Source organism: Triticum aestivum, chromosome 6B (assembly GCF_018294505.1).
Source record: "Triticum aestivum cultivar Chinese Spring chromosome 6B, IWGSC CS RefSeq v2.1, whole genome shotgun sequence".
In the NCBI taxonomy this organism is placed as follows: Eukaryota; Viridiplantae; Streptophyta; class Magnoliopsida; order Poales; family Poaceae; genus Triticum; species Triticum aestivum.
The window spans coordinates 162,163,541-162,235,629 of NC_057810.1; positions in this window are offsets into that span (position 1 = coordinate 162,163,541).

The window sequence follows — 72,089 nt, forward strand, 5'->3', positions numbered from 1 at the left end:
TAGGTTGGATAGCTCATCACTGTTGTCCTTTAGGGGCAGTATTTTGTTGTTCGGCTGAGAGATTTTGAATCCGGCATTGACCGCCGTATTATTTGGGCCATTTTCCTTACTCCGGTGCTGATCTTTTCTGCGTCATGATTTCCCATTTCCATCCCTGATTTCGGATGCACTTGGGTCGCTGGTGCTGCATCTAGCCAGCCAGCTGTCTTCCCTGGCGCAAAAGCGGGTCATGAGGCTTGTTAGTGCGGCCATTGTTCTTGGTTTTTCCTGGCCGAGGTGTCTGGCGAGCCATTCGTCTCGGACGTTGTGTTTAAAGGCTACTAAGGCTTCAGCGTCCGGACAGTCGACTATTTGGTTCTTTTTAGTGAGGAACGTGTTCCAGAATTTGCGTGCTGACTCTCCGGGCTGTCGAGTTATGTGACTTAAATCGTCTGCATCCGGAGGCCGGACATAAGTCCCCTGAAAATTTGCTCAAAACGCATCCTCAAGCTCTTCCCAACTTCCAATGGTATTTTCTGGGAGGCTTTTAAGCCAATGCTGAGCTGGCCCTTTGAGCTTGAGGGGTAGGTATTTTATGGCATGGAGATAGTCTCCTCTGGCCATATTTATGTGTAGGATATAATCCTCAATCCAGACTCCGGGGTCTGTTGTTCCGTCGTATGCCTCTATGTTTACGGGTTTGAATCCCGCTGGAAATCCATGATCCAGTACCTCGTCGGTGAAACATAGTGGGTGTGCGGTGCCCCTGTATTTGGGTGTGCCGTTGTCTTCAAATGCTCGGTGGGGTATGTTGCTTCTTGGACTCTTCTTTTTTGGCCCATAGATAGACCTGGCTGGGTCATCCTTTTTCCGAGGATCTTTATGCTGATCGTGTGCCGGCTTGTGTGCGGCGCCCCTTGTTGCTCTTGGCCTGTCATCTGGTCGTCTATCCGGCCAGGCGGCTTCTTTCTTTTTTGACTGCGGGGGCTCTAAGGCCTCCTCATCAAATTCGGGCAATAGCTTGCACTTCAGGTAGCTCTTTGTCTGGTGACTAGCGCCATATTTATCTGCGGTGTTGAGTACTTTGCTCCATCTCATTTTGAGTGCGTCCTCCGCTGTTTTGAGCTTCCGCTTTTGCTTCTTCAAACTTCTTGCTGTGACGACGAGCCTTTTATGAAGGTTCGTATGCTCTGGTGATGTGAGATCGTCTTCGCCGGGGATGGGTTGCTTGTCCGGTTCATCATGTTCGGATGGCTGCTTGGTGGCATGTGCGTCGTCCACTGCTTCGTCCTGCTCTAGGGCCGGGTCCGTATGGGTGCCGTTTTTATCGAGGCCGGTCTTCGGGCGGCGCTTGCGTCGCCGTTTTGGTTGTTTGTTGGGGGAGTTGTCCTTCGCCACGTCCCGTTTTTCCTCATTGTCGCTTCCCTTTGGTGTATCCACCATGCATACGTCGTGAGTTGGGGTGGCTTTCCAGTGCCCGTTGGGCGATGTTTCTTGGTCGTCTCCGGCATCGTCGTCCATGCCGTCAATGTCTTCGGAGTCGTAGTCTAGCATGTCGGTTAGATTGTTGACAGCGGCTACCAAGTGGGTGGTGGGTGGGCTTTGAATTTCTTCGTCGTCCGCGTCCCAACCGTCCTGACCGCAGTCCGGCCAGGGCTCTCCTGATAACGAGAGATACTTTAGCGAACTCAAGATGTCGCCGAAAGGTGAGTGTTGAAAGATGTCCGCTGCGGTGAACTCCATGATCGGCGCCCGATCGGATTCGATCGGAGGGGGCGCGGGAGGTTCGGAGTCCGGCAAGGAGTCCGGCACCTCGGAGTCACGAGCTTCATGAGGGACAAGGTCAGTGTTCGGCTCTATCGCCGTAGAGGTTGCAGCCCCCAAGGCGGTGTCTAGCCATCCGTCCTCGATCTACGCAGCCGGCTCCGAATTGAAGATCGGAGCGGGTTCGAGTGCGGCCTCCAGGGTACTGTCCGGCTGCAGAGATAAATCATGCTCGCCGTGACAGTGCGGCACGCTCGGCTGTGGCTCGAATCCATTGAGGATCAAGTCCCCGCGGATGTCGGCCATGAAGTTCAAACTTCCAAATCCGACCTGGCGGCCAGGGGCGTAGCTTTCGATCTGCTCCAGTTGGCCAAGCGAATTGGCCCACAGTGCGAAGCCGCCGAATACGAAGATCTGTCCGGGGAGGAAGGTCTCACCCTGGACTGCGTCGTTGATGGTGATCGAAGAAGCCATCAAGCCTATCGGTGACGACACAGAGGAACTCTCAATGAAAGCACCAATGTCGGTGTCAAAACCGGCGGATCTCGGGTAGGGGGTCCCGAACTGTGCGTCTAGGCGGATGGTAACAGGAGACAAGGGACACGATGTTTTACCCAGGTTCGGGCCCTCTTGATGGAGGTACAACCCTACGTCCTGCTTGATTAATATTGATGATGTGTGTTACAAGAGTGGATCTACCACGAGATCAAGGAGGCTAGACCCTAGAAGCTAGCCTATGGTATGATTGTTGTTTGTCCTATGGACTAAAGCCATCCGGTTTATATAGACATCGGAGAGGGCTAGGGTTACACAGAGTCGGTTACAATGGTAGGAGATCTACATATCCGTATCGCCAAGCTTTCCTTCCACGCCAAGGAAAGTCCCATCCGGACACGGGACGAAGTCTTCAATCTTGTATCTTCATAGTCTTGGAGTCCGGCCGATCATGATAGTTCGGCTATCCGGACACCCCCTAGTCCGGAACTCCCTCAAGTGGCTTGCCCGGCACCTGGGACAGGAAAAGCCGAAATCCATGGCAGCCCTCACATCACTCATGACCCGCTTTTGCGTGGTGGGGGACAGCTGGCCAGCTCGCAGCAACAACCTCAGCAAAAATTCTGGCAGTCTAGATACCAAGGATCGCAATGGCAGGTCACGTCGCAACAAGAACAAACGCCGCATTAACGGCGACAATAACGAGGATACGGTAGTCAACACCGGATTCAGAGGCTCGAAACCCGGTCAGCGGAAGAAGCCATTCAAAAGAACTACTACGGGTCCGTCCAATTTGGACCGAATACTCGATCGCTCGTGCCAGATACACGGCTCCCCAGAAAAGCCAGCCAAGCACACCAACAGGGACTGTTGGGTATTCAAGAAGGCAGGCAAGCTAATTGCCGAAAACAATGACAAAGGGCTGCATAGCGATGACGAAGAAGAGACCCGACCGCCGAACAACAGAGGACAGAAGGGTTTCCCCCCACAAGTGCGGACGGTGAATATGATATACGCAACCCACATACCCAAGATGGAGCGGAAGCGTGCACTCAGGGACGTATATGTGATGGAGCCAGTCGCCCCGAAGTTCAATCCATGGTCCTCCTGCCCGATCACTTTTGATCGAAGGGACCACCCCACCAGCATCCGCCACGGCGGATTTGCCGCATTGGTTTTAGACCCAATCGTCGATGGATTTCACCTCACCAGAGTCCTGATGGACGGCGGCAGCAGCCTGAACCTGCTTTATCAGGACACAGTGCACAGGATGGGCATAGACCCCTCAAGGATTAAACCCACAAAGACGACCTTCAAAGGTGTCATACCAGGTGTAGAGGCCAATTGTACGGGCTCAGTCACACTGGAAGTGGTCTTCGGATCCCCGGATAACTTCCGAAGCGAGGAGTTAATCTTCGACATAGTTCCGTTTCGCAGCGGCTATCATGCTCTGCTCAGACGGACCGTGTTTGCAAAGTTTAATGCGGTGCCGCACTACGCATACCTCAAGATCAAGATGCCAGGCCCTCGAGGAGTCATCACGGTCAACGGAAACATCAAGCGCTCCCTCCGAACGGAGGAACATACAGCGGCTCTCGCGGCAGAAGTACAATGCAGCCTCTTAAGGCAGTTCTCGAGTCCGGCCGTTAAGCGACCGGACACGGCCAAACGCGCCCGAAGTAACCTACAACAAGACCACCTGGCGCGTTCCGAGCACACGTAGCAATGCGACCCCAACCCCAGCCCTCGCAAGATCGCAAGACTGGTCCTTCGCGTGCATCATTACGCTTTGGAGATACCATAGGCATAGGGGAAGGGGCACGACCACGACAGGCCCAGAATGCGGCTCAACCACATCAGGAGCTCCCAAAGGCCCTGTCCGGCAGTAGACCGGCCTAACTCACGATGCAACAGCCAGGGAAGGAGAAAGGATGCGACAAATATCCAGGTGGTCTCCCTTACGAGCATTTAATATGTTTTAAACACCACTCCGCAGCCTACCCCTGGAGGGGGACATGTTTAATAGTCCCGTCCCTTGCTTATCGCACTATTTGTATCGTTCTACATTCATAGCAGTACTTCTTGAATAAAACAATGCAGCACCTTTTTGCTTATAATTGCATTTCTTTCTTATACATATGTTCATTTACGACATGTTGTATCCGTACACTTTGGTATGGCTAAAAACACCAGGGGCTTATGTTCCCCACATCATGGTGTGATAAGTCTGAACACTTTCACAAGTGCGGCACTCCGAACTTATAGCATTATATGCATCAGCTCCGAATCATGTCTTGGGTCAATAGTTGGGTTTGCCCGGCTCCCATGTTTTGGTACCTTACGTTCCGTTGTATCGGCTAAGGTAGCATTGGGAGAACCACTGCGATTGCGCCCCAGTTGAGCTGGGCTAACGCCTCAGTGGAGAAAGCTAAAACCGACTGTCATGATGAGGCGAGAGCCGGTCGCTGTTCGAGAGGTTTTTTCGAGTCCGTAAAGACTTATGCCGCTTAGAGTGAGGAACCGGCTTTGTCCGGCCCAGGCGTGGATAGCGCCCCGAATTCGCCCTTCCGAACACTAGGGGCTTCGCCAAAATTTAAAATTATAGAATTCTATGGCTAAGTGAGAGTGTTCAAGCATTATAAGTCCGGTTGCCTAGTTCGTCGTGTTGAGCGCCTCCCTAGATGGACCCAAATATGGGAACAAGAGTGCTCAAATTTATACCAAACACCCCAGCACTCGTGGCATGGGGGCTAAAACCGACGACTTGCCATCTCTCAGATTTGATAAACAGCAGCACAGAAGGTAATATTTTAAATCAACAAGCGTTGCTTAGTGCATATGAACAAAGTTTTCTCCGCACAGGCTAACAAAATGCGAGTTTACTCAAATATTACATTATTGGAGCACTCACCCACAATAGTGCGGGCACCCTTCAGGACACTCTTATAATACATCTCGGGCGTGCAATACTCCTTGCCCGGCGGTGGCGCGTCCATCACAAGCTTCTCAGCATCCATCTTGCCCCAGTGCACCTTAGCACGGGCAAGGGCCCGATGGGCACCTTCAATACAGGCGGATCGCTTGATGACCTCAACCCATGGGCACGCATCCACCAGCCGCCGCACCAGGCCGAAGTAGCTCCCAGGCATGGCCTCATTTGTCCACAGCCGAACTATGAGGCCCTTCATGGCCTGTTCGGCCACCTTGTGGAGCTCGACCAGCTGCTTCAGTTGGTCGCTAAGGGGAACCGGATGTCCGGCCTCAGCATACTAAGACCAGAAGACCTTCTCCGTCGAGCCCCCCTCCTTGGCCCTGTAGAAAGCAGCAGCATCGGACACGCTGCAGGGTAGATCTGCGAACGCTCCTGGAGAGCTCCGAATTCGGGTAAGTAACATGTAATCCACATCCACATGCTTGCTTTGCATGAAAAATGCCTTACCCGACGATTTTTCTTCAACGCCTCGATTTCCTGGAGGGCCTTGTAGGCTTCGGCCTTAGCGGCTTTGGCACTCTCAAGAGCCGATGCAAGCTCGGACTCTCGAGTCTTCGAGTCACGCTCCAAACTCTCATGTTTTTCCACGAGATCCTGGAGCTCTTGCCGTACCTCCGCCACCCGCGCCTCCTGCTTCTCTCGCTCGACGCGCTCTGCGGCCGCATTACATTCGGCCACGGACACTACCTCCTTCAGGGTCGCCACCTCATTTGTGGCCCCTGCAATACCCACGTTATCCTTGTCATTCTTTTTGCAACCAAATCCTTTTCTGTAAGGTACAACTTTAATAAGGTGCTACTCACCTTCTTTGTCCTCGAGTTGCTTCTTGGCATGGCCGAGCTCGTTCTCGGACCGCTTGAGGGTTTGCTTCAAAGCATTGACCTCCGCAGTCAGTGCGGCAGAGGTCAGCAGGGTAGCCTGCAATCCCATATCGACGTATTTTTTATGACTCCTGCGTATATCTTTTTAGATCCTCAGTCCGGCTTTTCTTTCCGAACACCGAACCGAGCATCAGGGGCTACTGTCTATGCGGTACTATTTTACATGTATTAATATTCTTACCTCAAAGCCTGATAGAAGGCTGCTGCAGGCTTCGGTCAGCCTGCTTTTAGCGAGCTGGACCTTCTGAATCACCGCACTCATGACAGTGCATTGTTCCTCCTCGATGGAAGCATCGTTGAGCGCCTCCAGCAAGTTATCCGGCGCCTCCGGTTGGACGGAGGCCGCCGGCGCCACGGTCTTGCCCTTCTTGCGAAGGGGCCGCCCGCCGGACTCCAGAACCACTGCAGGTTCCGGTGTGGAGTCCGGCACGAAGTCCGGGAGGTCGCCCTGTGCTACCTCCGGGTCCTCCTCCTCCGGATGGGTCCCTCTTTGGGATCCCACCTCGACGTTGTCAGCGTCGCGGGGAGAAGAGGCGGTTGGAAGTGAAGTGTTGTTCACATCCGACGAACCCAAGGACCCGCTCAACGAAGCAGGAAGATCGTCCTTGGGCGGACTGCAGGGTTGTATGCGGCGTTAGAAAGACACCAAGTGGCAAAAGAAAAATCATGAAGTCATTCGGGAGTCCGGATACTTACGATCTCGCTAGGGGCTTGGCCCTTGGAGGCCAATCCTCGTCGTCGTCATCGGCGTTGGCGGAACAGTCCGGGGGAAGAGTCCTTCCCTTCTTGGACCCTTCGGCCTCCCTAGCTAGGGAGGCCTTCCTTTTCTTCCCTCCCCCCGCTGGGGGAGAGACCTTTTTCTTCTCCTCCTCGTCCTCGGGGGAGGAGTCCGCCTCGGAGTCGTCAGACACCTGAAAACGGGAACTCTTTCGAGTACCCGTGGCCTCCTTCTTGGCCTTCTTCTTCGGCACCACATGGAGTGCCGGAACCAGCAGCCCCGCCAGATGGGCATCCACTGGGTCTTCTGGCAAAGGGGCCGGACAGTTAGTCTGCTTGGCCTTCTTCTGCCAGTCCTGTCAAAGGAAAGGGAGTTTAGATCCCGCATAGAGTCAAACTATGGAAAACAAGTGTCCCGTAAAGGGTAAGATCATTTACCTCGTCAGCCTGACGCTGCGAGCGGAATCCGCGATCTTTGGTAGCGGATGCGGGGGCCTCGGCGCCCTTAAAAAGCACCTTCCAGGCATCTTCGTACCTAGTGTCGAAGAGCCCGCTCAAGGTTCGGTGCTGAGCCGGATCGAACTCCCACAGTTTAAAGGCCTGTTGTTGGCACGAGAGGATCCGGCGGATGAGCATGACCTGGACTACGTTGACAAGCTTGAGCTTCTTGTCCACCAGCTTTTGGATACAGGCTTGGAGTCCGGTCAGCTCCTCCGAATCGCCCCGAGTCAGGCCACTCTCCTTCCAAGAGGTGAGCCATGTGGGGATGCCAGATCTGAATTCGGGGGCCGCTACCCATTTAGGGTCACGCGGCTTGGTGATGTAGAACCACCTCGATTGCCACCCCTTGATGGTTTCCATGAAGGCGCCCTCGAGCCAAGTAACGTTGGGTATCTTGCCCACCATGGCGCCTCCGCATTCCGCTTGATTCCCCTTCACGACCTTCAGCTTGACATTGAAGTTCTTGAGCCACAAGCCGAAGTGGGGCTGGATGCAGAGGAAAGCCTAGCACACGACGACAAACGCCGAAATGTTGAGGATGAAATTCGGGGCCAGATCATGGAAATCCAGGCCGTAGTAGAACATGAGCCCCCGGACAAAGGGGTGAAGTGGGAAGCCTAGTCCGCGGAGGAAATGGGGAAGGAATACCACCCTCTCATGGGGCCTGGGGGTGGGGATGAGCTGCCCCTTGTTGGGGAGCCGGTGCGCGATGTCGCTGGACAGGTATCCGGCGCCGTGCAGCCTCTCGATATGCCCCTCCGAAACGGAGGAGGCCATCCACTTGCCTCCCACTCCGGACATGGCTGGAGGAGGTCGAGGAGAGATGTGCGGACTTGGACGCTGGAGCTCGAGTGCGCGGAGATGGATAAGCAAAGGAGGAAGAAGGCGCAGGTAAAAAGTTGGATCCTTATCCCCTTATATATGGGCAGACGAAACTATGCGTCCCCACCGGCCTGGTAAAACTCGCTTTTCTCCCAAGCGCCGCAATCAATGGCGCGGTTGGGTTACCCACGTCCGTATTGATGAGAATCCCGGAATAGGGGGAGCACGATCTCTGCTTCGACAAGACGTGCCAAGGAAACCGCTTCGCTAAACGCACTGAGGCGGTATAATAAAAACGATTCGAGTGAAGGCTTGATTGTGGTGTGACGTCACGCCACGAATACGTCAGCAGATTGAACTTGTGTAAATATTATTCTCTCTACGGTGGAGTGTGGAATTTATTTTTGCAGAGCCGGACACTATCCTGGTGTTCACAATCTTCTACAAATTATTCGGAGAAGGAACCCGCCTTGCAATGCCGAAGACAATATGCGCGCCGGACTCATCGTCATTGAAGCCTGGTTCAGGGGCTACTGAGGGAGTCCTGGACTAGGGGGTGTCCGGATAGCCGAACTATCATCATCGGCCGGACTCCAAGACTATGAAGATACAAGATTGAAGACTTCGTCCCGTGTCCGGATGGGACTTTCCTTAGCGTGGAAGGCAAGCTTGGCGATACGGATATGTAGATCTCCTACCATTGTAACCGACTTTGTGTAACCCTAGCCCTCTCCGGTGTCTATATAAACCGGATGGTTTTAGTCCGTAGGACAACAACAAGAACAACAATCATACCATAGGCTAGCTTCTAGGGTTTAGCCTCCTTGATCTCGTGGTAGATCTACTCTTGTAACATCCACATCATCAATATCAATCAAGCAGGACGTAGGGTTTTACCTCCATCAAGAGGGCCCGAACCTGGGTAAAACATCGTGTCCCTTGTCTCATGTTACCATCCGCCTAGACGCACAGTTCGGGACCCCCTACCCGAGATCCGCCGGTTTTGACACCGACAGTATCCCTAGTAAGTTTTCCAATGCAAATTCAAATTTAAAAGATGAACAATATGGAGGTGAGAAAACTTTGTATGTATCAAGCATATGACCACAACACAGACACACACACACACAGACACACACGCACGAACACAACAACAATCCAATAAGTATAGTGCATCTATTTTTTCCAAACCATGCATGTATGACACGAATTCAGAAATACTCCTTCTATTCCTAAATATTAGTCTTTTAGAGAGTTCAACAAGTGACTACATATGGAGAAAAATGAGTGAATCTAGACTCTAAAATATGTCTATATACATCTGTATGTGCCAGTCCATTTGAAACCTCTAAAAAGACTAATATTTAGGAATGAAGGGAGTAAAATGTAAGACATCCATGGTCCTCAATTCAATATTTAAAATGAACATGAAACTGAAACATGAATATTAAGTCTAGTACTACAGTACATGCAAATGTTGTGTTTAGGCGGAGCTATGATTGTCGGGGGTCAACCTCTCGACCTTAGATAAAATTGTGGAGCTCTGTTTAGGGTTGTTTAGATTATATTTGTCCCCACCCTCCCAACCACCGATTGGTTGTGCACCCCCACCCCTCCTCCCCGGGAGAATATCATGTGCCCCCATACCTTAGATGATATATGCCGATACGAGTTGCTTGGAGCTTGTAGATCTGAGATATAGCAGCTCACATGATGTGTCTTAATATTTTTGCAGGAAACCTTGATGAGTTTGAGAATTGCACACAATTTGTACAAAAACTACTCAGATGCCCTTGGATCCCATATCCAACAACCTCGAAGCTCGTATCACCAGAGCATATAAGATGAAGGAGGACATCATATTCTCCTGTATGTAAGAATATCATGTGCTACCACACCTTAGATGCTTTGGTGATACAAGCTCTTCGGAGCCGTTGGATTTGTGACCCAAAACCTCCTCGCTGGTTCGAATGTTTTTTTTGCAGAAAAGCCCCAAAAGAGTTCGGCCACTGCTTACAAGCACAAAGACTGCTCAGATGCCATTGGATCTCAGATCAAACAACCTCCAAGCTCGTATCACCGTAGCATCCATGCTGCGATAGCACCTTATGTTTTCTCACACGGGAGAATATGAGGTGCTCCCGCACTGTAGATTCTATGGTGATACGAGTTCACTGAGATCTAACGGCCCACAGTAGGAGGTTTGAATGTTTTTGCAATATACGGCTGATAGAGTTTGGGAAATGCACAGAAAGTACAAGTACTACGCATGTGCCATCTGATCACTGGTCATACAACCTAGATGCTCATATCACCATAGCGGGTAATTAAGCTACGGGGAGCACCTAATATGAGCAACTGGGAGCCATTGGATCGAAGATGCAGCAGCACACACGAGGCATGAATGTTTTATTTGCAAAAAAACCTTTGGAGAGTTTGGAAATTGCGCATAATTACAAAGACTACTCCCAAGCCATTGGATCTCACTTCCAACGGTGTAAAAACTTGTATCACCATAGTATCTAAGCTGCGGGGTGGATCCGATATTCTATGCCGCCGTCATTTTTGTTCGTAAACTTGCAAGATACGTGTAACTCGTGTTGTGACTTGTCTAACCGCGCAAAGTGTTTGTTCAAAAAAACCATCCTACACTAAAATATCGGAACAACACACGGGGGTCCCACTTGTCATTAATCAGATTTGGACCTAAAACTAACAAATTTGAAAGATGAGATTCAAACTGGCAACCTGGACTACAAAGTGTAAGTCGATAGCTTGAAACAACAACGGTTGTTGGCTTTGTCCCATAACTTGATTTTATACAGTACTTGCGTTAAGTAGAGTAGAGGGAGTGCCTTGTCAACACGTGCATGACCCTTGTCTCACTTACTGGTGGGTCCTAGGTCTGCGATCTCAATCTCTCTTCTCTCCATCGTCTAATGTTTGCACGGGCACACACAAAGAGCGGCGCTAGCTTGCCGTGGTGTTATTACAACTAAAAAAAGCTTGGAAAATAGAAGAATCGCCTAGAACAAGAGACGTTGTGGCTGGTCAAGACGGAGCTAACCACATCTATCCTTTGTGCCATGTTTGCATGATGAAGTTGTGTGGCTAGTGGGGTGTTTTCGATTGACTGGCCAGGTCCTGAGGTCGAACCATAGGTACTACGTCTGATACAATATATTTTTACACGCACATTTTTCCTCCGTGCCGAGACGTGGCACACCCTACCGCGCGGTTTCAGGGTCCTCCCGGGTGGTGCACGCATATATTCTTCCTGACATGGGATGCCCTACCGCGCGTTTTCTGGGTCCTCCTCGGTCGTAGCGCCGAAGCAAGTAAATGAGTCGTCAAATCACGAAAGACCACCTTTCTCGCCGAGTACATCAGTGAAGCACGGTGGCTAGCTAGTTGGGCTAGTTCGACCGATTAGCTAGGCCGCCGCCACATTTGTTTTTTCACCCCTTCTTTATCTACTTGCTGGTAGGTAAATTAAAATATCCACCGCGGCGTTGCTCTGGTGTTTGGGTGCAGCAGGATTTTTAATTTTTTGATTAACGGGAGCAGGCGCGGCAGGATTTTTAATTTTTTGATTGACGGGAGCAGGCGCGGCAGCAATTAGTCATGATGACTCTGCCTGTAAAACCCACTGCTCCCTGATGTGAGAAGTCGTCGACTAGTGTTTTACCATGGTGAAAACCAAAAGATTCCCTGCTCCTCGGCTGGCTCCCTCCGCCTTCCCGTAGATTACATTGCCTTTCAGCCGTTTCACCCCCTTTGCTTCCTCTCCCCATTGCTTCTAACCTGGTGCCATGCCGGCACAGCAGATCACGGAGTCCGAGGTGAGGCGCCTGACACAGGAGCTCCATGCCAAGGATGCGGAGCTCAGGGCCAAGGATGTGGAGCTCCGTGAGCTCAAGGAGGAGAGGAGTGCCATGCTCCTCCGTTATGTGCGGGAGTTCACGAAGCTTCAAAAGCGGCAGGCGTCCACCACAAAGATGCTCGAGGCATCGGCGGCGTTGCTGCAGAAAGTGGGACATACGATAGGCCGTCAGGGGAGCAGGCTGGAGCGCGAGTGGGCCGATCATGACGAGGTCCAGGATCGCCTCAGCCACTTGGTGAACCAAGTTGCCACGCACGTGTTGTGGCTGCGCGATGCCTACCGTCGTGCCAGCGCAATGATGTTGGCTGTTAGGCTAAACCCGTTCGACCACCCGGTCAACTTCAACGAGTTGTGGCTTCCTGACCTGGTCTCCTTCTTCACCTATATCTCCGAGGAACTCAACCGTCTCCGCGCGATGGTGGGGGCTGAGCTGGACAAGGAGGGGTTGCGGGCTGCCGTCGCCATTGCCGGGCGAATCCTTTCAGGGCTCCGTCACAGGAATCCATTCGTGCCATTGGACGCCGTCTTTGACGAGCTGGCTCCCGTTGACAGGGAGCGGGCTCTGTGGGCGGTTGCACCCTGCATCACCAACGTCGTGCGCCTCAAGAAGCAGAGGGACTTTGGTGGTGTTTAGGCGCCCTCTACATGGGCATGTCCATGTCTCGGCGCAATATGACCGTTGGATCAAACTCAGACAATGCAGATCAGTCACTGTAGCACAAAGCGTGTGGGTGTGTTTGGTTGCATTCTCATCTCAATATAGTTGTTTCCTCTTCGTGTATTTTTGTCAACCTACTAGTGTGGACTCATGCACCCTTCATGCACTCTGCCAAACACCAAAAAGTGGATCGAGAAGGGAACTTTTGCTCCCATCCCGTGCACCCTTCATACACCCTGCCTAACACTATTCGTGCTTCATATGGTTCATGTTTCGTGGAGTATTGTAGCACCGTACTCTCCGTGCACTGTGGACCTAGTTCTGTTAACATTGATCTCACCGTTCATTCTCGACCGGACAGTCGAAAAAGCGGTACTATGTTACATATAGGAGTGGTTGACATGCGCACAACATCATTTGTTATCGTCATATCTTACTACACTAGCAACAAGATTGTGTAGTACTGACGTATGAACCACTGCACATGCCTAGTAGTAGGAGCACTGTGTATATTCAATTGGTGTCGTGTTTCGCACTCCTCCGTCATAAGAGTGGAAACGCTTGTTGTAATCATTTTTTTTTCTTCAGAAAAATAGTGGACACGCTCTACGGTGTGGATCCTCCTCCAGCCATGCACTAAATTACTCACTTTCGCCGACGCGTGGGACAACCAGCACCTGGGTCCACCCGCCATGCACTAAATTACTCCGTAGTAGAGTGATGGTAGACTACCCCGATCGAAGCGCCGTAGTAATGCCCAATGAGCCGTCAAATCACAAAACCCCCTCCTTTCCAGCAGTAAGTTGGACGGACGAAGCAACCATCATTTCACTCTTCTCCCTCAGCTTCCTCTCTTGAAGAAAACCCCCACTCGCTTCGCTTCTCGCTCATCTCGTTCCTCCTTTCACTCTTCTCTCTCAGCTTCCTCTCTTGGATGGACGCTGGAGAACCGGCCGACGTCTATGGCTCTGGCCAAAACCGTCGAGGCTCATGGTACGAAGAAGTGCAAGCACCCCACCGAGACTACCGCAGACAAGCTCAAAGCCATCACCCTGTCCAAGCAACTCTAGGTAATGTCTCTTGTTGATGATCTTTTTCTCGATCTTGATCGTGTTTTTTCATCTAACACGCAGTACTAGTACTGGTAGCACAACTTTCTGGGTGATCTTGCATGTGATTTTAGTGTGCCAAATGACGGTTCTAAATTCCTCTTTTGACCAAAACATCTGAGACGTTGACACTGATTTCTTATAGATTACTTTCAACTACTCCCTCTGTCCCAAATTTCTTGTCTTAGATTTGTCTAGATACAGATGTGTCTAATACTAAAATGTGACTTGGTACATCCGTATCTAGAAAAATCTAAGACAAGAATTTTGGGACCGAGGGAGTACTTTATGAACATCAATGCTACATTTGAAGAGGGTATATTTGCCTCAGTAACTTGTGTTATGGATATTGCAAGTAATCCCTCCGCTCTCATGCCTTTAAAGACATGTTCTAGTGTATTTGTTCACTCATTTCTGTGCGTATATGTAGTCATATATGGAGTATAATATCGAAAATCATCTTATATTTTTGAACGGAGGTAGTAATAAAATATGGTTTCTGTTTGAATTAGAACCAGGTCCGCTGTGGAGATGAAGTTCTCAAAGTCATGCCGTGTGAACTGGAAGACCTGATGATGAGTTCTACTGCTGAACTATCCAGCTGTTGTGTCCTTGTCGCCACGTGTCCTGAACTAGTGTTTTCCTGTAGCTTTGTTGTCAGGCGTGTTCTCGAGGCTGTACTTGACCACAACAATATTCTGGTTGTGCCTTCGGTTATGAAGGGTGTGGTTCTTGTAAAGCTTCCCAACAAATCTGATGCGGCCTATCTTCATCATCATGTTTATGAGTGGAAAGACCACTCTGTTAGGTTCTCCAAGGTTGACAAGATGGTGATGGTGCATGTAGACATCTCACACGAAGTCCATGGCTTAGTCAGTTATGCGGGGTTCATCCCGTAGGTCGGTGGCAAGAAATAGTCTGCAGAGTTTAGTTAGTGCAACCTTGCTTGTCTGTAGTAAGTACTGTTGTTCAGTACTTGATTTGTGTTTGTGAACCCTGTATTGCTTATTAGTACTGCCGCTTTTGGTGTGTGGCCAGTCCTGAGAACAGTCTATGTTAATGTCTGTCCACTCAATTCAGTCTATATATTTTGAAGTATCCAAATCATATTTTTTGTGAGGGCGGTTTATCAATTATGGTTACACTCCAATATCTGTATGCATTGCAGGGTTTATCGCACCCACCAGGATTTCCAGTCCCATGGATGTTCGGTCCATACGATTTGTCACGACCTTTGGACTATCCTGCTTGTGGGAGTAGGCGGGTCCCCTGCATGCCACCCGTAGTTGGACGACCAATCTTCTGTTTAGTACTTCAACATAGTGATTTCCTGGTAAGGATTCACTCGTGTCACATCAAGTAAATCTTGTTGATTTACTGGCTAAATCTTATTGATTTAATGTCATGTTTTCTTTCTTTTCCTACAATTTTGCGATGCAGGTTTTGCCATGTGACATTCATCACAGAATAAACCGTTTGGTTTGCTCTATGATGGCTATTTTGGCAGGTTTCACTTCTTATGTCGTGTCAGTAATGAAGGCACTGTCCATCACTTATATTACTAGAAGAAATTGGATCAGTCTGTTGCCTGAGTACAAGCTGAATCCCTATGATGAACTTCATTTTGGTTTAACAAAAACGCCACAATTAGTCCTTCTCGCATTTAAAAGAAATGAAGAAAAAAACTGGATCACGGTCACGGATCCTAGACAAGTTATAAAGCTGATCATAGCAGACCAGACACGATCGCCGCTGTCTCGCACATCGGTACCACCTTCAGCAACGGATCGAGCACCGGCAGTTGCTCTAGCACTGACAGCGGCAGCAGCTCAGTCCTATCCAGCTGAGGATTGGGCGTCAACCGCGTCAGCGGATCAGTCTGATCTACCGGAGGATCGGGCATCGACACCGGCACCTGCTCCGACACCGGCACCAGCTCTACAAGGAGCACTATCTCCGGCAGCAGCAGCAGCTTCGGCACCTGCACCAACACTTGCACTTGCATCTGCTCCAGCCCGTGCAGTTGCACCGGCAACAGACTGGGCTGCAGTTCACACTTCATATACCAAAGTCCGTACAAAAACCGACATGTCCACCTTCTTGGTAAGCATTGGCCGCCCAAGTTCTTCGTTATTTTTTCTTTCCATGTTGTTTCACATGATTCACTGTGTTGATCTAACTGTTTGGGTATGTCTTCTTGTTTGCAAACAGAGAATTCCTAGAGCAACGAGGGAGTCGTTCAACAATCCGGGCGACCGCGGACAAGTTTCTCTTACCATGCGCAGCCTTGGTGTGAATGAACCTGCTCAATATACTGTAAGTACAAAGGATGGTCGCATGATGATAGATGCTAAAGGATGGTCAAGGTTCAAATCTAAATCATATCTTGCGGTAGGGGATGATGTCAAAATCGAAATTTCTCGGCAAGGAGAGCTCGTCCAAATCAACTTTGAAATTCTTCAGTAGCAGCACACAACTATCGAACTGATCTATCCTCTGAGAGATTTTGATGTAATAATCTAGCATGGTGAAACAAGTGTCCTATGTGTATAAGTAGTACGACAGTATTATTTATCACATGGTATATCATTGGCAGAATTGCAACTCTGATTGCTGGTTCGGAACTATCGTTCGATTTCATTCCCATAGTTGTCGTGCTTTATTCATTTTTGTGTATTCGCCTTGCGACAACATCTAAAACCAGCGCCGTACCGATCACTTGCAATATGAAAAACACTGAGGTAGAACACATGGGCCCCCAAACTTGCAGGGTCGGCCTGCGGCCCAAAGTCCAGAACCGTGGGCCTATCTCAGTATTATATTCTCAGCTGAACCCCCATAAAAAAAGCTGAACCCCCATAATGCCCGTGCATTGTAGAGGGAGTATATTTCTCGGCAAGGTGAGCCTGTCTGTGATATAAAACATTTGTATATTTCTTTACAGAGGGAGTATCTCTCTGTCAAAATATATATTTATGTGTAACTAGTTACTCCTATCTTTCTACTTCCTTTCGCTGATATGTGCGGCAACCGGCAACGGGGTCCACGTGCCATATGCACAAATTAGAGTGCACACCTTCACGGTAGACACACCCCGGTCGTAACGCTGCAGTAATGCCCAATGAGCCGTCAAATCACAACCCCCCCTTTCCAGCTTTAGCAGTAAGCTGGACGGACGAAGTGGCAATATTTCACTGGGCCTGAATCCCCTTCTCCCTCGTCTGCTTGTTCAGAGAAAACCCCCTCTCGACGATTGCATAGGGTTTTCTCATGGAGAACCAGGTACGAATTCTTCATCAATCCCCGATAAATCCAAGTCCCTTGGTCACAGGTAATCCTAGGATGGCAGCCACCGGCGTTGATGCATTTTTCTTCCTACTGAATCTAGTGTGTTTTATTTGCAGTGCCCAAAGTGCAAGTACCCTACAGGTTTCTGCGCCCTCGGTGAGACGCCACACTTGTTCCTTCTCATCCTAACACAACATTTTGAAACGCGCCCGGTATGTTCCTAGAATCCTCTTTTCTATCCGGGAGGGTGGGATTTTTTTGAACATGTTGTGTTCTCATATTATTTTTCCTGAAGTGTATTATTTGCTCTGCCAGAACACATGTACTCAAGATGCTCGGCCTTGCCATAAATGAATACACTAGTTTAATGGTCACAGTGAAGACAAGCCATGGATATAAGTTCCGAGTTGGGTTCGTGAACCAAGAAGATCGCTGCTTTTTTTATGGCCGAACTTGGATAAACTTTCTCAAGTGTCACGAACTGAAATAGCAGAACCTGGTCTCATCTTCACTGCGATCTTCCACCCCAACGTTGTTCCAATTGTTCATCCATGTTAGTTTTGTATCTGGTTCTTGCTTGTTGCCTCGATTACTTCTTAATCCACCTATTCTGTCTATTAATCACAATTTAACTTTAGAAGTAGCAACGAATCTCTGACGAAGTTGCTACTTCGCACTAATATTTTCTTATAATTGGTGACACGTGTAGGTTTTTTTAGAGTTAAGCAGTCTGCTTTTTGTTACTCTGTAATAACTCGGTTGTTACTAATGGCACTAAAGTTGACTGGATCGACATCCACAAGTTCCTACACTTTATTGATCGTCTTGAGGTCCTTGTGGGGCGTTTCAATGGTGGAAGGCCACGTGGGATATGTGTGCCACTGCTGCACTCGTTGAACAGGTCCAACTGTGTCGAGAAACTTATGGTACGAGCTGTTTTCTGTTATATATGTTGTTCATAAACTATTGCTTATACATAGTTTTACAGTTGTGATCTTCTTGAAACAGGAACTGCCCAGTTCTATTGTTCCTATACAGATACCTGACCATGGTCAGGTCAGACTTGCGCTTGGTCACAACATGATGTTTATGTCGACCTACTCAATTCCCCTTGGAGGTGAAAAGATACTTATTCATGGGTGGTCTCAAATAATGAAGGCCCGTCCATCTTGGAGAATAGTACAGAAGATTATGTTCATGCTTTTCCATGGCTCTAAAGCGAATATCATGTTTATTGACCACATTGCGAGATGAAGCCACTTTCAGAAGGTTGTGGATGCGCGGGGTGGCGCCTGGGCCTTGTCCTGGGGCTTGGCGGCCTCACCCTTGGTTAACTGTAGGCAAAGTAGCACTATTCAAGGTGTGCTTTGTACGGTTGAACCTGTATAAGTACTCATACTGCTTTCAGCTTTGGTTGTTACGAGCCCCTGCTGGTTTCAGTTAAGGTTGTTAAGTACTCCTGCTGCTTTTATAGTCTGTCGTGTTTCTTCAGTCCTGCCTTCCTCTAGCCGCCAAAACCAAACCAACACCGGTGGGGCCGCCTGCTTCCACCTCGCACGGCTGGCTGCGCCTCTGCGCACGCATCGCCGCCCCACCGTCTCCTAAATCGTTAACGCCGACGTCCTCCGCGCGCTTTGGTGCGCTCACCGCGGCGCCGCCCTCTCGTGTTGTCAACATGGTTAAAAAACAATAGGAATCGGCAGAAGTACGTGGAGAGGATGATAGTAGGGGCCCACCACGTCAGCGTATGGAAAAATAAAATGCTTCCTCCTAGTGTTTTCCTGACATCTGGGACCCACGACATTGTGAGCATATATAGTCAATAGACAAGAGAACAACACAAGATCGGCTGACACCTGGGACGTAGCTACTCGAGCAGTATTTTTTTTGTTTTTGTTGAGACAGAGCAGGGTTTGAACTGGGCTGTGGCCCGTCTAGCCCAGGCTTATATTTTATGTTCACCATGTGACCAGCCCGACTATTTTTTCTTTGTGAAAATGAGTCCAGATTATTTTTTCTGAAGAATACCCAATCCAGGCCTACTTATTTTTCTATGCCCTGATGGGCTGCAACTCTTTCAAGATGCCCACAAATCTTGAAATTAATGTGAAATGGGTTGTAAATATAAAAACAGATGACAAATTGGCAATTACTTTATAATTTCTGAACTTTTTCACATTTTCAGATTCCTATTTCACTGGGCATTAACCTAATTTAAATATATCTTCAATGTACTTTAAATCTGGCTCAACATTTCAATATTAAAAATAGTTGGGAACCCACAGAAATATGCGAAATTGGCCCATGCCAACCAAAAAAACGACTGCAATAAATTGCATAAGAATTTGCCATGAGCTATATATAAATTATTAAAAAAAGAGGGAGTGGTCTAACTTGTGGGCCTGTTTAGTTGACGCGTATGCAAGATTTATTTAGTTATTATATACATCAACAAACGATTCTAGCAGACATAACCATTGGGTGTCAATCCAATGGCCGTCGTGTTTCTTCAATCTCTGATCTTCTTGCTCCAGCTGCCAAAACAGAGCCGGCAGGACCGCTTGCTCCTGCCTCCCATGGCCGGCTGTGCTGCCGCGCAGGCCTCAGCAGCCCTACTACTCCCACTGCTGGCCAGGGCATCCCTCTACTCACCCACACCCCCTGTTATTCTGCGGCGACGGCAGCCTCACACCGCAGCCGAACCGGTGAACCCTCATACTCCTCTCCACGCGGGCTTCCACTACCGCGTCTTCCCCGGCTCCGTGTCGTCCCCTTCCTAGGCCTCGCCGTCGTCCACCGCCATGGTGCTCTCGGCGCGGCGTGGTCAATGTGGTCAATGACCGACTACCATCAGAAGAGTAATGTATGTGGAGAGGCTGACAGCTGGTTCCACGGCAGCCGCAAGGAAGTGCCTCCTTATTACACTACAAAAAAAGACACATCCTGACATTTTGGGCCGAACGAAATTTTTTCTGTCATACATATGACACTTCTATGATGATAATTGTGTCAAAACCCGGTATCATCATAGATGTGGTGGGCTCCTACTTCTATGACAAAAAATCATGACAGAAAATGGGCTTTTCGTCCTGGGCGGGCCGGAGACGCAGCTGCATGACATTCTTTGGGCGGTCCATGACGGAAAAAACTGTGGTAGAAGCGAGGGGGAGGAAAATTTCAGGGAGTTGCCGGTTATGGTGGGAGGTCGGGGGCCGAGCGATGCACGTTTCTCTCGTACACGTACGCGTGTGTGTGCGAGGCGTTGGCTCTAACTGAACCCGAGCGAGGCGTTGGGCTCTAACTGAACCCGAGCGATTGCACTATAGGCTACGCGTTACTGAACCCGAGTGATCAATCGATGGCTGCTAACTGAACCCGATGGAGCGATTCCTTCGCTACTGCTGCTAACTGAAGCCGGTCGATTGGATGAACAGTGAGTGTTACAGGGGGAGGGGGGTGGATGAACAGTGAGCGGTGGCGTTGCCTCTGGATGAATAGGACCCCGTGGTGTGGAGGGCTGGATGAACAGTAGACGGTGGAGGGGTGGTCGTGGAGGGGTGGTTGAACAGGACCCCGTGGTGTGCAGGGCTGGATGAACAGTAGATGGTGGAGGGCTAGATGAACAGTACAAGGTGGAAGGGTAGTTCAACAGTAGCCGGTGGAGTAGCGCGCGGTGGAGGCTGGATGAACAGGAGCCCGTAGAGGCTGGAGGAGGTCGACGGTGGAGATGAACAGTATCCCATGGAGTCCTGTTTTGTGGTACGCCACACCCCTCCCGATGAACAGGACCCCCATTTCGACTGTAGCGCTCCAACACAAGTCCGTTTCCTCTGTTTTGCGGTACGCCACACCCCTCCCGATCAACAGGACCCCCGTTTCGACCGTAGGAGGTCCGTTTCCTCCGTTTTGTGGTATGCCACACCCCTCCCGATCAATAAGACCCCCGTTTCGACCATAGGAGTTCCGTTTCCTCCGTTTTGCGGTACGCCACACCCCTCCCGGTCAACAGGACCCCGTTCCGAATGTAGGAGGTCCGTTTTGAAGGAAATATGCCCTAGAGGCAATAATAAAGTTATTATTTATTTCCTTATATCATGATAAATGTTTATTATTCATGCTAGAATTGTATTAACCGGAAACATAATACATGTGTGAATACATAGACAAACATAGTGTCACTAGTATGCCTCTACTTGACTAGCTCGTTTATCAAAGATGGTTATGTTTCCTAGCCATGGACAAAAGAGTTGTCATTTGATTAACGAGATCACATCATTAGGAGAATGATGTGATTGACATGACCCATTCCGTTAGCCTAGCACTTGATCGTTTAGTATGTTGCTATTGCTTTCTTCATGACTTATACATGTTCCTGTAACTATGAGATTATGCAACTCCCGTTTACCAGAGGAACACTTTGGGTGCTACCAAACGTCACAACGTAACTGGGTGATTATAAAGGAGTACTACGGGTCTCTCCAAAGGTACATGTTGGGTTGGCGTATTTCGAGATTAGGTTTTGTCACTCCGATTGTCGTAGAGGTATCTCTGGGCCCTCTCGGTAATGCACATCACTATAAGCCTTGCAAGCAATGTAGCTAATGAGTTAGTTACAGAATGATGCATTACGTAACGAGTAAAGAGACTTGCCAGTAACGAGATTGAACTAGGTATTGGATACCGATGATCGAATCTCGGGCAAGTAACATACCGATGACAAAGGGAACAACCTATGTTGTTATGCGGTTTGACCGATAAAGATCTTCGCAGAATATGTAGGAGCCAATATGAGCATCCAGGTTCCGCTATTGGTTATTGACCGAGAATAGTTCTAGGTCATGTCTACATAGTTCTCGAACCCGTAGGGTCCGCACGCTTAAGGTTTCGATGACAGTTTTATTATGAGTTTATGAGTTTTGATGTACCGAAGGAGTTCGGAGTCCCGGATGAGACCGAGGACATGACGAGGAGTCTCTAAATGGTCGAGACATAAAGATCGATATATTGGACGACTATATTCGGACTTCGGAAAGGTTCCGAGTGATTCGGGTATTTTTCGGAGTACCGGGGAGTTACGGGAATACAGGGAAGAATATTGGGCCTTAATGGGCCTTGGTGGGAAGAAGCCAGGAGGTGGCGCGCGCCCCTCCCAAGCCCAGTCCGAATTGGACAAGAGGTTTGGGGCGCGGCCCCCCTCTCCCTTCCTTCTCCACTCCCCTCCTTTCCCCCCTTCTCCTAGTTGGACTAGGAAAGAAGGAGTCCTACTCCCGGTGGGAGTAGGACGCCCCCTTGGCGCGCCCTCCTTGGTCGGCCGCACCTCCCCCCTCCCTCCTTTATATACGGGGGCAGGGGGACACCCCATGACACACAAGTTTATCTACGTGATCGTTCCTTAGCCGTGTGCGGTGCCCCCCTCCACCATATTCCACCTCGGTCATATCGTCGTGGAGTTTAGGCGAAGCCCTACGCCGGTAGAACATCATCATCGTCACCACGCCGTCGTGATGACGGAACTCATGACCGACACTTTGCTGGATCGGAGTCCGGGGATCGTCATCGAGCTGAACGTGTGCTGAACTCGGATGTGCCGTACGTTTGGTATTTGGATCGGTCGGATCGTGAAGACGTACGACTACATCAACCGCGTTGTCATAACGCTTCCGCTTATGGTCTATGAGGGTACATGGACATTACTCTCCCCTCTCGTTGCTATGCATCACCATGATCTTGCGTGTGCGTAGGAATTTTTTTTTGAAATTACTATGTTCCCCAACAGTGGCATCCGAGTCTGGTTTTATGCGTAGATGTCATATGCACGAGTAGAACACAAGTGAGTTATGGGCGATATAAGTCATACTGCTTACTAGCATGTCATACTTTGGCTCAGCGGTATTGTGAGATGAAGCGGTCCGGACCGACATTACGCATACGCTTACGCGAGACTGGTTTCACCATTACGAGCACTCGTGCTTAAAGGTGACTGGCGGGTGTCTGTCTCTCTCACTTTACTTGAACCGAGTGTGGCTACGCCCATTCCTTGCGAAGGTTAAAATAGCATTAACTTGACAAACTATCGTTGTGGTTTTGATGCGTAGGTAAGAGCGGTTCTTGCTAAAGCCTGTAGCAGCCACGTATAATTTGCAACAACAAAGTAGAGGACGTCTAACTTGTTTTTGCAGGGTATGTTGTGATGTGATATGGTCAAGACATGATGCTATATTTTATTGTATGAGATGATCATGTTTTGTAACTGAAGTTATCGGCAACTGGCAGGAGCCATATGGTTGTCACTTTATTGTATGAAATGCAAACGCCCTGTAATTGCTTTACTTTATCACTAAGTGGTAGCGATAGTCGTAGAAGCAATAGATGGTGTAACGACAACGATGCTACGATCGAGATCAAGGTGTCGCGCCAGTGATGATGGTGATCACAACGGTGCTTCGAAGATGGAGATCACAAGCACAAGATGATGATGTCCATATCATATCACTTATATTGATTGCATGTGATGTTTATCCTTTATGCATCTTATCTTTCTTTGATTGACGGTAGCATTTTAAGATGATCTCTCACTAAATTAACAAGAAGTGTTCTCCCTGAGTATGCACCGTTGCGAAAGTTCTTCGTGCTGAGACACCACGTGATGATCGGGTGTGATAGGCTCTACGTTCAAATACAACGGGTGCAAAACAGTTGCACACGCGGAATACTCAGGTTAAACTTGACGAGCTTAGCATATAACAGATATGGCCTCGGAACACGGAGATCGAAAGGTCGAGCGTGAATCATATAGTAGATATGATCAACATATTGATGTTCACTGTTGAAACTACTCCATCTCACGTGACGATCGGACATGGTGTAGTTGATATGGATCACGTAATCACTTAGAGGATTAGAGGGATGTCTATCTAAGTGGGAATTCTTTAGTAATATGATTAATTGAACTTTAATTTATCATGAACTTAGTCCTGGTAGTATTTTGCAAATTATGTTGTCGATCAATAGCTTGCGTTGTTGCTTTCATATGTTTATTTTGATATGTTCCTAGAGAAAATTGTATTGAAAGATGTTAGTAGAAATGATGCGGATTGGATCCGTGATCTGAGGTTTATCCTCATTGCTGCACAGAAGAATTATGTCCTTAATGCACCGCTAGGTGACAGACCTATTGTAGGAGCAGATGGAGACGTTATGAATGTTTGGCTAGCTCAATATGATGACTACTTGATAGTTTAGTGCACCATGCTTAACGGCTTAGAATCGGGACTTCAAAGACGTTTTGAACGTCATGGACCATATGAGATGTTCCAGGAGTTGAAGTTAATATTTCAAGCAAATACCCGAGTTGAGAGATATGAAGTCTCCAACAAGTTCTATAGCTAAAAGATGGAGGAGAATCGCTCAACTAGTGAGAAAGTGCTTAGATTGTCTGAGTACTACAATCGCTTGAATCAAGTGGGAGTTAATCTTCCATATAAGATAGTGATTGGTAGAGTTCTCTAGTCACCATTACCAAGTTACTGGAACTTCGTGATGAACTATAGTATGCAAGGGATGACGAAAACGATTCCTGAGCTCTTCATGATGTTGAAATCGACGAAGGTAGAAATCAAGAAAGAGCATCAAGTGTGGATGGTTGACAAGATCACTAGTTTCAAGAAAAGGGCAAAGGGAAAGAAAGGGAAACTTCAAGTAGAATGACAAGCAAGTTGTCGCTCCCGCGAAGAAGCCCAAAGCTGGACCAAAGCCTAAAACTGAATGATTATACTGCAAAGGAAATGGTCACTAGAAGTGGAAATGCCCTAAATATTTGGTGGATAAAAAGGATGGCAAATTGAACAAGGGTATATTTGATATACAGGTTATTGATGTGTACCTTACTAGTGTTTATAGTAGCCCCTGAGTATTTGATACTTGTTTGGTTGCTAAATATTAGTAACTCGGAACAGGAGTTACAGAATAAACAGAGACTAGTTGAGGGTGAAGTGACGATGTGTGTTGGAAGTGGTTCCAAGATTGATATGATCATCATCGCACACTCCCTATACTTTCGGGATTAGTGTTAAACCTAAATAAATGTTATTTGGCGTTTGTGTTGAGCATGAATATGATTTGATCATGTTTATTGCGATACAGTTATTCATTTAAAGTCAAAGAATAATTGTTGTTCTATTTACATGAATAAAACCTTCGATGGTCATACACCCAATGAAAATAGTTTGTTGGATCTCGATTGTAGTAATACACATATTCATAATATTGATGCCAAAAGATGCAAAGTTGATAATGATAATGCAACTTATTTGTGGCACTGCCGTTTGGGTCATATCGGTGTAAAGCTCATGAAGAAACTCCATAAAGATGGATTTTTGGAATCTCTTGGTTATGAATCATTTGATGCTTGTGAACCGTGCCTTTTGGGCAAGATGACTAAAACTCCGTTCTTCGGAACAATGGAACGAGCTACTGATTTATTGGAAATAATACATACCGATGTATACGGTCCAATGAGTGTTGATGCCCGTGGCAGGTATCGTTATTTTCTGACGTTCACAAGATGAATTGAGCAGATATGAGTATATCTACTTAATGAAGCACAAGTCTGAAACATTTGAAAAGTTCAAAGAATTTCGGAGTGAAGTGGAGAATGATCGTAACAAGAAAATAAAGTTTCTGCAATTTGATTGCGGGGACAAATATTTGAGCTACGAGTTTGGTCTTCAATTAAAACAATGTGGAATAGTTTCACAAACTCATGCCACCTGGAACACCACAGCTTAATGGTGTGTCGAACGTCATAACAGTACTTTATTGGATATAGTGCAATCTATGATGTCTCTTACCGATTTACCACTATCATTTTGGGGTTATGCATTAAAGACAGCTGCATTCACTTTAAATAGGGCACCATCAAAATCTGTTGAGACGACGCCTTATGAACTGTGGTTTGGCAAGAAATCAAAGTTGTCGTTTCTTAAAGCTTGGAGTTGCGATGCTTATATGAAAAAGGTTTTCAACCTGATAAGCTCGAACCCAAATCGTAGAAGTGCGTCTTCATAGAATACCCAAAGGTAACTATTGGGTACACCTTCTATCACAGATTCGAAGGCAAGTTATTCGTTGCTAAGATGGATCCTTTCTAGAGAAGAAGTTTCTCTCGAAAGAAGTGAGTGGGAGGAAAGCAGAACTTGATGAGGTAATTGTACCTTCTCCCTTATTGGAAAGTAGTTCATCACAGAAATCAGTTCCAGTGATTCCTACACCAATTAGTGAGGAAGTTAATGATGATGATCATGAAACTTCAGATCAAGTTGCTACCAAACCTTGTAGGTCTTCCAGAGTAAGATCCGCACCAGAGTGGTATGGTAATCATGTTCTGGAAGTCATGTTACTAGACCATGATGAACCTACGAACTATGAGGAAGCGATGATGAGCCCAGATTCCATGAAATGGCTTGAGGCCATAAAATCTGAGATATGATCCATGTATGAGAACAAAGTATGGACTTTGATTGACTTGCTCAATGATCAGCAAGCCATGTTAAATAAATGGATCTTCAAGAGGAAGACGGACACTGATAGTAGTGTTACTATCTACTAAGCTCGACTTGTTGCAAAAGGTTTTCGACAAGTTCAAGCTGTTGAATACAATGAGATTATCTCACTCGTATCGATGCTTAAGTCTATCTGAATCATGTTAGCAATTGCCACATTTTATGAAATCTGGCAAATGAATGTCAAAACTGCATTCCTTAATGGATTTTTTAAAGAAGAGTTGTATATGATGCAACCAGAAGGTTTTGTTAATCCTAAAGGTGCTAACAAAATGTGCAAGCTCCAGCGATCCATCAATGGACTGGTGCAAGCATCTCGGAGTTGGAATATACACTTTGATGAGTTGATCAAAGCATATGGTTTTATACAGACTTTTGGAAAGGCCTGTATTTACAATAAAGTGAGTGGGAGCACTACCGCCTTTCTGATAAATATATGTGAGTAACATATTGTTGATCAGAAATGATGTAGAATTTTTCTGGAAAGCATAAAGGAGTATTTGAAAGGAGTTCTTTAAAAGAAAGACCTCAGTGAAGCTGCTTACATATTGAGCATCAAGATCTATAGAGATAGATCAAGACGCTTGATAAGTTTTTCAATGAGTACATACCTTGACAAGATTTTTAAGTAGTTCAAAATGGAACAGTCAAATAAAGAGTTTCTTGCCTGTATTACAAGGTGTGAAATTGAGTAAGACTCAAAGCCCGACCATGGCAGAAAATAGAAAGAGAATGAAAAGTCATTCCCTATGCCTCAGTCATAGGTTCTATAAAGTATGCTATGCTATGAACCAGACCTATTGTATACCTTGCTCTGAGTTTGGCAAAGGAATACAATTTTGATCTAATAGTAGATCACTAGACAGCGGTCAAGAATATCCTTAGTGAGGACTAAGGAAATATTTCTCGATTGTGGAGGTGATAAAAGAGCCCGCCGTAAAGAGTTACAACAGTGCAAGCTTTTACACCGATCCAGATGACTATAAGTCTCAATCTGGATACATATTGAAAGTGGGAGCAATTAGCTATAGTAGCTCTGTGCAGAGCATTGTAGACATAGAATATTTGCAAAATACATACGGCTCTGAATATGACAGACCCGTTGACTAAGCTTCTCTCACGAGCAAAACATGATCACACCTTAGTACTCTTTGGGTGTTAATCACATAGCGATGTGAACTAGATTATTGACTCTAGTAAACCCTTTGGGTGTTGGTCACATGACGATGTGAACTATGGGTGTTAATCATATACAGATATGAATATTGGTGTTAAATCACATGGGGATGTGAACTAGATTATTGACTCTAGTGCAAGTGGGAGACTGGAGGAAATATGCCCTAGAGGCAATAATAAAGTTATTATTTATTTCCTTATATCATGATAAATGTTTATTATTCATGCTAATATTAACCGAAAACATAATACATGTGTGAATACATAGACAAACATAGTGTCACTAGTATGCCTCTACTTGACTAGCTCGTTTATCAAAGATGGTTATGTTTCATAGCCATGGACAAAAGAGTTGTCATTTGATTAACGAGATCACATCATTAGGAGAATGATGTGATTGACATGACCCATTCCGTTAGCCTAGCACTTGATCGTTTAGTATGTTGCTATTGCTTTCTTCATGACTTATACATGTTCCTGTAACTATGAGATTATGCAACTCCCGTTTACCAGAGGAACACTTTGGGTGCTACCAAACGTCAGAACGTAACTGGGTGATTATAAAGGAGTGCTATAGGTGTCTCCAAAGGTACATGTTGGGTTGGCGTATTTCGAGATTAGGTTTTGTCACTCCGATTGTCGGAGAGGTATCTCTGGGCCCTCTCGGTAGTGCACATCAGTATAAGCCTTGCAAGCAATGTAGCTAACGAGGTAGTTACGGAATGATGCATTACGTAACGAGTAAAGAGACTTGCCAGTAACGAGATTGAACTAGGTATTGGATACCGACGATCGAATCTCGGGCAAGTAACATACCGATGACAAAGGGAACAACGTATGTTGTTATGCGGTTTGACCGATAAAGATCTTCGCAGAATATGTAGGAGCCAATATGAGCATCCAGGTTCCGCTATTGGTTATTGACTGAGAATAGTTCTAGGTCATGTCTACATAGTTCTCGAACCCATAGGGTCCGCACGCTTAAGGTTTCGATGACAGTTTTATTATGAGTTTATGAGTTTTGATGTACCGAAGGAGTTCGGAGTCCCGGATGAGATCGGGGACATGACGAGGAGTCTCTAAATGGTCGAGATGTAAAGATCGATATATTGGACGACTATATTCGGACTTCGGAAAGGTTCCGAGTGATTCGGGTATTTTTCGGAGTACCGGGGAGTTACGGGGATGCGGGGAAGAATATTGGGCCTTAATGGGCCTTAGTGGGAAGGAGCCAGGAGGTGGCGCGCGCCCCTCCCAAGCCCAGTCCTAATTGGACAAGAGGTTTGGGGCGCGGCCCCCCTCTCCCTTCCTTCTCCACTCCCCTCCTTTCCCCCCTTCTCCTAGTTGGACTAGGAAAGAAGGAGTCCTACTCCCGGTGGGAGTAGGACGCCCCCTTGGCGCGCCCTCCTTGGCCGGCCGCACCTCCCCCCTCCCTCCTTTATATACGGGGGCAGGGGGGCACCCCATGACACACAAGTTGATCTACGTGATCATTCCTTAGCCGTGTGCGGTGCCCCCCTCCACCATATTCCACCTCGGTCATATCGTCGCGGAGTTTAGGCAAAGCCCTGCGCCGGTAGAACATCATCATCGTCACCACGCCATCGTGCTGACGGAACTCATCCCCGACACTTTGCTGGATCAGAGTCCAGGGATCGTCATCGAGCTGAACGTGTGCTGAACTCGGAGGTGACGTACGTTCGGTACTTGGATCAGTCGGATCGTGAAGACGTACGACTACATCAACCGCGTTGTCATAACGCTTCCGCTTACGGTCTACGAGGGTACGTGGACATTACTCTCCCCTCTCGTTGCTATGCATCACCATGATCTTGCGTGTGCGTAGGATTCTTTTTTGAAATTACTATGTTCCCCAACACGTTTCCTCCATTGTGCGGTACGCCAGGCCTCGTTTCCATTGCCTATTCCATCCAAGCCCTCCCGATGAACACGACCATGCATTCTGTTCCGACCCAGCCGGTTGGCTCCCCATGAACATGACGACGACGCTGTTTCTCCGTTCTGACCCAGCCATGTACACGAGCCCTCACCGTACGTATGCGCGAGTAGGCGTTCGAGACCCCGCCTGTATGTACACATACGTGGTCGTATTTTCTTTCTTGCACCTTGGGCGTTGTACGTACGTGTACATGCTACGTGTGCGCCTCTACTACGACACGTGCGCGCCTCAATGACCAGTATGTACGTACATGTTCGCGACCAGAATGACAACGCTACGTACACTTCGACCACATGGGTCCCGACTGTCAGGCACTTCCTTGAGTGCGAAAATGTAGCTGGTGGGTCCCAGCAGTCAGAGCGGCAAATCGTTTTTTTGCCCGGACGCACTTCCTTGCGTGGGAAGATGTAGCTGGTGGGTCCCAACAGTCAGGGGGCGAATCGTTTTTTTTGCCAGGACGCACTTCCTTGCGTGCGAAGATGTAGCTAGTGGGTCCCGACAGTCAGGGGGAGACATTTTTTCACGAAATACGGTGGCCCGTCCGATGGGTCCCAACTGTCAGGTGGAGGAATAATTATTTTGCACATAATAAGGAGGCACTTCTTTGCTGCGGCCGTGGACCCAGCTGTCAGCCTCTCCATGTACAGTCCACGTCTGATGGAAGTCGTTCCTTGACAACGTTGACCACGCCGCGCCGAGAGCACCAGGGCGGTGGACAACAGCGAGGCCTAGGAAGGGGACAACAAGGAGCCGGGGAAGACGCGACAGTGGATGCCCATGCGTAGAGGAGTATGAGGGTTCACTGGTTTGCTGCGGTGAGAGGTTGTCGTCGCCGCAGAATAACAGGGGGTGTGGGTGAGTAGAGGGATGGCCTGGCCAGCGGTGGGAGTAGTAGGGGGCGGTGACGCCACCACCGCATCGCATACGTCCACGGGAGGCAGGAGCATGAGGCACGACCGGTGCTGGTTTGGGCGGTTGGAGCAAGAAGACCAGAGGTTGAAGAAGCACTACGGTTGTTGGATGGACATCGTACGGTCACTGGAGCTAGAATCGTGCATATTGACTAAGTTGACAAAGCCCTCCGTCCCCGTCAACTTAGTAGGCCCACAAGTCAGCTTGCCACTATACTGGGTCCCAGCTAACAGGGGGAGTATTCATTTTTTGTGCGTAATAAGGAGGCACTTCCTTGCCTGCGAAGATATAGCTGGTGGGTCCGAGCTGTCAGTAGCGGTAATGTTTTTTTCGCGAAATACAGAGGCCCTTTCTGTGGGTCCCCGATGTCAGGTGGAGGAATCATTATTTCGCGCATAATAAGGAGGCATTTCCTTGCGTGCGGCCGTGGACCCAGCTGTCAGTCTCTCAACATACAGTCCACTTCAGATGCATGTCGGTTGTTGACCATGTTGACCAGGCCGCACTAAGAGCACCAGTGCAGTGGACACGGCGAGGCCTAGGAAGGGAACGACACGGAGGCAGGGAAGACTCGGTAGTTGTTTCCCACGCGGAGGGGAGTACGACTGTACGAGGGTTTACTGGTTCATCTGCCGTTGCCGGAGAATAACAGCAGGTGTGGGTGAGTAGAGGGATGTCTAGGCCAGCGATGGGAGTACGGTGGGGCGGTGAGAGCAGGCAGTCCCGCCGGCGCTTGTTTGATCGGCTGGAGCAGGAAGAGCGGAGATTGAAGAAGCACGACGGCTGTTGGATGGACATCGTACGTACACTGGAGCTAGAATCGTTCATATTGACTAAGTTAACAAAGCCCTCCGTCCCCGTCAACTTAGTATGCCCACAAGTCAGCCTCCCACCATGGTGAGTCCCAGCTAGCAGGGGGAGTATTCATTTTTCTGTGCGTAATAAGGAGGCCCTTCCGGTGGGTCCGAGCTGATAGCGGGGGGAATGTTTTTTTCACGAAATACGATGGTCCGTCCGGTGGGTCCCAGTAGCCAGGGACAAACGTTTTTTCGTGAAATACGGTGGCCCGTCCGGCGGGTCCCAGCAGTCTATGGCAGACAACATAATGCCCATTTGCTATTTTTTATAATTTGCAGCCCATTTGCTAATTCTTAAGTAATTTATTACAGCTCATTTTCTGCCTAGGATCCCGGTCAAAAAGTTCAACCATATTTTGCATATTTCGGTGGAGTCCGAACTGTTGTAATCCCGAAATGATAAACATTTTTTAAGAACTTATTGATTTGCAAAAAAATCATTTTGTTTTTGTGAGCAAATAAGACGTGGGACAATTGAGTTGGTTTAAGGGAAAACCAGTGGTAAAAAAATCAACGCTGGGTGGGAAAAAACAACAAAAATAAAGATGTAAATATGAAAAGGGAATTTCATGTGTTTTCAATATAATGATACGTGTATATGAACTAGTAAAACTATAGGTAGAGATTAGAAAACGGATGTAGGACATGCGTTTCAAGAGGAAAATAGAACTGGGTTGTGTGTTTGATTCAGTAAAAAACTGCCTATAAATGTTGTAAGACAAAATATAACTAACGCTGGCGGGCCAGAGGACAGTAGATACCTGTTGGACCTTTGTGCCCCGTTATCGTCATGGGCTGGGCCTGTTAAAAACAAAACCAACCCTGGGCAGTCTGCTGCCCAGTTGAAACTTGCTCGACCTGAAAAAACAATATACGTGCTCAATAAACGAGAGAATTCTGCAAGTACAGACTGATAACTGGGATGTAGCACGGATATTGTTTTTTTATCGTGATAATAAGTGCACGCACTTGTTTCGAAAAAATTGGAGAACTGGGAATTCGAACGGCGGGTGCTTATGCTACCCATCAAATAAAAATCAGGTGCCTAAAAATTCATTTTGAAACAAATGATTCATCTTTATATCCACGCCGACCCTCGGCATGATGGTTGGAAGCAAATTCAAGTTCATACCAAAAGATCGTTAACAACAATACCAACTTGCGGACGACAAGGTAGTACAACTACCAATACCTAACTAACTTATAATCTTTTTACTCTTGGCCCTAGTGTTCGTCTGGTAGAAAATCTTGCAGAGGACCAGTTCCCGCTCCTTCTCTTGCTCCAGGTCCCCGAGGTGGTACTGGTGCATCACCCAGTTGGTCCTCTGCTGGTCGAAGTTCTTGTTGGTGTGCAGCACCAAAACCTTTTTTGATGCCCGTCTGCCGGCCGTTGACCATCGCCGACAAGGTATTGACGGTCTTGTGCCACATCGCGTGCATGCCACACTCCGACTGTATCTTGCGACGCGTCCACGTGCCCCTTTTGAATGCCCTAGAATTATGCTGGAAGAATTGCTTCCTTAGGCCACTCAGTGCGATACCTGTAGTGTTGTGGAATACAGGTTTTAGTGTACGTAGTTGGCATTTTCATAACATCTTTGGCATGTTGCAGTCACTTGTTTCACTTTTTATTAACTGTCAAATTGTAATTGCTTCACCAGGTCTGCGTCTAAAAAGAAAATAGAGCTATAAACAAGGAATATGTTTGTGCAAGTAGACGGCCAATCGGTGTCTTACCTGGAAGTTTCTCAGGTTGGTTGTAGCATATGTTGTGCTTGCTGTCGATGGTTGGTATGAAAAAATCGATGAGAGACTGAAATCTCGCGCTGTCAGCACTCACTTTGGCCTCAAGGTGCTCGATCAAATCATGATCCGTGGGATCGAACTTGACGCCAGCCGGCAGCACCGGCCAATCCTTCTTTGACTTGCATCGGTAATTCTAGTTATATGGTACTCAATGTATGATCAATCAACTGCTTTAAGTGAATGATGAAAGATTTCGACAGATAAGTGATACTCCAAATCTAAAGTCCAGAATACCCGAACATGCCGCCAGGATTCTTGTGTCACCTCACGCACAGCATGTTGTCACGTCAATTCAATGTGTGGACATGATGAATAATTTGACCGACGTTAGTACTGCTACTGTACTACGTACTACTCGTATTTAGTGTCACAATTTATACACACGTTTAACTAACAAGTACGCACTTGAAGCCTAACTGATATATATATATATATGGCTTCTGCACAGCATCTCCATCATCATTATCAGTACATCCTACATAGGTGAGTTAGGATGCACTTGATCCCAGGAAGGTATCTATCCTTCAAACCAGAGGAGTGCTTCAAACTAACAACAGTACATAATATCCAACAAAAGAGGGTCGTGCTACAGCAGCAGAATGCATGGCTCAGTCTAGATATCAGCATGAATCAAGTTGTGCATATTTGCTGTTGGCATGAACCACATCGCCGCATATCGGGTTTGCAAAAGCCATCCATCGCATGGAAGCTTGATGCCTTTCACACACTGAAGATTACCTGGCAACAAGCTGTGTCGACGAATCTCTGGATATGGTGATTCATGAAACCCATGGTATGATGTGTAAACACAGCCCCCCCCCCCTCACGAATGGAAGTTGCATAGCACAGTAATCATCGCCAGTGATATGATCGATGATTGGTTGGATGATCGGATAATTGAGCCCGAGGAACAAGGAGTGGTTGTCGGGGCTGTAAACCCGCCTCCAGTTGAATACGCCTGGCCCAACGGAGCTGGGATCTTTCTCGAACATGAAGCAGCCATAGCCATCAATGTCACGAATGCCCCACGTATTGTACTGCATGTGCTTTGATGTAATGGTTTGGTCAATTTGCTACATGCGACTGAGTATCAAATGACCGCCTTCAGCTGAACGAGCGATAAACCACCACCCATCGGCTGGTATGATTCCAGGTCCTGGAATCATGAAGGCCAGCGCATTTGCGTCTACTGCAACAATTCAAATTGGAGACCAAAAGGACAAAAATAAACAATCATGTTTAGAGTATGTGTGGAATTAAGATTATTATAACAGTGACACATATCATAGACACAGAATTGCAATGTCGTGGTCATAATCATACCCGAAGTTAAAAAAACAAGCCAATGGCTTTCATATTCTAGCAACATATCATGGTTCAAACATCATGTAACAATGAGAGGAAAACAGCTATGACAGTGCCTACTCATATTCTACCATAGCACTTACTACTACTGTTCTCATATCAACTCTAAGCAATAACATGCGTTGTTATAAAAATCTTGTAAACAAGAGTAACATATAGCAATCATGATGTTATGCTCATAATATGTATTCTAACAATCATTAGATGCCAATTGTTCTCATATCAACTCTAACAATAACATGTGTGGTCATAAAAACCTAGGAAATGAGAGGAACACATAGCAATGATGTGGTTATAGACATGCTATGCATTCTAAATTTGTAGCAAATGAACAGGCAGTCGTATTCATAAGGTAAAGATGAGATGAGATAGAACAATTACAAGACGATAGATTCCACCAGTATAGGCAGCCAATCTGTGCGTCGACTGCGTAAACGATGCCATCATGCACTATAGCATCAGACAGAAATGTTGCCTCAACAGGATTGATGATGAGCCATAACCATGTATGGTGACCGGATCCCAGATAGACTAATCCCATGTTGAACAAGGCAATGAGCTTGTAATCCATGTAGTCTTCTGATGGTGTGGGCACTTTGCAGATTACAACTTTCTACAAACAGAGGTCGAGCCAAAAGCCTGACGCATCTTGTGCGTAGTAGGAAGGGGTGTCCAGCGGGCCGCGAGGCTCGATGTCGGCGGTATCCAACGATGGAAGGGTGATCTCTCGCTGGGTGTAGATATCCACGAGACGCCACGGACTACCGGTGTGGTGGATGAGGACGATCCAGTTGGCCTTCATGCCCGCCCAGTAGTGGTCGCGCATGAAGGACAGGTGGACGGGTAGTGGTAGCATGTCGAGGGGCACCACGGCAACCTCCGTAGGATCGTCAAGTCGGTGTCTGGGCCACCTGCGAGGATCAGGCATCAGCAAGCAGGGTGTCTTGAAAAGAGCCGGCTGGTTGCAGACGAGTAGACGGTACAAAGACACCGATCATGCGGCCAGACGGACGGTGCTGAGTAGGTCCATACGACTACAGATCTGCTCCAAGAGAACATCGGGGAGGGAATTCCAATCGCGGCTCTGCGTGTCAGTCAGTTCTGCCATTGGGGTTTTTGGTGCCTGCGAGCCAGCGGGGAAGTGGATTCGGGCGGGCTAGCGAAGAAGCTTCTCCTCGTGTGGCCGAGCAGTGAGCGGGGGGATATGGTACGTGCGAGCTACCAAGGAAGATGGCGCGGGCGAGCGAGCAGTGAGCGGGGGTAAATGGTGTCCGCCCGATGATGGGGAAGAGAGGAGGAAGAAGAAGAGAGGAGGAAGAAGAGTGGAAGACGGGGAAGAAAGTGCATTAAACCTCAATTCTACTAGTACTACTACCAGGATATACCGTCCTTCGGAGTGTAAATAGTTACACCGATGACATGCGGGTCTACCACAAGAGGGCCCATATGTCAGTTAATGGAGAACAGAGGTGCATAGGCGTATTTGTGGAAGCGTGCTCTACTGGCAAACATGATGGCAGTACTGGGTAAGGCTGATTTAGTAACAACAACACACTGGTTCAGCTTATTAATTACGTGCCCCATCTGCTGCAGCGTGTATTCTCACTTCACTGCGAAGACTAGTTGAATAGTTCTCTCTGACCGATATGGGGAATAATGGATCACGAGGACTTCCTTTCTCCAGTATCCCTATGCCTCTACGCTCACTTCACTCGTTTTGCTCCGTACCTAGTCACTTGTTGAAATCTGTAGAAAGACAAATACTCCGTATTTGGGAACAGAGGGAGGCTTTTACTCTGTACTACTCCCTCCATTCCAAAATAGATGACCCAATTTTGTACTAAAGTTAGTACAAAGTTGAGTCATCTATTTTGGAACGGAGGGAGTATTTGGGAACAGAGGGAGTATCACCATATAGAGGGAACAGAGGAAGCTTGAAATATGAACATGTCAATGGCAGGGAGTAAGCCCCATGCATGCATGAATGCATGCAACATGCAACACTCACACGTACACATGGACGCACGCAACACTCACACACCCATGCGGCACACAGCAGACGATGCAACACACACAGCTCACGCTCAAGTGCTCAACCTACTCCCTACGTCCGTGAACGACTGTACATTTAGAGATTTACACATTGACTAGGGCATAATTAACGCCCAAAAGTAGCAGACTTATTTGTGCATGCGACCATTGAGATAAGAAGATTAAATGAAGGCCGTTGCATGCTGTAATTAAGGATAGACATGTAGCCTATACCTACAACACAAGTTGGTGCATTAGTCAATCAATATCGATTTAGATTAAAGGCTAAATGCATTGGAAGTGTAGATGTACATTATGTACCACACTCCTTGTTTTGTAGCCGATGTACACTCTTTGTTGGAAGACCGAGGGAGGACACATGCATGCACTCACATACACAGCCAGGGCGGTTCACGCGCAAGGGTTGGACTCGTGTCGCGCCTGCGTAAAGTTTTGTTTAACTGATTTCTTTGCTCTGCCAACTGACAGGTGGGACCCAGAAACCAGGTGACAATTTAACCAGTCAACAAAGTGCCACGTCGACTATGTGGCCGGTCAGTACGGTGCAATACGGTGCTCTACGATGAGCGAGTGATCGTATAATCGCCGCAAAACTATATATAGTGACCGTAAAGAGCGTATTGTTACATATGTTGACCGCCAGTGTATTTTTCTCGTTTCAAATTAAGCCATATTAATCGGAAAGGATGCAGTATGGACTACTACTAGTACTAGTACTCCTTTGCTGTGTCCCGTCAACTCGCAGAACGAGGAGAAGCTTGCTTACTATGCCTCTCCCTCGCCCACGCGCGCGGTGGTTCACAGGACGGGGAGAGGGTTTTGACTACAGCACCCTCTCCCTCTCCCTACCTCTCCCTCTCCCTCGCCCTCGCCCTCGCCCTAGCGGTGGACGTGCAGCAGTTCAATCGGTGTCAGATTGCCAGAAGCATATTGTACTGTAGTATCATCATTGTTGGACCTTCCGAAGAGGCGAAGAGCCAAGTGCAAGGTTCACATGAGTATGAACTGTTGAACCTCCCGAAGAGGCAAAGAGCCAAGCGCAAAGTTTTATAGGAGTTGTCGTCCTAGTAGGAGTGTACTACAACTATAGCGAACGATGCTACTGTATGATGCCGCCACGTCACGTATATCCAAAGTTGTGCCACCTTTTTTCTCAAAGAGCATGTTGGAGCCCGTGCAACAACCACACAAGTTGCACGTACACATAACACATTTACTAGTAATAAATTCTAAAGGACAAATGCCAGTATGCCACACAAGTTCATCTCCAATTCATGTGATAAATTTGTGCACGACTAGTCTACATATATTCACAGCGCTACCCTTCACAATACCATACTCCACTTACACGTTATAGATGGGCTACATGCATGTCCTCCTCCAGATTCCAGTCCCAGGTGTTCTTCATGGATGGCAAGATCCATAGCGGTGGGCAACGGGAATCATTGTCGCAGCTTTCTAGTCCGGTTCCACACGATGGAGACTCGTCCAAGCTGAAGCGGCATAAATCAGGGATAGCATGTCCCAGCATGTCGTTCATCCGGCGGTGCGCAATGAAGACACAACCATGCTTCATGAACGACAGGCCTTCCGTGTCGTGCACAGAAGGTGGCATCCGCGTCACAATGGGGTAGCTGTCCCCGATGAAAAGCGAGTACTCTCCAAGAGTGTTCCTCGGCACCCACGTAGCATCACGGGGGTCGAACTCGGCGCCGTTCATCTGGTACACGCGGCATCCCAGATCTGGACACATGGTGACGTACATAGTCAAGGTCCATGCATAATAATGTTGTGCTCAAATATGGCGGTCAGTAATACTGTGCAGCAAATAGCACTACTCCGGTATAGAGGAAGTAAAATAACCGGCTTATTATATATAGCCACTCTTGGCTACATGGATGAGATAGTAAGACATGGAAAAACAAAAATGGTGGCAGCTAGTGGGTTCAAGTCTTCAAGGGCCTAGCTAGCTATATGCGTCCTCCAAGGTAAAAAGTACTCCTACTAGTACTACTAAGTATACTACTAGTACAACAATGAAAGAGAAGGCGAGAGGGTAAAAAAAATGGAATACCTGGGTAGATGGTGACGGTCCGATCGTGGTAGATTGTGTGACCATGTTGCACATCAGTGGTACCATGGGTAACGACTGCTAAGATAGTTGATCCCAATATGCCAAAGTCAGCTACAAGATTCCAGGTTAGACTGAATCGTGCATGAAAATGCACATCTAGGATCGGCGATCTTATTTTGATCGGGGGATGACTGGTCCCTGCAAAATAATGGAGTACCGTTAGGGATGCAAATGATGGTTTGTGCATTCCGTTTGTAATCTCCTGTACCATAGGATGGCAACCAGATGAAACAAGTCCCCTGGCTTGTCACCGTGAAGATGCAGCCTAGATGGCGCATGGCATCTTCGAACGTGTAGGGGTACAAATCTGCCGTCGCCAACATGCTCCAGCCTCTGCTGTTACTGCGTCTTGCATTGATGGCAATCCTTATGTAGAACACCGCGATGAGATAGTAATCGCCGTAGCCGTGTTGCTTTGTCGGCGGGTCCGCAATTGCTATCTTCTTCAATCTCATGTAGGCATCATCATACGTATTCAATCCCAGCCAGTCCGGAAGGCTGATCCCAATGGTGGAGAAGGGGTCCACCGGAACGGCCGCACTGTTGTGGATGTTGTGCAAAATGATGGTGGTATCCGACCGGAGGTATGCAAGCCAATCTTCGTTGGCACCAACCCAGACCTATATATAAGACGGTGGGCAGCGGAGAAATTACGGGATGGAAATGGAATAACTAAGTACTACATGATGAAACTCCATTACTGACCTGCTCATCGGACAAAATCCGACTACCTCTCAACGTCGTCAACTCTAGCAGAGTCAACATGCAACAATGGCCAGGGAGTGGTGGACCGTTCGAAGGATTGTCCCATAGAAGAACCTTCTCCTCGAGGACGAATGGAAGACCAACAAGCATGGCCTTTTCCCAAGCCTGTTTAAGCAGTGTCTTGAAAAAGTTGGTGCAGGAAGCACCGAGTCTTGCAGCGGTGAGGACGTCGGAGCGGCGTGCGATTTCTCCCAGAGGATCGTCGTCCAAGGTCTCCCAGCCCCGACAAGGAGGAGAACCGCCTGGCGAATCCATGGGAGCAGCGACGAACTGCCTTCTCTTCAGGGGGGAGGGGAACTGGCGAGGAGGAGATAAGAGCGTATTAACCGCAGGGCCTCGTCCCTTCCAACTGTAAATCGTTCCTCGGCGAAGGGGTGAGGCTATTATTTACTACTACCTCCATCCTGGTTTATAGGTCCCCTTTGTTGTTTGTGCCAAATTTTGACTAAAGATTTAACTAACAAAATGTTAATGCATGTCAAGAAAAAATATCTCATTGGATTCGTATTTGAACATAGTTTTCAAAAATATAATGTTTGGTGACATGCGTGAACATTTTGTTAGTTTAATCTATGGTCAAAATTTGGCACAAAATACAATAAGGACTAATAAACCCGGACGGAGGTAGTACTAGTACTAGCATTATGGAATGTTATGGGATTGCATTATACTGTAAATAATAGCACTAGTAAGAATTTTTTGGCACTTTGTAGTAGTTTTTGGCGTGGATTAAGAAATTTTGGGTATGTTTTTGCCATTTTTTGTACACGCCAACTAGTGTCAAAAACATCTTACATTATGTGACGGAGGAGTACGTACTCGTACTGTAGCAGTACCAGTACTACTTTTCTCAACTAGTAGTGCGATGTACTGTACTTCTAGTCTAATCTAGTATAGTGCACTAGTTTTGAACTCTTGAATCTCGGGTCCAAGGAGCTACAATTGGAAGTGGAGGGTAATACTGTTCTCTAGAACCACCGATGTACTATCAATGCAGGGGAAGTACACCTGCGTAGTGGCCTAGTGGGTACTCTCGATGCTATATTCAGCCGCTCCTCTCACGTAGGAGTAGCTGGCCTACAGCCGCTCCTCTCACGCACACACTAGTAGCCTGTTTATCAGTGACGGTTACTGCAGGGGCAGAACATTTGAGTTATTTGATACAGCGAGACTAGGTTTTTCGCTTCCATTTGTGGAGGTGTAATGGATCTCGTCGAACTTTGTTAGTAGTTCCTTCTTTATGAATGAGATGAAGCAAAGCTTTTTCCTCCATTTAAAAAAACACGTCAAGAGGAATTTCTTTTATAGTAGAGCCGATAATGGAGTGAAGTCCATGCGTGCAACGCCACAAGCTACAGAGTAGTAGTAGAGCACTTTACGTACGGATCCATATTGCACAGTTCCTAATGCCCCGTCAGGCTTTTCCGGCTCCTCGGGCTTAATTGGTAGGCACTAGTTTAAATATGCTACTAGCTGATGAGGAAGCTGCAAGCAAGGTGCGGCTAGGGCGAGCACGCGAGCCACGGGATGCTGGGAAGGAAACCCCGTTCATCGTGGCTAGGTTGTCCAGTGCACCCAGATTGTGGGGCCGCACGTCTGTTCGACTTCAAAACTCAAACTACCTGTGTAAAATATGGCTCGCAGCAAAGTGAAGTAGTACTATTTGTAAAAAAAAGGTCGTCGTGCGTTCGGCCGGAATCAAACCCACAAAACGAGGTATACACTCCCGCGACCACTAGTAGTACTCGTTGGAGTACAATGCAACCTAGAATCGCCTTTTGTCGCTAGTAGTACGTACATTGTTCCTTACAAGAAACCCCTAATAATGCAAGAAACCACTAAAATGCCAAGAAACTACTACCACTTGCATACGTGGCAGACTTAAGATAAGACTACCTTATCAACCATTGTACATGCTCTTACCAACAAAAATCCTCGAGTGACCTCCTACCTCCGGCCCGTCCACCTAGTCATCCTCGGCCATGGGACGCAGCTACCGCCGCCGGCAGAAGGTGAGGTCAAAACCGCCGGCGGTGCGGAGCCCATGTTGCACCAGCCCGGATTCCAGCTCCGTCCGGCGCTCGCGGCCGCTAGCTAGCCAAGATAGCTCTATCCAGCTGCTTGTCTGCAAGGTTTGCTAGCTAGATTGGCATGGCAGCGCGGCGGCTTGCTCGCGCGCGCCGCGCTCAGGCCAGCCATCTGGCTCGAGCGAAGGCCAGCGCAGCGGCTTGCACGGTCGTGAGTCACACTCGGGCCAGCCTGCCAACCGGTGCGGAGGCCAGCGCGGCGTCCGGCCCGTCCGGCGGAGCGGCGGCCAACTCGCTCATCACCGGCGCCATCGACGAACACGCATGAGTACTATTTGAAGTAATGTTCAGGAAAAATAATGATTTGAGGGGGAATAACAGGATAGAAGATCAGACGTGGGTCCCTCGTGTCAACGGTCAAACAAAATGTGTTGGTTTAAGCTGTCTCGTCGGCACGGACGTGTGGGCCAACCCTGTCATAAATGGTTTAAACGAACCTAATCGGTAGGAGTACTAGGTAGTAGTTTTTGGCGTGGATTAAGAAATTTTGGGTATGTTTTTGCTATTTTTTGTACAACAGATTCTTCCTAGGGCTGGTTGAAAGTGGTTGTTTTTTTGTTAATACTCTACATATTGTAAGTAGGAGTGAAAGTTAAACTTTGGAAGCCAATAAGCAAGGCTAGTTACATAGTGCATATGTGTACATGATTGAAAGTAAATATCAACCATGAGTGACTAATATCTTGATGGAAAACTCGAAACTATGGAATACTAGGAAAAAATGCATGGTTGGAAATACTAGCAATGTTCATGTCCATTGCAACGAATCATAATTAGAATAATACTTATTCACAAACTTGGTACAAAACACTCTAATTTTGATATACATATGTTTCAATTACAATATATTCCTTGGGCTGCTTTGGTGAGGTCAGGGAGGGATGTGGTTGGTTTTAAGATACTAAATATGGGTTTTTCTGCAAATTGGTAGACAAGTGGGATGATGGTGAGAAAAGGCAACAACTTACCTCACAATCGTTAGATGTAGATCTAATGGTCAGAAACAACGGATGGCAGACACACCAGCATCACCAACTTAGTCTTGTGTAGGAGTACTAGCAAGATCCGTGCATTGCACGGAACATCAAGATGCATTTTTTTATAAAATACTTGTTGTGATTGACCCTTGCGGGAGTAATCCCATGTGTAAAAACTAATGATATCTCAAGAAATATGAGGTAAGGTGAAGAGGAGTGGGGTGTGGTGGTGGTTGGTGGTCGGACTGAGCGGAGGCATGGGGATTGACGACGCCGGCAGCAGCCACCAGGCCAGTTTGTTCCAGAGGCTTCCTTTCTTAATTGCTCAACAATGAGGTTTGTTGGAGATAGGGATGAACGAGGGAAGGCCTTGTCTGCAAATGTGGAGAGGGGTGCAGGTATATTTTAGTTTAATTTCCATCCGTCAGATATAGATCGGACGGTCTATATTGCAAGATGGCACACGTACCATCATCACCACCTCGGTTTTTTATAAGAGAAGAAATATAAGTATGGAGATACAAACGTATTATTGATACTTGCTTCTGTAAACTAGCATCTACATTCTATTCAACGCCTCGGCATGTGGGGCCTTAGCACAATGACTTCTCGACTGTGTAAAACAAAGATTTTCCCGTCGCCGACAAGGAGGGGGTGATGGCGACGCGCTTTTTGGCTTGCTCTAGTCCTAGTAGTCATACTAGGTGGTCTAAGCACGTGTAGATTTATTCTTTTTCATGTCTCGTGTTCGCCGTACTGCCACGACTATTGATGAATAGATGGTAAGTTATTCATGGGGAAACCCTTGATGAGCGTGTTTGTGAGAGAGAGAGAGAGAGAGTGCATGTGTGATATGTTAGAGATTGAGGCAATGATAACAGATTTTTTGTGTCTATGTGTGTGGAGGATAGAGAGAGACATGTACATGGGGCTTTGTGTTGTGTAACGTGGAGACACATATACATAATTAGAGAGTGAGTGTGTGAGATACACATGCGGACATGGGGAGAGATGAGGATCCAGATAAATGGGTGTTTGTGCGTGTTTGTGTGTGTTTGTGCACGCGTTTGTGTGAGAGAGGGAGAGAGTGTACGTGGAGTAGAGAGACCACTGATGATGTAAACCTAGTATAAGGGAAGGGGGAATGGTGTGACATGTGTAGTAGTGGGATAGCACGGGTGCGGGCTGGGGGAGCAGACTATTTGGAAGAGACATCGAGTGTGTGTGTGGGAGAGGGGTGTGAGAGCAAGAGAAAGAGAGAGCTAGCGACAGAGAGAGAGAGAGAGAGGAAGAGAGGGGGTGAGAGGGGTCGTTTGTGTCCATAAATGGCGTATAGATAGGGAGACAATGTTGATGTTGTCCGAAATTAGCCTATGAATGGAGACGCAAGGGAAGCGAGTCATCGTGTGTGTGATAGGGACTTCATGAGAGATCTAGAATAGATGGTGTAGAGAACAATGTGCGAAATCGAGAACGATTATACATTAGGGGGCCATGCAAATAGTCACGACATGTATGTATGCAGGGAAGGAGCCGGGGCGGGTCCGCATGTGGGAGAGATAGAAAGAGGAGAGTGGTGCACAAGGAGACAAAGTGTGCTTGTTTGCAGTGGGGGTGGTGTGTGAGGTGAGTGCGCGAGAACCACATAACTAGGGAGATAGACATTTGGGGGTGACATTTTGTGTGTATGGGAAATATACACTCTACATAGTGCATGTGCTTGGGTAAGAGATATAGCGGGAGACTTAGAGAGTGAGGGACGAGATGTGTGCATGCCGGAGAGATAAAGTGATAGAGACCTATGTTGGGATCCGGACTTTACAAGAGAGAGGGGTGTTAATGTGCTCGTGTGTTGGTGTTTGGGGGAGAGAAGGACTTCTCTATGTGTGTGTGTGTGGTGGTGGGGGGGTTGACTTCAGATAAAGAGCGAGGTGTCTATATTTGAGGGACTTTAGCGTAATTGAGATATTGTGCACTCATGGTTGATCCATTTGTTTCATAGTTTGTACTATGAGATAAAGATACTTTTGAGCATGCGTGATATACCTTGATGTACCAGAATTACAAACCTAAGATTGGAATTTTGTAATTCGACTCCATCATTAGCTTTTGTAATTCATTTAAACGGAGGTACATTTTTTAAGCCGGGATTTCATGATTTCAAATTCATATATCAAACCTAGAGATATACACATACGGGCATGTTCAAACTTTATAATCATCCACTTTATTCATACACATACACATTTTTGCTTTTGTCATCATATTTAGGATTAACACATTTGGAATTTCATTTGAATTGGACCGTATGATGGTATTTGCTTGTAGTAGCTCAATGATCCATATTTGAATTGAATGGACAATCTAAGTTTCGACTTGGAGACATTGATTTTCAAAACTTGCACATTTTTTTGTGTGCAAAACAAACAAATTGTCGGGCATGATATCATAGTCGGCTGTACGAGAGCAGAATACTTATAATTTTAGGCGCCCAAAGCTTTCAAACTTCTCGCTCACATCAAAATATCACGCGCCCGAAAGTTTAGCCCTACGATATTCCTGTTTTACCCCTGCCACATGAACGGAAAAGGGCTGCTTTGGTAACTCCACTGTTTTCCCCTCTTTGCCCCCAACATTCTTCCCCAGAGCCCCTCCCATTTCCCTCCCCGACCCCTCCCCAACCATGGCAAGCCGCCGAATCTAGTCCTCCGCCGCAGCGGTGGACCTCACACCCCGTTGGATCTACCTTCCGCACCTTGGAACCCCCAACTGCCAACTCACCACTTCACTGGAGCTGCTTCAGCGACTGGCTTGTCCACCGTTCCAGATCTCCTTGACCGCCATCATGGTCCACCGCACCGGATCTGCTTAACCGGCGCCCTCCACCATAGTGTAGGCCCTTCACTCACTCCCTCGTCCGCCCCTTCGCTGGCCCTTCATACAAGCCCTCGTCCGACGCAACAGATCCGCCTCACCAAAAGCACTATACAACGCGCCCGCCGAAGCCTTCGTCCACTTCACCGGACCTGCTCCACGGACGCCATATTCAACTCCACCGGCCCTGCTTTATCGACGCCGCAGCCTCATCAGGTTGTTTCGATTTGTACTCCTTCGGTTTTTCTCTTTATCGTGCAACTGTTCACTTACCACAGATGAGCTTTCTTGTATGTCGACAGGCGCCGCAACCGTAGCACCGGAGCAGCTTCAGCGACGGCGACAAGCGTCCCAAACTCAACCGCTACACGAGCACCATCGATGATCCTTAGCTATCAAGTATGACAACGATACCCATATGCCGCCAAGAATCAGGTACTATTATCCAACGGCCGGCACCTACGTTCACTTTCCTAGCATAAGCACCGCACCTTTGAATTTCTTCAGGGCATCATTTAGTTTTTCATGAGACGTGTTATTCTGCTCGCACCTGTAGGGCCATACTTCTGGCAGTGAACATGTTACATGTGTTAAATTACATACCAGTGCACATATAGTTAATATGATTTAGTTTTGTTCTGATGCCACCTGTTGGTTCCATCAGACTGCTTAATGTTCTCTATGCTTAATTACACATCAGCAAACTAGCATGTGGTTCTGCTGCTTTTTGTTCGTTTTACCCTACATTTTCTGATGCTAGCTATACATCACTGCTCCGAGCCTCTGTTCATTACTTGTTTGTGTGTTCTTGATCTTCCCAAGTTGCATGACTATTTTGATGCTTCTATTAATTATGGAGCTGCCAACCCCATCAAGCAAAATATTTGTTCTTTTGGTCTTGGCACCTCAAACAAGCATAAAAATAGAGGGAAGCAGATATATTGTTGTGTATGCACACACCCTTCTTTCATTAGTTTAGATGAACCATTGATGATCAATTCGGACCAGTGCATGCGATTAAAATTAATTTTACCTCAATAGATGGTGCATAATAAACTACAACAACTAGATTTGCAACCACAAGATGCTGACGATATCTTCAAAGAACATTGCAACAGCAGCTAGGCTTCATAGCAACATATGTTAAGCCATTGTGATTTAGTACATGTTAAATGTAATGCGAGTGGGCTGCTTTCTTGGCTTGTGCCCTCAACGTGTAATCCTACCGAATTACAAATAGTTCAGTTGTATGCTTTGCTGTATTGCTTGATTCGAACCCTTGTTTGTTGTTACGTTATACCTGAGTTGGCCAATATGTCAGCAGTGCCTGCTGTACTATCGTAAAGAAATGCATGCCTATTTCATTTGAGTCCTTAACTTTTCCTCTCAACTTCATCACAAGACTGTCCTCGTAGTTTATATGAGGCCACACTGTTAAGTGCTTTCTCAGATTATTTCAATTGCTTAGATGCCTTGGCAACTTTCATCTTACCATTTTAATTTCTTTTCGGCTAATGCTACTTCAAACCATTTAAATATAGTTTGCCATGCTCGGCAATAATTCATCCGTTGTTTACCATGTAAGCTTACTGCCTGGATCATACGATAACTATCCCTTACTTATGTCTAGCGGAAACCTTTCAGGATGCCGTTCACACTAGGACACAATGTACAACCCCAGAATCTATTTGTGGAAGCAGTGCGCCATCCATGTTACCAGATGGTAGCAGTTCAGAGGCAACACCGCCGGAGAGCAGTCTGAGCACAAATATTATAGTGCTTGAGGCTCTACTAGAGGCAGAAAGAGATGGTGTGGCTACCATGAATGAGGTAATCTTTATCTTAAGGCTGGAAATTACGGAATTAGCGGCACACATTATGCAAGCAACCCAAGAATTGGAGGAAGTAAGAATGTTGCATTTGAAGATGGAGGAGGTCCTGTTGTTTCTGCTATCTGAAGCCCAAGGTAATCCCGGTTCTTCTTTAGATACTAGTTGAAATTGTCATAGATTATTGTACTTGCATGTTGTGTCATGTCTCTGAATGGATTATGTTGCAAGACCCCCTATGTTATCTGGAATTCCATGTTGTCCATGTGTTGTAATGATCCAAATTTTTTAGGCGAGGTAATCCTCAGTACTTGTATGATTGACATAAGGTGAACTGTTTTTCGTGTGAGCATATTGTATTGGATGAAATATACGTTTGCATCAGAGTGTATCCAACCTACTGAATTCGAAGATCATGGTATTTCTAAATCATAATCATAGATAAAGGTGGAATAAATCTTTGTTGTGGTTTTGAAGAAATAAATAACAAAACGTATAATTATCTGTGGATATTCGTAATCAAATACAAACTGGATTTGAATTTAGTTTGCCAGGTCCTAGGGCAACGTGAATGCTAATTCTCCCAAGTTTTGAAGGAAGCGGCTAAACACCCACTATAATTTGTGGGCTGCCCGAAGCAAGTGTTTGCGAGATGGAAATTATTGTCTACCCCTGACACTTGACATCCTTATCAACCGGATTTACACTAATGTCCATAGGGGTAGACTAGTAAATTCAATCAGACGTGACGCGACGGCCTTTGAGCCCATTAAGACACGGTGGGCGCCAAACGTGGGCGGCAAAACACATTTGATTCAAGATCGTCCGAAAGACATGTGTCTCTTCCTCCATTTCCCCATTCATACACGATGGGCGGCAAAACAAACTCTCCTCGTTCGAAATCGATGTAGGCTAATATTTTAAATAGGGGCAGATGTGTAACTTTCATCAGACGTAACACAACTGCCCTACCTGTCCGCCCCGTTCATACACCGTGGGCGCCAACCGTGGGCGGCAAAACACCCTCTCCTCGCCCGAAATAGTTACCGGCAAATATTTGGGAGATGCGAGATTACCGTCCTATCCCCAACCGACGCGATGTCTGAAATTTTAAACGGGGGATAAGTTCGTAACTTCCCCCAGTTCAGAGAAGCGCTTCCCAAAGTTTGAGATTGCCCCCCCCCCCTCCATTTCCCCATTCATACACCGTCGGCGGCACGACAACCTCTGCACTGCGGCCAGCCTCCTTCGTCTGCCACCCCATCCTCCGCCTCGCCGGAGCCGCTACCCCTACCCCGTCGTCCACTGCAAGAGATGGACGTCTCTCATCCACGGCGCTGGACCAGGATCCTTTCATCGCCTCCTCTCGCTTCATTGGCGCCGTCGTCCACCTTGCCGTTGCCGCTCCTACGACCACCTCGTCCACGGCAACAGGATATATCCCCCGACCCGGACGTCTTCCATCTAAAGTCTTCTTCCCCGCTGTCGACAGCCATCGCACCCGCAGCACCCTCAACGTATCAGCATAGGCCTACACGGCGTCGCAAGAGAGGTGGTACTCTTCCTTATGTGCTTAAGTTATTGATCTCACCCAGAAAATAGATCGTAATTTGTTTACTGTACTTTTCTTGTCCGTACCAAATCATAGTGGCTAGTTGAAAGCAAACATTGGTTGCGAAGTAGCTTTGTCCGGTTTTCACCTTCAGATCTGCCATGGCACGGGCACTATACTCGTAAAGCTTATGGTTTCCCCCCTTTATATTCACTACCATCATTGTAGGTGCTCCGTGTCGTGCTAGCACTGCTCCTCAAGACCTCAACCCAAAGCTTACGTGTTCAAATACGAATCTGATATGATGCTCATATCACTAAAATAGAGAACGTTTAATTGGTCACCTAATGTTCCTATATTCGTTTCGAAAAGCATGTGCGCCACCCACTGGTCCAGCTAGTTCCACTTTCCTGATTTTTCTCTTGATGCTTATGGTTTTCCCCTTTTATCTACTCTACTATGATCTCCGTAGGTGCTTTTTGTCGTACTAGCATTACTCCACCCTTCAAGCTAAACAACACAACACTCAGAATTCGAAAGCCTAGTTGTTCAAATATGATTGTGATATGATACTGATATTAGTTAACCGACACATTTAATTGGTTAGCTAAAGGTCCCACTTGAGTTTCCAAATGCATGTCGCGACATATTGAGAGACAGCATACTTACATTTCTTTGTCACTTGTTGACCGTACTTTCTTGTCCATACCAAATCTTAGTTGTTATTTCAAAGCAAACATCGGTTGCTAACTACCATTTGCGCGGTTTGCAGCTTCAAATCTGTCATCCCACTGCCACGGTCAACACTGTACTGATCATGCTTATGTTTTCCCCATTTTATGATGACCACAATCAGCCTACGTGGTTCGTGTCGTAATAGCACTGATCCACCCATCGAGCTAAACAAGCTTAGTTGTACAAATTCATATCTGATATTATTGCCGATATTAATAAAACTGAGAGGTGTTTAATTGGTTAGCTAAATGTTCCTACTTTAGTTTCGAAATGCATGTGAGCCACATATGGAGAGACCGGAAAGAATAGTATTTCTCTGTGCGCTCTGGTTCATCATGGGTGGCCAACCGACACTGTATTGAAGCACTTGTAATATCTTCAACCTGCTTGCTCTTCTGCTCTTCTTTAAGATGATACTCTTCTCTTGCGGTCGACTGGTCAGGTCGAGTTGTTCTCCCTTAGTATATTTTGAATCTGTCAGGTCAGGTCGACTTGTTCTTCTTTACTATATGTTGAAGCTATCATCTGTGAAGTGTCATCACTTCTGGAGCTCTCATATTTTGAGGAGTAGGCCACATTATATTAATGCACATAACAAATTACAGCATGCATGGCATCTTATAAAAGAATTGCAGAGATAGCACAAAGGGGTTTACAGGGAGGCAGTATTGGATTAGAATCACTTCTGCATTACAAAGAAAATCTCACTTGTTTTTATGTTTTCATGCAGTCAGATATTGAACATTATCAAAATGAATATGAGAATGGGCGCATGAGAGGAATATTGCGGAATGATCCACTTGCTAACAAACTTGGCATGGTGGAGGATGGCCTATCTTATTCACCCATCAAGGTGCTTGCTCTAACTTTGCAAAGTTGTATTGGTCGCACATATTTTGCATCTGACCTCTTGCATTTCTTCTACTTTGTTACACCATCTGCTTAGTTTAAGCATCATATATGAGTATATGCCATAACTATCCATTTTCTGTACCTATTCCATGTGTCGTCACACTATGTTTTTCCAGTCAAATGTTGTTCTTTCGTGATAGATGTCCAAAAGGAAGAGGGTGAGTGCAGATCCTCAAGGAGTACAAACTAGGTATTTGGAAAAGGTAGTGGTACCTGTTAAATCAGATAGATCAGCAGCCACAGAAAACACAGGCCCAACTATACCACACTTTACCCCTACTCCAGTGGCCAAACCCGTATTAGAACTGCTGGGAGCCCAGCGTCAGGTACTGTCTATGATATCAATTCAAAATTTGAACTCCTAAATTTCTGCTTGTGCCTTACCTTCTCTCTTGTATGAAAACTAATTTCAGATGAATCTCCTTGCTCAAAGGATCATACGATCTCAAAACAATAATGGGCTCTGCATTGCTCTTGTTAGTACCTCTCTCCCTTTTGCCTTGTAATGTTGTACTTAATTAATTGCTATTTGATTATGTATCATCAGTCTGCACCTGAGCTTCATTATCCTCTGTTTCTTCCAATATTATTTGATCTATATTTACTCTTTGCAAAATGTAGAATAATGGAAACGCTTATAAAGAAATTTCTTTGGGGAATTTATTGAATTATCCTTCCATCAACATGGAGAAGGGCTTTGTCCAGCCCGTGTTAACATGTAATGTAAGTTCATCCTTCTCAAGCCTTCAAACTTTGTTCTAGTATAGATTTGGATAGGCATCATTGCCTCCACTGCTGTTTGCTTTGCTGTTTACATCTGATTGGATGTTTGCAACAACTACCAGTTTCAAATTGTAGTTGTAAAAACATGTTCCTTATGCAGAACAGATCCATTTATTTGCTTATATAATTGTGAAACCTGTTACGTGTCTCCTTGTTTCTCTTTCAGAGTCGTATCTCTTACGCCAGGCAGAACTTTAGGGAAGATAGTGAGCCAAACCATCTTGAGGACAGCAAGATGACCCAAAGGTCCTGTCTTGATGAAAACAATGAGTTGAAGCTACTCACCAGCAGGTGTGAGACAACCTCTGTGCAGTCGCTGCCTCAATCAGTTCGACTTCTTCAGCCGGCCCGTTTGACTTGGTCAAAAGGTGGCGGGCCGGCCCATGTAAAGCATGTTAACGACTTGTTTGCATATAGCCCATTTACAGCCCGCTAACCCAAGGCCCATTACGTCCTATCCGAATTAGGCCCAGTAGCGTCATCTGGGCCACCCAATATGATTCCAGCCCGTTTTCACTTCTGGCCCATGTATGGCCCATGACGTCTTTCGGCCCATATGAGACCCTATGTAACTCTTGGCCTATTAACGGCTCGTGGTGAAACTGGCCCGTAATGAATAGTGTATTACTTTAAATCCATTAACGGCCTGTGGTGAAACTGGCCCGTAATGAACAGTGTATCACTTTATACCCATTATGGGCCTGTTATTCCGTTGGGCCGTTTCCAGCCCATGTTATCTTTCGGCCTTCTCAGAGCCCATTTATTCTTGGGCTCATTTCCACCATTCGTTTACTTATGGCCCGTTACTGTCATTTTCTGCTTATGGGCCAAATTCAGCCCGTGGTTACAGTCGGCCCGTTTGTGGCCCGTTAACACGTTGGGCCGTTCTCATAGCGTCATGAAATATGGCCTATTAACGATGGCCCATTATGGTCGGCCCATGAACGGACGATTCCAACTCTAGCCCGTTTACGGCCATAATACGGCCTGTTATTGGCCCATGTTTGACCAATCGATCATACTGCCCGTATAAGGCCCATTGATGATACGACCCGTAGAAGGCCCATTGTTTGTACGGCCCATAGAAGGCCCATTGTTTCTACGGCCCGTAGAAGGCCCACTATTTCTACGGCCCGTAGGAGGCCCACTGTTTCTACGGCCCGTAGGAGGCCCAGTGTCACTACAGTAAATATTAGCCCATGGTTATTGTGGCCTAGTTTTAAAAAATAGGTTATTGCAGCCACTAGCAAACCGCGGAAAAAGAACTGCAATGACTACAAGCAAACAAATAAACAAGACAACAAGGAAATAAATAAGCAAGCAACTTATGGTAGGCTATCACGGCTATCACACATATTACATCCACTAGGCATCAAAGTTCGCCACCAGTGCAAATAAACACGCCGACAAAAGAATATACAAAACCGAGAGCACTTCAGAAGGCACTAGGCCTGGCAAGGTTGGGCCCCCCAAACAGCTGAAGAAGCTGAGTAGACCTCAGTTGTGTCAATGATAGATGCATCAACACTAGATTTAAGGCATGATGTTGCGCACGGCAGTCCTCTGACATCTTCATTGCATCTTTGACTTCAAGTCAGAGCTGAGCTGAAGCAAGCCTTTCCGCTTTAAGTTGAGACCTTTCCACAGGAATGGGCCTCTGTTGGGCCGTGCCACGTGTCGACGTATCATAGGCGCCTTCTGTCCAATGAGTGGATGACATCTGTCCCAACGGTGAGCCGACACGTGTTTCCTCCAACCAATGATGATTTTACACGTGGAAAATCCCCATTGGTCGGGGCTGTTAACGGATTATCGGATCCAAAACCTGACCCGATGGCTTAACGGTGTTCCGTTACGGTGGATGCCACGTGTCGGTCACCCTTGACGAAAGCACTTCTGTGACGCGCGATTTATCGTCATGGAAGTGGACACTTCCGTGATGATAATTTTGGTAATGTCATGGAACACTTCTATGACAGCACAGGTATGACTATCTTGATTCTGTCATAAATTTGTCATGGATGTACATGCATGACAAAAAACGTGACCTACTGTGACAAACACGTATCATCACGGAAGTGTATTTTTTTGTAGTGTTACGCAGAAAATAATTATTCCTCCACCTGGCAGCAGGGACCCACCGGATGGGCCACCAGTATTTCGCCAAAAAAACATTCTCCCCTGACTGCTGGGACCCACCGGACGGGCCACCGTATTTCAAGAAAAAAATGTTCTCCCCGCTGTCAGCTTGGACCCACCGGAAGTGCCTTCTTATTATGCACAAAAAATTGAATACCCCCCTGCTAGCTGGGACCCACCTTGGTGGGAGGCTGACTTTTGGGCCCATTAAGTTGACTGGGACGGAGGCCTTTGTCAACTTTAGTCAATATATGAACGATTCTAGCTCCAGTTACCGTACGATGTCCATCCAACAGCCGTAGTGCTTCTTCAACCTCTGGTCTTCATGCTCCAGCCGCCCAAAGCAGCGCCGGTCGTGCCGCATGCTCCTGCCGCCCGTGGCCGGGTGTGATGCCGCAGAGGCCTTACCGCACCCTACTACTCCCACCGCTGGCCAGGCCATCCCTCTACTCACCGACACCCCCTGTTATTCTGCGGCGACGGCAGCCTCACACTGCAGCCGAACGAGTGAACCCTCATACTCCTCTAAGCGTGGGCATCCACTGCCGCGTCTTCCCCGGCTCCGTGTCGTCCCCTTCCTAGCCTCGCCGTTGTCCATCGCCCTGATGCTCTCGACGCGGCGTGATCAACGTGGTCAAAGAATGACTTCGATCGGACGTGGACGATACATGGAGAGGCTGACAGTTGGGTCCACGGTCGCAGCAAGGAAGTGCCTCCTTATTACGCAGAAAATAATAATTCCTCCACCTGACAGCAGGGACCCACCGGATGGGCCACCGTATTTCGTGAAAAAACGTTTCCCCCCTGACTGCTGGGACCCACCAGCTACACCTTCGCACGCAAGGAAGTGCGTCTGGGCAAAAGAAAAAAACCGATTTGCCCCCGGACTGCTGGGACCCACCAGCTACATCTTCGCACGCAAGGAAGTGCCTGACAGTTGGGACCCACCTGGTCGAAGCGTATGTAGCATTGTCATTCTGGTCGCGAACGTGTACATACATATATACTGGTCGGTGTAGAGGCGCCCACGTGTCGTAGTCGAGGCGCGCACGTAGCATGTACACGTACGTACAGCGGCCAGTGTGCAAGAAAGAAAATACGGCCACGTATGTGTACATACGGGCGGGGTCTCGAACGCCTACTCGCGCATACGTACGGCCAGGGCTCGTGTACATGCCTGGGTCGGAACGGAGAAACAGCATCGTCGTTGTGTTCATGGGGAGCCAACCGGCTGGGTCGGAACGGAATGCGTCGTCGTGTTCATCAGGAGAGCTTGGACGGAACAGGTGATGGAAACAAGGCCTAGTGTACTGCAAAACGGAGGAAACAGCCTTGTGTTCGACCGGCCACGTTCGAAACGGGATCTTGTTCATCGGGAGGGGTCTGGCGTATCACAAAACGGAGGAAACGAACCTCCTACGGTCGAAACATGGGTCATGTTGATCGGGAGGGGTGTGGCGTACCGCAAAATGGACGAAACGGACTTGTGTTGGAGTGCTACGGTCAAAACGGGGGTCCTATTCATCGGGATGGGTGTGGCGTACCGCAAAACGGGACTCCACGAGATACTGTTCATCTCCACCGTCGACCTCCTCCAGCCTCCATGGGCTATCGTCGACCTCCTCCAGCCTCCACGGGCTCCTGTTCATCCAGCCTCCACCGTGCGCTACTCCACCAGCTACTGTTCAACCACCCCTCCACAGGCACCCCTCCATCATCCACTGTTCATCCAGCCCTCCACGGGGTCGTCCTGTTCATCCAGCCCTCCACGCCATGGGGCCCTATTCATCCAGAGGCAACGCCACCACTCACTGTTCATCCAACCCACCCCCCCCCCCCCCCCGCGCGCAACGCTCACTGTTCATCCAGAGAGGCAGCATCCATCGGCTTCAGTGAGCAGCAGTAGCGAAGGAATCGCTCGATCTGGTTCAGTTAATAGCCATCGATCGATCGCTCGAGTTCAGTAACGTGTAGCCTGCAGTGCAATCACTCGGGTTCAGTAATGTGTAGCCTGCAGTGCAATCGCTCGGGTTCAGTTAGAGCCCAACGCCTCGCTCGGGTTCAGTTAGAGCCAATGCCTCACACACACACGCGTACGTGTACGAGAGAAATGCGCATCGCTCGGCCCGTGACCTCCCACCGTAACCGGGAACTCCCCGAAATTTTCCTCGCCCTCGCTTCTACCATGGTTTTTTCCGTCATGGACGGCCCAAAGAATGTCATGCAGGTGCGTCTCCGGCCCGCCCAGGAGGAAAAGCCCATTTTCTGTCATGATTTTTTGTCATAGAAGTAGGATCCCACCACATCTATGATGATACCGGGTTTTGTCACAATTATCGTCATAGAAGTGTCATATGTATGACAGGAATTTTTTTGGTTCGGCCCAAAATGTCACGGATGTGTCTTTTTCTTGTAGTGCTACACGATAGAAAATAGAGAGCTTATCAGGCGTAGTGTGACTGGAGTCTTCCAGTGTTGTGTGGAGCCAGAGAAAGGCATGGCAATCCTCAAAGATATCCATCAAGGCGAATGCAGCCACCACGTGGCCTCAAGATCACTTGTTGCGAAAGCTTTCTGCCAGGGTTTCTTCTAGCTGTCTGCTTTGGAAGACGCCAAAGACTTGGTCAAGCATTGCAAGGGGTGCCAAAAGTTCAGCTCCAAGCAACATCTGCCAGCTTCTGCACTCAAGACCATCCCCCTCACTTGGCCTTTTTCTGCCAGGGGGCTGGACATGGTGGGCCCATTCAAGATGGCACGCGGCGGCATGACCCATCTGCTTGTCGCCGTGGACAAGTTCACCATGTGGATCGAAGCACAGCCCATCAAGAAGTTCAATGGGCCGATTGTCGTGACCTTCATTGCAGATATCACCGTCCGATACAGCATACCACAATGCATCATCAGCGACAACAGCACAAATTTTGCCAAAGGAGCATTGGCCCATTTCTGTGTGACGCAGGGCATCCGACTGGACTTAGCATCTATTGCCCATCCGTAGTCAAACAACCAAGTCGAACGAGAAAACAGCCTCATCCTCTCTGGAGTCAAGCCCCGACCGGTCGAGCCACTGGAGCGCTCGGCCGGCGGCTGGGTCGACGAGCTGTCGGTCGTCCTATGGAGCTTGTGCACCACTCCAAACAAGTCAACCGGCTTCACCCCTTTCTTCCTTGTGTATGGGGCCGAGGCTGTCATCCCAACTGACATCGAGTTCGACTCACCTCGCGTCACCATGTACACGGAGGCGGAGGCGAAGGAAGCATGAGAAGACAGTGTCGACTAGCTGGATCAGGGACGGCTGTTGGCACTCAGCCGGTCTGCCTTCTACCAACAAAGCCTGTGCTGCTACCATAGTCGGAAGGTCAAGCCAAGATCCTTCCAAGAGGGCGACCTTGTGCTCCGGCTGATCCAGCGAACAGCCGGCCAGCATACGCTCTTGGCCCCTTGGGAAGGCCCCTTCATCATCAGCAAGGCCTTGGGCAACGACTCCTACTACCTGATCGACGCATAGAAGCCTAGGGCATGCAAGAGGGACGACTCCGGCAAGGAATCAGAGCGCCCATGGAACGCAAACCTCCTTCGAAGATTTATAGTTGATGCAGTATGTACCATGCTACCTTTTGTATTAAGCGCAAGACATCGGGTCCCCCGAAGAGCACTCAGGGACTACCCTTTTTATCTATATGATAAGTTTTATGCCTATGAATGTGTTACTTCATTTTTCCGCCTAGCACCGGGTTCGACTAGTCAGCCCGGGTGCTTGCCGCCTTGTATTATGTCAGTGCTACCTCCAGTCGGACAAGTAATGTGCCGGCATCTAAGCCCTCTCTTGCCACAAGCCGCAGCTCGCAGAGCAATTGTCCGGCTGGCAAGAGTTAAAGGCAGGAAACAATGCCCACATGAAAAATGGCTAAGGACCAAAGCATTTACATAAGATAGGCTGGCTTCCCGCCTCGCCGACCGGCTGCTGAGAAGCTGGCCGGCCGGCTTCTCACTTACCTTGCTATGTCCTAAAATGGCTGAAGTACTTGCCCTCCCAAACGGCTAAGTACTTGTCCTAGCCACAGTCCGCAGAGCGGCTGCCTGGCTGGCAAGACGGCGGCCAAGGGAGGGCGGCAAAGGAAAAAGCCAAAAAGGATCAAAAAGCAAGAAAAGTCAGAATTCGGTGCAAGCACAACACGTGCGAGATAATATTTACATAAGCAAGGTTTTTAAGCCGGAATTCAACAAGTTTGAATATACCCCCAGTGGGTGGAACTGCGCGAATTTAACGACATTGTTCAAAAGACTATAGAGCAGGGAAAGTTAAAGATAAGTTGGTCGCCTAGGCCAAGGGAGCAGCAGGTAGGTCCGGCAGGTTGGTGGAGTCGGCAGCGCCGGCTGGTGGAGTGGTCGGCTAGCAAATCTTGGCTTGGTCATCTCCAGTAGCAGTCGACGCACTTGCATGCGGATCGTTGCTCGAGGCACGGTCGAGTTGACGTTGGCTGTCCGCTCCATCCTCCGGTGCGGCGTCTTCACCATCCTCGCTCTCCTCGTCCTCGCCCTCATCGCTGGAGGCGATCTCCTCCGCCGAGTCTTCACCGTCTTCTAGGTTCAGCTCGAACAAGTCCGGCGACACCCCAGCACCCTCTTCGTTCAGCTCGGGGACGAAGAAGATGGTGTCGGTGTACTCGGCGATCGCCATGGCGCGATGAATGAGAGCACCCCTCACCGCCACCAACTCTTTGTTGGCCTCCTACCGGAACATGGCCAACTGGGCTAGATCTAGTCCAGGATACCATGCCCTGACAAACTCGAAGGCCCGCCATGCGCCTGCCCAGGCCAAGGAGCCCTTCCATGCCTTGAAGTGGCCGACAGCCACGTCCAGCTAGTCAGCAGTCCGACTGGGGCTGAGCTTGGACGCCTAGCCAGAGGGCAGAGATCACCTGGGCTCCGACAAGCTGCAACCGGCGGAGCATCTGATGAGCCGGCTCGAGACAAGCCTAGATGGCAAGGAGCTGCTCGTCAAGCGACCGACGGGCGTTCGGCGCGATCTTCGTACCAGCCTGCCTTCGCTCTTCGTGGAGAGCTTCGATGGCTTGGCTGGCGGCAATGGCGTAGCCAGGGAAGTACTCTGCACAAGATGAGAAAAGAAATATGAAGTCGGAAGCCAGATCATATAACAGTCGACAGACGAAGGAAAGAAGAAGGCAACTCACCATCGACCATGTCCTCGATCCGGCCGTAACCGTCATTCAGCGCCCTCTTTGTATCGGTCCAGTTCAAGCACTGAGTCTCGAACTCGGCTTGGAGAGTGGCCTCGCTGTCCTTCGCCGTTTGAAGGGCCGCCTTGTGAAGCTCCGCTTGGTCGGCAAGCTCCTTGACCAGACGGTCGCGCTCCTGGGCCGCCTTGCTGCACTCCTCCTCCATGGCGCGCAGCACGGTTTGGGCCTTGCCCAACTATTGCTGCAAGGCAGCATTGGCCTCTGCAAAGATAAGCAAGGAAAGGCGGTCAGTAAGCAAGAGAGAAGATAAGGAGTTTCCGGAGAGATACGGCCGTACTGCTCAGCAGTCGGCCCGAATCTCGGGGACTACACCCAGCGGGTGCACTGACGCGCCCCCGCGAGAGAGAGAAGGCGGAGTGCTTACTCCAGCTCTCGGACAAGTCGGCGGTCAGCTCCCGGACCTGGGAGTTGAAGGCGGCCGCGCGGAGGTTGTGATAATCCTGCAACGAAGACAACAGAAAAGAAAGCAAGTCAGCACTCGAGCCTACTTGAAAGTTCCAAGCCACCTGCTCAGCAGCCGCCTCGGAACTCGGGGACTACACCCAGTGGGTGCGCTGACGCGCCCCCACGGAAGAGTACAAAAATCAAAAACAAGAGGCATACTCGGGTGACTGCTCGCGATGCTAGGAACTCCTGCGTGTAATGCTGGAGAGCGGCGGCCCGAGCCTGGAACTAGGCCCGTACATCCTCCGCGGTCGCATTCAGAACGGCCATTCCGCCCCCAGGCGTCCACTCCGGCGAGCAAATGCTGGTGGCCTCCACCTCCAGGGCCGATGAGCTTGCGGCCCTGACCTCCTACGGCCATGGCACCGAGGCCGCCTTCGCCACACGCCGGCATGCCCAGGAGCAGTCCGTGATCGCCGCCCCCGCTGCCAGCTCACCACCAGCCGGCGGCACCGGTGGTGCGTCAGGCTGGCCGCCTTGGTCCTCGATGGTTGGCGCCGGTGGAGGCATCTTCGCCCCCAGGGTGACACCGTCGCCCCTTCCTTCTCCATGACCGGATGGTCGCGGCCGACTCCTCCAGTCGGTGCCGAGACCTCAGGTGCAGGTGGCGCGGCGCGAAGAGGGATGAAGAATTGTAGAGCCTCGCCGCATGCGGCCTCTTCCATTTGCGCCTTGGTCGCGGCGTCTGCCTGGGCCTTGGTAGCGGCGTCGGCCTGGGCCTTTGCGGCCGCGTACACCTCCTCCTGTGCCGCCTTCTTCGGTCGCTCCGCCTTCTCCCGCTCCACGCGCGCCTCCTGCGTTCCTATCCGTCGCCGCTAAGATCTCGGTGCGCGGGTCCACACAATGGGTATTGGCGAAGCCCTCCACCATCCCGACCATGGAGGCGGCACCAGACTGCTCAAGAGAGAGCGGGGCCCTGATCAAGCGAAACAGAAAAGGATTCAGAATGAACCTGCAAAGAAAAGGGAGAAAGGACGCAAGAATAAATCAAATACTCATGTAGACACATCTGGGGCTGCTTCACGGCCTTCCGGAATCGGTTCACCTTCGCGGCGGCCTCCTCCCGCTTCGTCGTCGCTGCCGAGCTCTTGGATTTCTTCAGCCGGCTGCCATACAACAATGGTGCAGCTCAGCGCTTTTGTGCGCCGCCTGGGGCAGTCGGTGCAACTGATGAGCTCGTGCCCGCCTGATCCGCGCTTGGTGGGCAGCGCGACACGGTCTCCTCCTCGTCATCAACCGGTCAATCGTCGAGGCCGCCTCCACCTCCGGAGCCGCCTGCTCCGCCACCACCACCAGTGGTGTCGTCTTCTTCCAGGGCGGCTGCCCCCAATCGCGGTCATCTACGTCACTCACTAACCGGTCGGGCAGGTATTCGTGGCCCTGCTCCAAGGCATCAGTTGCCGACTAGGTGGTGAAGATCTGCTTCAAGGCCAACTGGTCTGGCGTCTAAGAAGAACCTGACAACTAAACAGAAAATAGAAAGAGTTGATGACTTACCATGGGCGGCTGCTACGTCTTGAGCTTGCGTTTGTTTTCCTTGAAGAGGAAAGGGTGATGCAGCAATAGTAGCGTAAGTATTTCCCTCAGTTTTTGGGAACCAAGGTATCAATCCAGTAGGAGGCTCCTCAAAAGTCCCACACACCTACACAAACAAACAAAAACTCGCAACCAACGCAATAAAGGGGTTGTCAATCCCTTCACGGCCACTTGCGAAAGTGAGATCTGATAGAGATAGTATGATAAGATAAATATGTTTTTTGGTATTTTTATAATATAGTGGAAAAGTAAAGATGCAAATAAAGGTAGATTGAAAGCTTATATGATAAGAGATAGACCCGGGGGCCATAGGTTTCACTAGTGGCTTCTCTCAAGATAGCATAAGTATTACGGTGGGTGAACAAATTACTGTCGAGCAATTGATAGAAAAGCGAATAATTATGAGATTATCTAGGCATGATCATGTATATAGGCATCACGTCCGTGACAAGTAGACCAACTCCTGCCTGCATCTACTACTATTACTCCACACATCGACCGCTATCCAGCATGCATCTAGAGTATTAAGTTCATAAGAATAGAGTAATGCATTAAGAAAGATGACATGATCTAGAGGGATAAACTCATGCAATATGATATAAACCCCATCTTTTTATCCTCGATGGCAAAAATACAATATGTGCCTTGCTGCCCCTGCTGTCACTGGGAAAGGACACCGCAATATTGAACCCAAAGCTAAGCACTTCTCCCATTGCAAGAAATATCAATCTAGTAGGCCAAACCAAACTGATAATTCAAAGAGACTTGCAAAGATAACTTAATCATACATAAAAGAATTCAGAGGAGATTCAAATATTTCTCATAGATAAACTTGATCATAAACCCACAATTCATTGGATCTCGACAAACACACCGCAAAAAGAGTTACATTGAATAGATCTCCAAGAAGATCGAGGAAAACATGGTATTGAGATTCAAAGAGAGAGAAGAAGCCATCTAGCTAATAACTATGGACCCGAAGGTCTGCGGTAAACTACTCACAACTCATCGGAGAGGCCTTGGAGATGATGTAGAGGCCCTCCATGATCGATTCCCCCTCTGGCGGAGCACCGGCGAAGGCTCAAAGATGGGATCTCGCGAATACAGAAGGTTACGGCGGTGGAAATAGTTTTTCGTGGTCGCTTCTGATGTTTTCGGGGTACATGGGTATATATAGGAGGAAGAAGTAGGTCGGTGGACGCCCGAGGGGCCCACAAGTTAGGGGGACATGCCCAGTAGGGGGGGCGCCCTCCACCCTCGTGGTCGCCTCGGCTATTGCTTGACTTCCACTCCAAGTCCACTGGATCACGTTCGTTCGAAAAATCACGCTCCCGAAGGTTTCATTCCGTTTGGACTCCGTTTGATATTTCTTTTCAAAACACTAAAATAGGCAAAAAATATAGCAATACGGGTTGGGCCTCCGATTAGTAGGTTAGTCCTAAAAATGATATAAATGTGTAAATTAAAGCCCATAAACATCCAAAACGGGTAATATAATAGCATGGAACAATCAAATATTATATATACGTTGGAGACGTATCAAGCATCCCCAAGCTTAATTCCTTCTCGTCCTGAGTAGGTAAATGATAAAAACAGAATTTTTGATGTGGAATGCTACCTAGCATAATTCTCAATGTAGTTTCCTTTATTGTCGCATGAATTTTCAGATCCAAATGATTCAAAATAAAAGTTCATATTGACATAAGAAATAGTAATACTTCAAGCATATTAATCAAAGCAATCATGTCTTCTCAAAATCACATGGCTAAAGAAAGTTCATCCCTACAAAATCATATAGTTAGGCTATGCTTCATTTTCGTCACACAAAAATGCTACCATCTTATACACCCCCAATGACATGCCAAACAATTGTTTCGTACTTAAATAATCTCAAACTTTTTCAACTTTCACGCAATACATGAGCGTGAGCCATGGATATAGCACTATAGGTGGAATAGAATATGATGATGGGGATTGTGTGGAGAAGACAAAAAAGGAGAAAGTCTCACATTGACGAGGATAATCAACGGGCTATGGAGATGCCCATCAATTGATGTCAACATGATGAGTATGGATTGCCATGCAATGGATGCACTAGAGCTATAAAAGTATGAAAGCTCAACAAAAGAAACTAAGTGGGTGTGCATCCAACTTGCTTGCTCACGAAGACCTAGGGCATTTTGAGGAAGCCCATCATAAGAATATACAAGCCAAGTTCTATAATGAAAAATTCCCACTAGTATATGAAAGTGACAACATAAAAGACTTTCTATATGAAGAACATGGTGCTACTTTGAAGCACAAGTGTGAAAAAGGATAGTAACATTGCCTCCTTTTTTTTCTTTTTTCTTTTGGCCTTTCTTTTTTTTTCTTTTTTTCTTTTTTTTGGCTTTCTCTTTTTTCTTTGGGAACAATGCCCTAATAATGATGATAATCACATTTTTATTTATTTACAACTCATAAATTACAACCCAAAACTAGAACAAGATATGACTATATGAATGCCTCCGGCGGTATACCGGGATGGGCAATGAATCAAGAGTGACATGTATGAAAAATTACGCATGATGGCTTTGCCACAAATACGATGTCAACTACATGATCATGCAAGGCAATATGACAATGATGATGTGTGTCATGATGATGAACGGAACAGTGGAAAGTTGCATGGCAATATATCTCGGAATGGCTATGGAAATGCCATAATAGGTAGGTATGGTGGCTGTTTTGAGGAAGATATAAGGAGGTTTATGTGTGATAGAGTGTATCGTATCACGGGGTTTGGATGCACCGGCGAAGTTTGCATCAACTCTCAAGGTGAGAAAGGGCAATGCATGGTACCGAAGAGGCTAGCAATGATGGAAAGGTGAGGGTGCGTATAATCTATGGACTCAACATTAGTCAAAAAAGAACTCATATACTTATTGCAAAAATCTACAAGTCATCGAAAGCCAAGCACTATGCGCATGCTCCTAGGGGGATAGATTGGTAGGAAAAGACCATCGCTCGTCCCGGACCACCACTCATAAGGATGCACAATCTAAAAACACCTCATGTTTCAAATTTGTTACACAACTTTCACCATATGTGCATGCTACAGGACTTGCTAACTTCAACACAAGCATTCTTTAAATTCATAATCACCCAACTAGCATGACTCTAATATAACTACCTCCATATCTCAAAACAATTATCAAGTATCAAATTGATCATAGCATCCAATTCACTTCCTATGATGGTTTTTATTATACCCAACTTGGATGCCCATCATTCTAGGACCAATTTTATAACCATAGCAAATACCATGCTGTTCTAAGAGACTCTCAAAATGATATAAGTGAAGAATGAGAGATTAACTATTTCTTCAAAATTAAGCCACCGCCGTGCTCTAAAAGATATAAGTGAAGTACTAGAGCAAAAACTATCTAGCTCAAAAGATATAAGTGAAGCACATAGAGTATTCTAATAAATTCCAATCAAGCGGGTTTCTCCCAAAAGGTGTGTACAGAAAGGATGATTGTGGTAAACTAAAAAGCAAAGACTAATATCATACAAGTCCCTCCAAGCAAAACACATATCATGTGGCGAATAAAAATATAGCTCCAAGTAAAGTTACCGATAAACAAAGACGAAAGAGGGGATGCCTTCCGGGGCATCCCCAAGCTTAGGCTTTTGGCTATTCTTTAATATCTTGGGGTGACTTGGGCATCCCCAAGCTTAGGCTCTTGCCACTCCTTATTCCATAGTCCATCAAATCTTTACCCAAAACTTGAAAACTTCACAACACAAAACTCAACAGGAAATCTCATAAGCTCCGTTAGTGCAAGAAAGAAAACCCATCACATAAGGTACTGTAATGAACTCATTATTTATTTATATTGGTGTTAAACCTACTGTATTCCAAGTTTTCTATGGTTCATACCCATACATACTAGCCATAGATGCATGAAAATAAGCAAACAACACACGAAAAACAGAATCTGTAAAAAACAGAGCAGTCTGTAGCAATCTGTAACTCTCGAATACTTCTGGAACTCTAACAATCCTACCAAAATAGGAAGTTCTGGGAAATTTTTCTATTGATCTACAGCAAAAATAATAAACGCAAAACCACGTTTCTGTGAATTACTAAAATTATTTTCGTGCGTGCAAAGTTTCTGTTTTTCAGCAGAATCAAATTAACTATCATCATAGGTTAACCTATAGGTTCTACTTGGCACAAACACTAATTAAAACATAAAAACACATCTAAACAGAGGGTAGATGCAAAATTTATTACTAAACAAAAACAAAAACAAAGAAACTAAAATAAAATTGGGTTGCCTCCCAACTAGCGCTATTTTTTAACGCCCCTAGCTAGGCATAAAAGCGAGGACAGATCTAAGTAGTGCCATCTTTGGCACTCAATTCATAAGTAGCTTGCATGATAGATTCATAAGGTAATTTAACTTTATTTCTTGGAAAGTGCTCCATGCCTTTCCTTAATGGAAATTGGAATCTAATATTCCCTTCCTTCATATCAATAATCGCACCAATCATTCTAAGGAAAGGTCTACCAAGAATAATAGGACAAGAAAGATTGCAATCTATATCAACAACGATAAAATCTACGGGCACCAATTCCTATTTGCAATAATGAGAACATCATTGATCCTTCCCATAGGCTTTTTAATGGTGGAATCCGCAAGGTGCAAATTTAAAGAGCAATCATCAAGATCATGGAAACCTAGAATATCACATAAAGTTTTCAGAATTGTGGAAACACTAGCACCCAAATCACATAAAGCATAACACTCATGATCTTTAATTTTAATCTTTATAGTAGGTTCCCATTCATCATAAAGTTTTCTAGGTATAGAAACTTCCAAATTAAGTTTTTCATCAAAAGATTGCATCAAGGCATCAACAATATGTTTGGTAAAAGCTTTCTTTTGACTATAAGCATGGGGAGAATTCACAACGGATTGCAACAAGGAAATACAACCTTCTGAAGAACAATTATCATAATTAAATTCCTTGAAATCCAAGATAGTGGGTTCAATGCTATTTAAAGTCTTGACCTCTCCAATCCCATTTTTACCAAATTTAGCATCAAGATCTAAAAACTCTGAATCATTGGGACGCCTTTTAACTAAAGTTCACTCATCTCCAGTCCCATCATTATTAAGATTCATATTGCAAAACAAAGATCTAATAGGGGACACATCAATAACTTTAAGATCTTCATCATTATTTTCATGGAAACTAGAAGAACACGCCTTTACAAAGCAATCTTTTTTAGCACGCAATCTAGCGGTTCTTTCCTTGCACTCATCAATGGAAATTCTCATAGCTTTGAGAGACTCATTGATGTCATGCTTAGGAGGAGTAGATCTAAGTTTCAAAGTAACCACATCAAGCGAAAGTCTATCAACGTTCCTAGCGAAATCATTAACTTTAAGCAATTTTTCTTCAAGCATTGCATTAAAATTCTTTTGAGAGATCATAAATTCTTTCACACTATTCTCAAAATCAGAGGGCATCTTATTAAAATTTCCATAGGAATTATTGTAGGAATTTCCATAATTATTAGAGGAATTACTAGGGAACGGTCTAGGATTAAAGTTTCCTCTATAGGCATTGTTACCAAAATTATTCCTACCAACAAAATTCGCATCCATAGATTCATTATTATTCTCAATCAAAGCAGTCAAAGGCATATCATTGGGATCAATAGAAGCACTCTTAGCAGCAAACAATTTCATAAGTTCATCCATCATTCCACTCAAAACATTAATTTCTTCTATAGCATGCACTTTCTTACTAGTAGATCTTTCGGTGTGCCATTGAGAATAATTAGCCATAATATTATCAAGGAGTTCTGTAGCTTCTCCTAAGGTGATTTCCATAAACGTGCCTCACGCAGCCGAATCTAAAAGATTTCTAGAAGCAAAATTCAATCCGGCATAAAAAATTTGTATGATCATCCATAAATTCAAATCATGAGTAGGGCAATTGCAAATCATCAATTTCATTCTTTCCCAAGATTGGGAAACATGCTCATGATCAAGTTGTTTAAAATTCATAATATCATTCCTAAGAGAGATAATCTTAGCGGGAGGAAAATACTTAGAGATAAAATCATCTTTGCACTTATTCCATGAATTAATAATATTCTTAGGCAAAGACGAAAACCAAACTTTAGCACGATCTCTAGGTGAAAACGGAAATAACTTCAATTTAACAATATCATTATCTATATCTTTCTTATTTTGCATCTCACAGAAATCAACAAGTTGTTTAGATGGGTAGTGGCATCTTCACTAGGAAGGCCAGAGAATTGATCTTTCGTAACAAGATTCAGCAAAGCAGCATTGATTTCACAAGACTCAACATCATTAAGAGGAGCAATCAGAGTACTAAGGAAATCATTATTATTGGTATTGGAGAAATCACACGATTTGGTATTATCTTGCGCCATCACGACAAGTAATCCAACACACAAGCAAACAGAAAGGCAAATGAAAGAGAGAGGAGATTGGGAAAGAGAGGGCGAATAAAACGGCAAGGGTGAAGTGGGGGAGAGGAAAACGAGAGGCAAATGGTAAATAATGTAAATGCGATGGAGATGAGTTTGTGATGGGTACTTGGTATGCCTTGACTTGAGCGAAGACCTCCCCGGCAACGGCGCCAGAAATCCTTCTTGCTACGTCTTGAGCTTGCGTTGGTTTTCCTTGAAGAGGAAAGGGTGATGTAGTAATAGTAGCGTATGTATTTCTGTCAGTTTTTGAGAACCAAGGTATCAATCCAGTAGGAGCCTCCTCAAAAGTCCCACGCACCTACACAAACAAACAAGAACTCGCAACCAACAGAATAAAGGGGTTGTCAATCCCTTCATGGTCACTTGCAAAAGTGAGATCTGATAGTGATAGTATGATAAGATAAATATGTTTTTGGTATTTTATAATATAGATTGGAAAAGTAAAGATGCAAATAAAAGTAGATTGAAAGCTTATATGATAAGAGATAGACCCGGGGGCCGTAGGTTTCACTAGTGGCTTCTCTCAAGATAGCATAAGTATTATGGTGGGTGAACAAATTACTATCGAGCAATTGATAGAAAAGCGAATAATTATGAGATTATCTAGGCATGATCATGTATATAGGCATCACGTCCGTGACAAGTAGACCGACTCCTGCCTGCATCTACTACTATTACTCCACACATCGACTGCTATCCAGCATGCATCTAGAGTATTAAGTTCATAAGAACAGAGTAACGCATTAAGAAAGATGACATGATGTAGAGGGATAAAATCATGCAATATGATATAAACCCCATCTTTTTATCCTCGATGGCAACAATACAATACGTGCCTTGCTGCCCCTACTGTCACTGGGAAAGGACACCGCAAGATTGAACCCAAAGCTAAGCACTTCTCCCATTGCAAGAAAGATCAATCTAGTAGGCCAAACCAAACTGATAATTCAAAGAGACTTGCAAAGATAACTTAATCATACATAAAAGAATTCAGAGGAGATTCAAATATTTCTCATAGATAAACTTGGTCATAAACCCACAATTCATCGGATCTCGACAAACACACCACAAAAAGAGTTACATTGAATAGATCTCCAAGAAGATCGAGGAGAACATGGTATTGAGATTCAAAGAGAGAGAAGAAGCCATCTAGCTAATAACTATGGACCCGAAGGTCTGCGGTAAACTACTCACAACTCATCGGAGAGGCCTTGGAGATGATGTAGAGGCCCTCCATGATCGATTCCCCCTCTGGCGGAGCACCGGCGAAGGCTCAAAGATGGGATCTCACGAATACAGAAGGTTACGGCGGTGGAAATAGTTTTTCGTGGTCGCTTCTGATGTTTTCGGGGTACATGGGTATATATAGGAGGAAGAAGTAGGTCAGTGGATGCCCGAGGGGCCCACGAGATAGGGGGCACGCCCAGTAGGGGGGAGCCCTCCACCCTCGTGGCCGCCTCGGCTGTTGCTTGACTTCCACTCCAAGTCCTCTGGATCACGTTCGTTCCAAAAATCACGCTCCCGAAGGTCTCATTCCGTTTGGACTCTGTTTGATATTCCTTTTCTTTGAAACACTGCAAATAGCCAAAAAAACAGCAATACAGGTTGGGCCTCTGGTTAGTAGGTTAGTCCCAAAAATGATATAAATGTGTAAAATAAAGCCCATAAACATCCAAAACGGGTAATATAATAGCATGGAACAATAAAAAATTTATAGATACGTTGGAGACGTATCAGCGGCGGGTGCGTGCGTGAGTATGGCTCCTTGCCAAACTGCCACTCCTCCTCTGGGAGCTTGCAGTGCGAGATATAGTTCACCAGATGAGCCACCTCTGCATGCGGCATCTCCCTGGTGCACATCCGGCACGGGTCTCGGTGCCCGCTCATCTGAATGATCATATGAGGCCGGCCTTGAAGGGGGAGCACCCGGTGCACCATGAAGGTGGTCAGCAAATCCGACCCCTTAAGGCCTTCTACCTCCGTCATCACCTTGATCTGTGTGATGGCGCTGGAGGAGGCGGCCGACGGAGTCTTCGGGCGGAACGCCCAGTTGGTGCGAGGTTCAGCCGGCGGGCCGGCTACATAAGCCGGCAGGCTGACAAAGTCCGCCCCAGGGTGGACATTCTTGACATAAAAATAAGATTTTTGCCACAGCTTGACCGACTGTGTGAAGCTGATGGCCAGGAAGCAGTTGTCGGCACCTGGACACCGCACCGCGACGAAGGCGCCGCACTGAGCCGCCTTCCCCTTGGCGTAGGTGCCAAGCTTGGTGTAGAAAAACTCCCCCCATAGCTCGAGGGTGGGGAGGATGTCGAGGTAGCCTTTGCAGAGAGTCACGAAGGCCGACAATAGCACCATTGTGTTTGGCGTGAGGTGGTGCGGCTGGAGTCGGTAGAATTGGAGGAAGGACAGGAGGAAGCCGCTCGCCGGCAGGCCGAAGCCGCAAAGGCAGTGCGACCGGAAGATGATGCGCTCGCCTTCCTCCGGCACCGGCGAGATCTCCCTCTTGGGAGGCAGGCGTACCTCTACGAAACCCTCGCCAGGCAGCCGCTGTGTGATGACCCGCAAGTATACGGGATAGTTGTAGCCTCTTTCGATAAGTAAGAGTGTCGAACCCAACGAGGAGCTAAAGGTAGAACAAATACTCTCAAGTCCTATCGGCCACTGATACGACTCTACGCATGCATGACGTTCGCTTTGCCTAGAACAAGTATGAAACTAGAAGTACTTTGTAGGTGTTGTTGGATAGGTTTGCAAGATAATAAAGAGCACGTAAATATAAACTAGGGGCTGTTTAGATAAAGAAGCAATAAAGTAAATATACCGAGTGTGGAAAAGTGGTGGTAGGAGTTGTGAAATTGTCCCTAAGCAATTGACTACATTACTAGACCAGTAACCACTATTGTAATTCTATTTGAGGGAGAGGCATAAGCTAACATACTTTCTCTACTTGGATCATATGCACTTATGATTGGAACTCTAGCAAGCACCCACAACTACTAAAGATCATTAAGGTAAAACCCAACCATAGCATTAAAGTATCAAGTCGCCTTTATCCCATACGCAAACAACCTACTTACTCGGGTCTGTGCTTGTGTCACTCACGCCACCGACCATAAGCAAATCATAAACATATTGAAAACCCTACAGCAGGGATCCCTCATGCTTGCGTGACACGGAGGGCACAATAGGACAACACCAATAATAAAATATGCAACTCAAACCAATCATAGCAATTCATCAATCACCGGTAGGACAACGGAAATCTACTCAGACATCATAGGATGGCAACACATCATTGGATAATAATATGAAGCATAAAGCACCATGTTCAAGTAGAGGGTACAGAGGGTTGCGGGAGAGTGTACCGCTGTAGAGAGAGGGGGAAGGTGATGGAGATGTTGGTGAAGATGGCGGAGGTGTTGGTGTAGATCGCGGTGATGATGATGGCCCTCGGCAGCATCCCGGCGCCACCAGAACCAAGGGGGAGAGAGCCCCCCTTCTTCTTCTTCTTCCTTGACCTTCTCCCTAGATGGGAGAAGGGTTTCCCCTCTGGTCCTTGGCTCCCATGGCGTCGGAGGGGCGAGAGCCCCTCCGAGATTGGATCTGTCTCTCTGTCTCTCTCTGTTTTTGCGTTTTTCTGATTCTGCCCCTTCACCGTTTCTTTTATATCCGGAGATCCGTAACTCCAATTGGGGTGAATCTTCCGCCCAGATTTTTCTCATAAAATTAGCTTTCTTGCGGCAAAAGAAGAGCGTCAACCGCCTTACGGGTGGCCCAGGAGAGTGCTAGAAGTGCCCAGGGGGAGGGCGCGCCCCCATCTCCTGGCCACCTCGGGCACCGTTTCGCGTTGATTCTTCCTCCAGAAAATCCAAATATTCCAAAATAATTCTCCGTCCGCTTTTATCCCGTTTGGATTCCTTTGATATTGGGTTTCTACGAAACATAAAACATGCAACAAACAGGAACTGGCACTGGGCACTGGATCAATAAGTTAGTCCCAAAAATAGTAAAAAAAAGTTGCCAAAAGTATATGAAAGTTGAAGAATATTGGCATGGAACAATAAAAAATTATAGATACGATGGAGACGTATCAGCATCCCCAAGCTTAATTCCTGCTCGTCCTCGAGTAGGTAAATGATAAAAAATATAATTTTTGATGTGGAATGCTACGTAGCATAATGTTGATCATATGTCTAATCATGGCATGAATATTAAGACACGAGTGATTCAAAGCAATAGTCTATCATTTGACATAAAAACAATAATACTTCGAGCGTACCAATAAAGTAATCATGTCTTTTCAAAACAACATGGACAAAGAAAGTTATCCCTACAAAATCATATAGTCTGGTTGTTGCTCTATCTTCATCACACAAAGTATTTAATCATGCACAACCCCGATGACAAGCCACGCAATTATTTCATACTTTAGTAATCTCAAACATTTTCAACTTTCACGCAATACATGAGTGTGAGCCATGGACATAGCACTATAGGTGGAATAGAATATGATGGTGGGGGTTATGTGGAGAAGACAAAAAAGGAGAAAGTCCCACATCGACTAGGCGTATCAACGGGCTATGGAGATGCCCATCGATAGATATCAATGTGACTGAGTAGGGATTGCCATGCAATGGATGCACTAGAGCTATAAGTGTACGAAAGCACAAACTGAAAACTAAGTGGGTGTGCATCCAACTTGCTTGCTCATGAAGACCTCGGGCATTTGAGGAAGCCCATCATCGGAATATACAAGCCAAG